Source organism: Aegilops tauschii, chromosome 3, assembly GCF_002575655.3.
Source record: "Aegilops tauschii subsp. strangulata cultivar AL8/78 chromosome 3, Aet v6.0, whole genome shotgun sequence".
NCBI classification, from domain to species: Eukaryota; Viridiplantae; Streptophyta; class Magnoliopsida; order Poales; family Poaceae; genus Aegilops; species Aegilops tauschii.
In genome coordinates, this window is record NC_053037.3 from 556434856 (window position 1) to 556506944 (window position 72089).

The 72089-nt window shown below is 46.9% G+C and overlaps 3 protein-coding genes and 1 pseudogene across 3 annotated transcripts; 2 read left to right on the top strand and 2 right to left on the bottom strand.

Annotated features, from left to right (window-relative positions):
* Nucleotides 1-35813: 35813 nt before the first annotated feature.
* Nucleotides 35814-38183, bottom strand: LOC109769870 (transcription factor BHLH6). The gene is made up of 4 exons (XM_020328575.4): nt 37816-38183; nt 37434-37721; nt 37049-37219; nt 35814-36226 (listed from the first exon to the last, which is right to left on the bottom strand). Exons 1-4 carry the CDS (start codon nt 38143-38145, stop codon nt 36137-36139), a joined length of 879 nt encoding a protein of 292 aa, XP_020184164.1. The 5' UTR covers nt 38146-38183; the 3' UTR covers nt 35814-36136.
* Nucleotides 38184-40422: 2239 nt separating this feature from the next.
* Nucleotides 40423-41546, top strand: LOC109769868 (uncharacterized). Its single transcript, XM_020328573.1, has 2 exons — nt 40423-40956; nt 41043-41546. Exons 1-2 carry the CDS (start codon nt 40423-40425, stop codon nt 41544-41546), a joined length of 1038 nt encoding a protein of 345 aa, XP_020184162.1.
* A 6113-nt stretch (nt 41547-47659) lies between these two features.
* Nucleotides 47660-49299, bottom strand: LOC109769873 (transcription factor bHLH35-like; annotated as a pseudogene).
* Nucleotides 49300-50772: 1473 nt separating this feature from the next.
* On the top strand, nt 50773-55113 carry LOC141042513 (uncharacterized). Its single transcript, XM_073511074.1, has 3 exons — nt 50773-53548; nt 53638-54434; nt 54514-55113. Exon 1 carries the CDS (start codon nt 50854-50856, stop codon nt 53518-53520), a length of 2667 nt encoding a protein of 888 aa, XP_073367175.1. The 5' UTR covers nt 50773-50853; the 3' UTR covers nt 53521-53548; nt 53638-54434; nt 54514-55113.
* Nucleotides 55114-72089: the final 16976 nt, after the last annotated feature.

A 72089-nucleotide genomic window follows, 5' to 3' on the forward strand; every position in this document is an offset into this window, starting at 1 on the left:
TGCACACAAATAACAACCACTCGCAACCCGACGTGTTAAAGGGGTTGTCAATCCCTTTCGGGTAACGGCGCCACAGATGGTGCGCGGATGGGAAAAAGTTGTAATAGATTGAATAAATAGATCGCAAATAAAATAAAACGCAGCAAGGTATTTTTGTATTTTTGGTTTAATAGATCTGAAAATAAATGCAAAGGAAAAGTAGATCGCAAAGGCAAATATATGAGAAAGAGACCCGGGGGCCGTAGGTTTCACTAGTGGCTTCTCTAGAGAAAAAATAGCAAACGGTGGGTGAACAAATTACTGTTGGGCAATTGATAGAACTTCAAATAATCATGACGATATCCAGGCAATGATCATTATATATGCATCACGTCCAAGATTAGTAGACCGGCTCCTGCCTGCATCTACTACTATTACTCCACACATCGACCGCTATCCAGCACGCATCTAGTGTATTAAGTTCATGGAGAAACGGAGTAATGCAATAAGAACGATGACATGATATAGACAAGATCTATCTATGTAGAGATAGACCCCATCGTTTTATCCTTAGTAGCAATGATACATACGTGTCGGCTCCCCTTCTGTCACTGGGATCAAGCACCGTAAGATCGAACCCACTACAAAGCACCTCTTTCCATTGCAAGATAAATAGATCAAGTTGGCCAAACAAAACCCAAATATCGGAGAAGAAATACGAGACTATAAGAGATCATGCATAAAAGAGATCAAAGAAACTCAAATACTTTCATGGATATAAAAAGATATAACTGATCATAAACTCAAAGTTCATCAGATCCCAATAAACACACCGCAAAAAGAGTTACATCATATGGATCTCCAAGAGACCATTGTATTGAGAATTCAGCGAGAGAGAGGAAGCCATCTAGCTACTAACTACGGACCCGAAGGTCTACAAAGAACTACTCACGCATCATCGGAGAGGCACCAATGGAGCTGGTGAACCCCATCCGTGATGGTGTCTAGATTGGATCTGGTGGTTCTGGACTCTGCGGCCGCTAGAATTGATTTTCGTCGACTCCCCTAGGGTTTTGGGAATATTGGGGTATTTATAGAGCAAAGAGGCGGTCCGGGGGGGGGGGGCACCCGAGGTGGGCACAACCCACCAGGGCGCGCCTGGGCCTCCTGGCGTGCCCTGCTGGGTTGTGCTCTCCTCGGAGCACCCCCCAGGCGCAACCTTGGCCCATTAGGTGTCTTCTGGTCCAAAAATATCTCCGTGAAGTTTCGTTGCATTTGGACTCCGTCTGATATTGATTTCCTGCGATGTAAAAAAATGCAGAAAACAGCAACTAACACTTGGCACTATATCAATAGGTTAGTACCAAAAAATAATATAAAATGATTATAAAACATCCAAGATTGATAATATAACAGCATGGAACAATAAAAAATTATAGATACGTTGGAGACGTATCAATAGGTTTTGACGAACTTTTTTTTCACGAAAAAACTAGCCGAAAAAACTGAACCGGGAGCACGTGTTTTTTCCCTTTCCGAAAGAGGCACGCCCGTGCCTCTCACAAAATCACAACCGTGCCTCTCACGGAAGCAAAACCGACTCTCGCGGAAGAAGAAAAAAGAGAAAACGCGTTTTTTTCCGTTTCCGAGGAGGCACGGCCGTGACTCTCGTGAAAGCACACCCGTGCCTCTCGCGGAAGCAAAACCATGACTCTCGTGAAAGAAAAAAAAACAGAAAACACATTTTTTTCATTTCCGCAAAACCGTGCCTCTCGCGGAAGCAAAACCATGATCTCACCGAAAAAAGAAAACGATTTCTTTTTCGTTTCCGAGAGGCACGGTCGTGACTCTCGCGAAAGCACAATCGTGCCTCTTGCGGAAGAAAAAACCGCGACTCTCGCGAAAGGAAAAAAAAACAGAAAACGTGTTTTTTCGTTTGCGAGGGGCACGGCCGTGACTCTTGCGAAAACAAAACCATGCCTCTCGCGGAAGAAAAACCGTGACTCTCGCGAAAGGAAAAAAAAGAAAACACGTTTTTTCGCGCAAAACATTTTTTTCGATTTTGGTCGAAAAGCTAAGGAAGACCCGTGGAAAACCAAAACGTCAAAAAACCCCAAAAAAACCCGTTTAAATAGCCAAAAACGCGTGCAGAAAAATAAAAAAACAAAATCCAGAGGGAACGCCGAGAGCGCGACACGTGGCGAATGGCTGAGAGCGCGCCAAGTAGCGCTGATCGTTGCGAGGCTCCCGAAGGAGCGCTCGTTAACTAGTGGCTCCCCCATTAGTCACAGCCTTAGGGGTATTCGCTCATTATTCTTTGGCAATTCCCAAACGACTCTTTCTGTGCCCATTACAAGTCTTTCTGCAATCGGGCGCACACTCCCCACTACGTTCTTGGCTGGCCCATGGAGGGAGCGGCGATTTAGCTCCCGGGAACACTATCCCAAAAAATAGTAAATGTTTTAAAAAAAATCTGATTTTTTTGTAGATGATTGTGTTGATGTCACAAGCATGCGTGACAATTTTCATATGGAATGGAGCAGCGGTGTTTTGTCGATAAAAAACAAAATTTGGGGGGACATTTTGTCTTTGATTTTTTTTGCAGGCCAAAATGCTTAACGTTTTTGCCTGAAAATTAACAGGTAGCATTTGCATGTGACAAAGATAAAAAATTTGTCTCAATTTTTTTGACTTTTGAAAAATAAATCTTGGCCCCGGGAGCCAAATTGAATTTCCGCTGGCCCATAATAAACCTTTTTTTCTTCTGTTTAAACTCCAAGTCTTTCTAAACAGCGCCTTCCGCGCCAGTTACAAGTCTTTCTTCAATCGGGCGCACATCCCCCGTTACGCTCTTGGCCGGCCCACACACCGTTTTTTTCCTTCTGTTTAAACTCCAGAAAAGGTGTGGGCGACGGGTTTGAACTCCCACCCTCTCACTTCAGAGGGAACCACATTAACCGCTACGCTAGCTGCCTGCTTGTGCATTTCTGCTTTTTGTTCCCTTTCATTATTTTCTTCGGTTGTTCCCAGTTTGCTGGTTAGTTCCAAACGTTTTATTAGCCAATTATTTTTTATTGTTCTTGTTCCTTTTTATTTTTAAAATTGTGAGGTTTTTTTCAAAATCAATGATTTTTTTAAATTCATGAAAATTCTCTTCAAAATCATTTTTTTTCAAAATCCACGAACTTTTTTAAAACTCATGAACCTTTTTAAAAAATTGATGAACTTTTTTTTGAAATTCATGAACTGTTTTCAAAATGATGAACACTTTTCAAATTTGTGAACTTTTTTCCAAAGTCAATGATTGTTTTTTCGAATCCAATGAAGTTTTTCAAATTTGTGAATCTTTTTCTTTCAAAATTGATGAGCTTCAATGAACTATTTTTTGCAAAATCCATGAACTTTTTTGAAATCGTGTTTATTCCAATTTTGCAAAAAAATGATTTTAAACTTTTTCATTTTTTTTCAAAAGTCAATGGTTGACCGGTCAATTGGTAAAATGCCGATCGGTCAACTGTTGATTGAAGAAAAAATAAAACTCGGATGTGTAGTTTTTTCTTTTTAGACAACTAGGTTGCGTAGTGAGTAGCCGAGCGAGAGAAGAAGGAGAGCAACTAGTTGACGAGCGCTCCTTCGTGAGCCTCACAACGATCAGCGCCACTTAGCGCGCCCTCAGCCGCCCGCCACGTGTTGCGCTTTGGGTGCTCCCTCCGGATTTTATTTTTTTATTTTTCGGCACCGTTTCGGCTTTTTAAACTGGTTTTTTCGGCGTTTCGGTTTTCCACTAGTCTTCCTTAGCTTTTGGATTAAAAGACTTTGAAATTTCTTTTTTGTGCAAAAAAATGCATTTTCTTTTTTTCCTCCCGCGAGAGGCATGGCCGTGCCTCTCGAAAACGAAAAAACTCGTTTTCTACTTTTTTTTTCTTCCGTAAGAGGCACGGTTTTGCTTCCACTAGAGGCATGGTTGTGCTTTACGGCCGTGCCTCTCGGAAACGAAAAAACATGTTTTTTAGTTTTTTTCTTCGGCGAGAGGCATGGTTGTGCTTTCGCGAGAGGCACGGCCGTGCCTCTCAGAAACGAAAAAATGCGTTTTCTATTTTTTTTCTTTTGCGAGAGGCACGGTTTTGTTTCGCGAGAGGCACCGTGCCTCCTCAGAAACGAAAAAAACACGTTTTCTCTTTTTTTTTCCTTCCGCGAGAGGCATGGTTTTGCTTTTTCCAGAGGCACGGTTGTGATTTCACGAGGTACGGGCGTGCCTCTTTCGGAAAGAAAAAAAACCCGTGCTCCTGGTCGGTTTTTTGTCCGGTTTTTTTTGTGAATTTTTTTGTTGTCAAAACCTATCAACATGGGATCTAATTTTGAAGATCTTGACACTAGGAATCCAACAATGAAAACGATTCGAGATTTGGACGCACGGTTTAAGATAAAACGTTTTGAATAAACGGATTTACGAAAAAAAGAGAAAACTCCCAGGTTGCGACAAGTGATGCACATGCAGCGCACCACTTGTCGCAACCTGGGAAGGTGGGAGTGATTTTCCAATAAGTACTCCTCAATTAGTGATTTCAGAGAAGAAGGGTAGGGAAGCAAACTCTGTTGGGCCGCGGCCTACTTGAGGCGCGCGTGAGCGCTGGCTCATGTTTCTGGCGCCCAAGGCGCCCTATAGGAGCACCGACCCCTTTTTAGACAAACGTGTACAACAACAATGCATCCAGACCGGATTTCCTATTCATCGCTCGCTGCGGCGAATTGTCACTGATTCACGCAGACCGCAGCCACGGATGCGAGCGAAAAGAGATGATCGGCCCACTTCTAGCGTTTACGCAGCGCGAGCCAACCCGTTTTGGAGCCAATTGGTTTTTTTCTTCTTCTGTTTGTTTTGTTTTATGGTTTTTCGGGTTTTTTCAGTTGAACTTAATATTACACCATTTTTTAATTATGATTGAAAACAATGGCGAGGATTGAAAAAATATTCCTAAAAATGCCTGGAGCAAACCGTTTTTTTTTTCTGTTTGTTTTCTTTTCTACCTTTTTAATTTTTTCCTTATCCTTTTCTGTTTTCTTTTTTTAATGTTCATGATTTCATTATTTTTATAATAATTTCAAAAGATCACAAATAACATGTTGTCATTTATTTTTTTTTTCAAAATTTCAAAAAGTATTTTTTTTTGTTTTCAATTACATATTCAGAAAACTGTTTGCATCTTAAAAAAAGTTTGCGTTTCCAAAGTTTGTTCGAAACTTCAAAAATTCATTTTCATAAATTTTTCACATATTAAAAAATGTATGTGTTTTCAGAAAATGTTGAGAAATTTCAAAAAATGTACGCGTTTTCAAATTGTGTCCAGAATTTTAGACAAAAAATAAATCTTTTTTAATAGTTGTTCACAGATTCAAAAAGTGTTCATGTTTCCAGAAACTATTCAGGATTTTAAATTTTGTTCACAAATTAAAAAATGTGCGTTGTTCAAAAAATATTCACGGTTTCCAAACATTGTTCAAGCTTTTCAAAAAATGCTGGTACAGTAATTGGGTATTATGTAACCTGCACCCGCTCCAATGGGCCAGCCCAGCCGGATTGCATTGTGCAGAGTACCGCTATTGGATGCAATGCACGACGTATAGGAGGTCTCCATCTAGACGGACAACTCATTTGCTAGGTGGACCTGGGCCGTTCGGCAATTGTTATGTGCCCCATGGCGGTAAGCTAATCACGATTAGCATAATTACACATTACCGCTAATACCCCATGTCGTTACTCGATGGGGTGGCCGAACCAACCCCCAACGCCCTCACGTCCATGCATCACCCGTCTCATCGTTTCTCTCCTCTGATTACTCTCGCCGTTTCTCCTCTCTGACTCCGAACCTTTGCCCCAACTCCCACCTCCTCCCCGTCTTCTCGCAACCGACGAGATGCCCTTATCATCCGCCTCTTGTTCTTTTTAGGGCCCACAGTGGCAACAGTTACAGTTGAGGGACAAAAATGCTCACGCTCACTCCTCTCCATGCATGCTGCACCCCCTCCGCCGCCTCCCGTTGCTCATCCATTATTGTGTCGTTGTCTTGTGAATGTGGCCTCATGTGCAACTGACGGCTTCCTCCATCATGCAGGAGCTTTTCACATCGTAGTGGGAGCTCTCACAAGGGGCGTGTTGCTGTTTGGGAGCCGAGGGAGTTCGCCGGAGGTTGGGCAATATTCTGCTGTGCGCCCCCATTTTCCATTCATCCTTTCATGTTCATCACTGCCCCTTCCTGGTTTGGTGGAGGCTGAAGTCGTGACCTCCTCTTGCCCCTCAACCCTCTTGCCAGGGCCCAACAACAAATTTGCAAGAGGCGAATGGGGGGGAACATCCAACAATATGCAACACTATTTATTTTGGTCATATGCTGCAATTCATGAGCATAGAACTTGTCTTTTTTTGTGAAATGTGCATAGAACTTGTCATTGATGTTATTCCGAGTAACCAGTTCCCACATGCGCAACACAAGCTGAATTATCTTAATAAATGATGGCAGAAATATGAAAAATTTGCAATCCACATAATACCACTGTTCCTTTTACTTGACAATTAATTATTTTTATTTGCAATGTTCGAGATGCTACAACTATCACATATTTAACTTTACATTAAGATATTTGTAGACTAATAACATCACAAAGAGAACAAAACAAAATATAATAGTACTAACACTACTGCAGAATGGTCCAAACGCGACAGTCGAATCAGAGACCCTTCAACGAAACTGTGTGCGGTGATGTAATAAAATTGTCCAAAAAGATGCAAAACGTTTGCGATGGCGGCGACATCAAACACAGTTCATATTAGATTTGCTTGTGCGATGAGTGGCAAACGGTTAATCCAGAAGAACTGTTTGCGATGATACAGAACAACAGAAACGGGCAGCCAGATGAGGATGTGTGCGATATACGGCATACAATTCACTAAGATGAACTATGTGTGATTAGGCAACACAATGGAAATGGTTCAACTGAACAAGATGTGTGTGATACACGGCAAACATGTTCGTAATCAGAAATGTATGCGAAGACCAATAATAACTCAAATGATTGCTGCTAATAAGCCATGTGATTTGCTCTGTCTACAGAAGAATAACATGTATATATATAACTGAAATAAACATCCAATTATATAAGTGACTATACAGATCATTCGCACACACCTCAATAAACAATTGCATGCATTCTAAAGTAGAAAAACGATCATCTAGTCATCTACTTCTTGTGACGCTCCCGCCACTGCTCTGTGGCTCGATCCCTCGTCTGGGGCAGGAAGAAGATACTTCCTCATGTCAACAATCCGCTGTATATCTCGTAGCTTGTGTACGCGTCCTTGGCTGCGTACTTGACATGTTGTTCATCCAGTCTCTCATGCCAGACACTGTGCCAGGCGTTCTTGTCCTTCTTACTCTCATCCTTCATCTTCATGTAGTAGGGGTCGATGATGGCCGAGGTGAGGTCAACCAGGGAGTTTAGTTTGTTGTTGTCGCTGCCCCAGACCTTGTAGTGGTCTTGGATTTTGACAAGATTCGGGCATTTCATGCCCGAAACATTGAGCGCTTTTACATCGTTGGTGACGTCCACCGTAGCGAAACTGTAGTCGGAGCTCTTGATAAACATGGAGAAACGCTCGCAAGGCCTTGTGGCCAGGTGGTAGTGATAGACGAGGACGTCATGTCGCACGGACAACTGGGCGACGACAACCTTCTGATCGTGCCCGGCACGACCGATGGTGTACTCGAGGTCGAAGGCGACCACTTGGTACTTGTCCTCGGCAAAGCCATAGTTTGGATGGAGCTCTCCACCGAGACCCGATCGTTCGTGTACACCACCAAGAGGGCCTTCCCCCTTACGTGGGTGTCCACTATGTGATACGTGGTGAACTGCCCACTATTGTCGTTGTCGGCCGCTGGGAGCGCCATTGGAGCCACGGGGAGCGCCATTGGAACCGTTGGATGTCCTCTTTGTATGTGTCGTCATGCGTGTGCTTATTGTGTCGTGTGACGCGAGAGTTGAAGGTAAATGGCCGCAGGAATAAATGGGGGCCGGGCGGCCTATATTCTCGGTCCGTCCGCATGTCAGTTTTTGCAGCGGGTAACTGCATCGTCGCGCCGCGCCCGACGCAACGGCATGCACACGAACCTGCATGATCGTGCGCCGGCCCCAAACACTAGCAGCACGTGTGGAGGGACGAGGGTAGAGCACCCGGAGGGACGCGACAGCAGAGCGCGCGCGGCGGGACGCGAGCAAAGCGCGCCGTCCGCCTCAACCGCAAGCAACCACACGCATAGAGCAGTTGAACACGCAGGAAATGGTCGCCTACAAGCTGGTCGACAGTTGCGTCGCTACGTAGAGAGCGGCTGTGTGCTACTACCTCCGTCTTAGTCTATAGCCCCTTTTATATTCTGTGCCATACTTTGCCCTTAAATTTAACCAACAAAATGTTAATGCATGTTATAGAAATTATATAATTGGAAACTATGTTCAAATACGAATCCAACTATATAATCTTTGGCAACACACATTCATATTTTATTAGTTAAATCCTACTTATAAATCAGGACGGGGGTATAGTAGGTAATTAAAACGCAAATATTTTTTTATTAACATATGTATACGTGGCCTTTCGTCCTCCTCTCGCACGTCTTGTCACCCCGCTGCCGCAGACGGCTTACAGCGCAAGCTTGCGCAGCGCGCATGGTGCTACCTCTTGAGCTCTGCGTTGGTTTTCCCTTGAAGTGGAAAGGGTGATGCAGTAAAGTAGCATAAGTATTTCCCTCAGTTTTGAGAACCAAGGTATCAATTCAGTAGGAGGCCACGCTCAAGTCCCACGCACCTACACAAACAAATAAGAACCTCGCAACCAACGCGATAAAGGGGTTGTCAATCCCTTCACGGTCACTTACGAGAGTGAGATCTGATAGAGATGATAAGATAATATTTTTTGTATTTTTTATGATAAAGACTAAAAGTAAAGAAAGCAAAATAAACGGTAATAGAAATAGCTTGTTGACGGGAGATTAATATGATGGAAAATAGACCCGGGGGCCATAGTTTTCACTAGTGGCTTCTCTCAAGATAGCATAAGTATTACGGTGGGTAAACGAATTACTGTCGAGCAATTGATAGAATTGAGCATAGTTATGAGAATATCTAGGTATGATCATGTATATAGGCATCACGTCCGTGACAAGTAGACCGACTCCTGCCTGCATCTACTACTATTACTCCACACATCGACCGCTATCCAGCATGCATCTAGAGTATTAAGTTCATAAGAACAGAGTAACGCTTTAAGCAAGATGACATGATGTAGAAGGATAAACTCATGCAATATGATATAAACCCCATCTTTTTATCCTCGATGGCAACAATACAATATGTGTCGTTTCCCCTACTTTCACTGGGATCGAGCACCGCAAGATTGAACCCAAAGCTAAGCACTTCTCCCATTGCAAGACAGATCAATCTAGTAGGCCAAACCAAATTGATAATTCGAAGAGACTTGCAAAGATAACCAATCATACATAAAAGAATTCAGAGAAGATTCAAATATTGTTCATAGATAATCTGGATCATAAACCCACAATTCATCGGATCTCGACAAACACACCGCAAAAGAAGATTACATCGAATAGATCTCCAAGAGAATCGAGGAGAACTTTGTATTGAGATCCAAAGAGAGAGAAGAAGCCATCTAGCTAATAACTATGGACCCGAAGGTCTGAGGTAAACTACTCACACATCATCGGAGAGGCTATGGTGTTGATGTAGAAGCCCTCCGTGATCGATGCCCCCCTCCGGCAGGACGCCGGAAAAGGCCCCAAGATGGGATCTCACGGGTACAGAAGGTTGCGGCAGTGGAATTAGGTTTTCGTGGTGCTCTTCGATGGTTTGGGGGTACATAGGTATATATAGGAGGAAGAAGTAGGTCGGTGGAGCCACGAGGGGCCCACGAGGGTGGAGGGCGCGCCCCTGCCTCGTGGCCTCCTCGTCGGTTGCTTGACGTCCACTCCAAGTCCTCTGGATCACGTTTGTTCCAAAAATCACGTTCCCGAAGGTTTCATTCCGTTTGGACTCCGTTTGATATTCTTTTTCTGCGAAACACTGAAATAGGCAAAAAACAACAATTTGGGCTGGGCCTCCGGTTAATAGGTTAGTCCCAAAAATAATATAAAAGTGTATAAATAAGCCCATTAAACATCCAAAACAGAATATATAATAGCATGGAACAATAAAAAATTATAGATACGTTGGAGACGTATCAAGCATCCCCAAGCTTAATTCCTGCTCGTCCTCGAGTAGGTAAATGATAAAAACACAATTTTTGATGTGGAATGCTACCTAGCATATTCCTTAATGTAATTTTCTCTATTGTGGCTTGAATGTTCAGATCCGAAAGACTCAAGATAAAATTTTAATATTGACATGAAAATAATAATACTTCAAGCATACTAATAAAGCAATCATGTCTTCTAAAAATAACATGGCCAAAGAAAGTTATCCCTACAAAATCATATAGTCTGGCTATGCTCTATCTTCATCACACAAAGTATTTAATCATGCACAACCCCGATGACAAGCCAAGCAATAGTTTCATACTTTTGATGTTCTCAAACTTTTCAATCTTAACGCAATACATGAGCGTGAACCATGGATATAGCACTATAGGTGGAATAGAATGATGGTTGTGGAGGAGACAAAAAGGAGAAGATAGTCTCACATCAACTAGGCGTATCAACGGGCTATGGAGATGCCCATTAATAGATATCAATGTGAGTGAGTAGGGATTGCCATGCAACAGACGCACTAGAGCTATAAGTGTATGAAAGCTCAACAAAAGAAACTAAGTGGGTGTGCATCCAACTTGCTTGCTCACGAAGACCTAGGGCAATTTGAGGAAGCCCATCATTGGAATATACAAGCCAAGTTCTATAATGTAAAGTTCCCACTAGCATATGAAAATGACAACATAGGAGACTCTCTATCAATGAAGATCATGGTGCTACTTTGAAAATGACAAGTGTGGTAAAAGGATAGTAACATTGTCCCTTCTCTCTTTTTCTCTCAATTGTTTTATTTGGGCCTTTTCTCTTTCTTTTTATGGCCTCTTTTTTTTCTTTTTTCTTTTTTCTTCTTCTTTTTTCTATTTTTCGTCTGGAGTCTCATCCCGACTTGTGGGGGAATCATAGTATCCATCATCCTTTCCTCACTTGGGACAATGTGCTAATAATGATGATCATCACACTTTTATTTACTTACAACTCAATACTTAGAACAAAATATGACTCTATGTGAATGCCTCCGACGGTGTACCGGGATATGCGATGAATCAAGAGTGACATGTATGAAAGAATTATGAAGGTGGCTTTGCCACAAATACGATGTCAACTACATGATCATGCAAAGCAATATGACAATGATGGAGCGTGTCATAGTAAACGGAACGGTGGTAAGTTGCATGGCAATATATCTCGGAATGGCTATGGAAATGCCATGATAGGTAGGTATGGTGGCTATTTTGAGGAAGGTAATGGTGGGTGTATGATACCGGCGAAAGGTGCACGGTATTTGAGAGGCTAGCAATGGTGGAAGGGTGAGAGTGCGTATAATCCATGGACTCAACATTAGTCAAAAGAACTCATATACTTGTTGCAAAAATCTATTAGTTATCGAATCAAAGTACTACGCGCATGCTCCTAGGGGGATTGATTGGTAGGAAAAGACCATCGCTCGTCCCCGACCGCCACTCATAAGGAAGACAATCAATAAATAAATCATGCTCCGACTTCATCACATAACGGTTCACCATACGTGCATGCTACGGGAATCACAAACTTTAACACAAGTATTTCTCAAATTCACAACTACTCAACTAGCATGACTCTAATATCACCATCTTCATATCTCAAAACAATTATCAAGTATCAAACTTCTCATAATATTCAATGCACTTATAAGAAAGTTTTTACTAATCTTGGATGCCTATCATATTAGGACTAATTTCACATCTTAAGCAAATTACCATGCTGTTTTGTAGGACTCTCAAAATAATATAAGTGAAGCATGAGAGATCAATAATTTCTATAAAATAAAACCACCGCCGTGCTCTAAAAGATATAGGTGAAGCACTAGAGCAAAAACTATATAGTTCAAAAGATATAAGTGAAGCACATAGAGTATTCTAACAAATTCCGAATCATGTGTGTCTCTCTCAAAAGGTGTGTACAGCAAGGATGATTGTGGTAAACTAAAAAGCAAAGACTCAAATCATACAAGACGCTCCAAGCAAAACACATATCATGTGGTGAATAAAAATATAGCTCCAAGTAAAGTTACCGATAGACGAAGACGAAAGAGGGGATGCCTTCCGGGGAATCCCCAAACTTAGGCTTTTGGTTGTCCTTGGATTTTACCTTGGGGTGCCTTCGGCATCACCAAGCTTAGACTCTTGCCAATCCTTGTTCCATAATCCATCAAATCTTTACCCAAAACTTGAAAACTTCACAACACAAAACTTAACAGAAAATCTCGTGAGCTCCGTTAGCGAAAGAAAACAAAACACCACTTTAAGGTACTGTAATGAACTCATTCTTTATTTATATTGGTGTTAAACCTACTGTATTCCAACTTCTCTATGGTTTATAAGCTCTTTTACTAGCCATAGATTCATCAAAATAAGCAAACAACACGCGAAAAACAAAATCTGTCAAAAACAGAACAATCTGTAGTAATTTGTAACTAACGCAAACTTCTGGAACTCAGAAAAATATACCAACATAGGAAGACCTAGATAATTTGTTTATTGATCTACTTCAATTGGAATCAGTATTTTATCACGTTCTGGCGATTTTTAACAATTGTTTTCGTGAACAGAAAGTTTCTGGAATTTTCAGCAATATCAAATAACTATCATCCAAGAAGATCCTATAGGTCTAACTTGGCACAAACACTAATTAAAACATAAAAAATCTAACCAGAGGCCAAATGGATTATTTATTCCTAAACAGAACCAAAAAGCAAAAAACTAAAATAAAATTGGGTTGCCTCCCAACAAGCGCTATCGTTTAACGCCCCTAGCTAGGCATAAAAGCGAGGATAGATCTAGGTATTGCCATCTTTGGTAGGCAATCCATAAGTGGCTCTCACAATAGATTCATATGGTAATTTAATTTTCTTTCTAGGGAAGTGTTCCATGCCTTTCCTTAGCGGAAATTGGAATCTAATATTCCCTTCCTTCATATCAATAATTGCACCAACTGTTCTAAGGAAAGGTCTACCAAGAATAATAGGACATGAAGGATTGCAATCTATATCAAGAACAATGAAATTTACGGGTACATAGTTCCTATTTGCAACAATAAGAACATCATTAATTCTTCCCATGGGTTTCTTAATGGTGGAATCCGCAAGGTGCAAGTTTAAAGAACAATCATCAAATTCACGGAAACCTAGCAAATCACACAAAGTTTTTGGAATCGTGGAAACACTAGCTCCCAAATCACACAAAGCATAACATTCATGATCTTTAATTTTAATTTTAATAGTAGGTTCCCACTCATCATAAAGTTTTCTAGGGATAGAAACTTCCAATTCAAGTTTTTCTTCGTAAGATTGCATCAAAGCATCAACGATATGTTTAGTAAAAGCTTTATTTTGACTATAAGCATGAGGAGAATTTAGCACGGATTGCAACAAGGAAATACAATATATCAAAGAGCAATTATCATAATTAAATTCCTTGAAATCCAAGATAGTGGGTTCATTGCTATGTAAAGTTTTAACCTCTTCACTCCCACTTTTATCAATTTTTGCATCAAGATCTAAAAACTCCGAATTTTTCGGACGCCTTCTAACTAAAGTTGACTCATCTCCAGTCCCATCATTATAAAGATTCATATTGCAAAACAAAGATTTAATAGGGGACACATAAATAACTTTTAGATCTTCATCTTTATTCTCATAAAAATTAGAAGAACACGCTTTTACAAAGCAATCTTTCTTAGCACGCATCCTAGCGGTTCTTTCTTTGCACTCATCAATGGAAATTCTCATAGCTTTGAGATACTCATTGATATCATGCTTAGGTGGAATAGATCTAAGCTTTAAAGAATCAACATCAAGAGAAGTTCTATCCACGTTCCTAGCCAATTAGTCAACCTTAAGCAATTTTTCTTCAAGCAAAGCATTGAAATTCTTTTGTGAATTCATAAACTCTTTAACACTAGTCTCAAAATAAGAGGGCAACTTATTAAAATTTCCATAAGAATTGTTGTAGGAATTACCATAATTATTAGAGGAATTACTAGGGAACGGCCTAGGATTAAAGTTTCCTCTATACGCGTTGTTACCAAAATTATTCCTACCAACAAAATTCACATCCATAGATTCATTATTATTCTCAATCAAAGTAGACAAAGGCATATCATTAGGATAGGAAGAAACACTCTTATTAGCAAACAATTTCATAAGTTCATCCATCTTTCTAGTCAAAACATTAATTTCTTCTATCGCATGCACTTTTTTACTAGTAGATCTTTCAGTGTGCCATTGAGAATAATTAACCATAATATTATCTAGGAGTTTAGTAGCTTCTCCTAAAGTGATTTCCATAAAAGTGCCCCCCGCGGCCGAATCTAAAAGGTCTCTGGAAGCAAAATTCAATCCGGCATAATTTTTTTGTATAATCATCCATAAATTCAAACCATGTGTAGGGCAATTACATATCATTAATTTCATTCTCTCCCAAGCTTGTGCAACATGTTCATGATCAAGTTGCTTAAAATTCATAATATCGTTTCTAAGAGAGATGCGGGAGGAAAATACTTAGAGATAAAAGCATCTTTGCACTTATTCCAAGAATCAATACTATTTTTAGGCAAAGACGAAAACCAAGTTTTAGCACGATCTCTAAGCGAAAACGGGAATAGCTTCAATTTAACAATATCATTATCCACATCTTTCTTCTTTTGCATATCAGACAAATCAACAAAGCTATTTAGATGGGTAGCGGCATCTTCACTAGGAAGGCCGACGAATTGATCTTTCATGACAAGATTCAGCAAGGCAGCATTAATTTCACAAGATTCAGCTTCGGTAAGAGGAGCAATCGGAGTGCTAAGAAAATCATTGTTGTTGGTATTGGTCAAGTCACACAATTTAGTATTGTCTTGAGCCATCGTGACAAACAAGCAACCCAACACACAAGCAAACAAGAGGCAAGCAAAAAAGAGGCGAACGGAAAAAGAGGGCAAATAAAACGGCAAGGGTGAAGTCGGGGAGAGAAAACGAGAGGCAAATGGCAAATAATGTAATGCGAGGGATAAGAGTTTGTGATGGGTACTTGGTATGTCTTGACTTGTGCGTAGACTCCCCGGCAACGGCGCCAAAAATCCTTCTTGCTACCTCTTGAGCACTGCGTTCGTTTTCCCTTGAAGAGGAAAGGGTGATGCAGTAAAGTAGCGTAAGTATTTCCCTCAGTTTTTGAGAACCAAGGTATCAATCCAGTAGGAGGCCACGCTCAAGTCCCACGCACCTACACAAACAAATAATAACCTCGCAACCAACGCGATAAAGGGGTTGTCAATCCCTTCACGGTCACTTACGAGAGTGAGATCTGATAGAGATGATAAGATAATATTTTTGGTATTTTTATGATAAATACTAAAAGTAAAGAAAGCAAAATAAACTGTAATAGAAATAGCTTGTTGACGGGAGATTAATATGATGAAAAATAGACCCGGGGGCCATAGGTTTCACTAGTGGCTTCTCTCAAGATAGCATAAGTATTACGGTGGGTAAACGAATTACTGTCGAGCAATTGATAGAATTGAGCATAGTTATGAGAATATCTAGGTATGATCATGTATATAGGCATCACGTCCGTGACAAGTAGACCGACTCCTGCCTGCATCTACTACTATTACTCCACACATCGACCGCTATCCAGCATGCATCTAGAGTATTAAGTTCATAAGAACGGAGTAACACTTTAAGCAAGATGACACGATGTAGAAGGATAAACTCATGCAATATGATATAAACCCCATCTTTTTATCCTCGATGGCAACAATACAATACGTGTCGTTTCCCCTACTGTCACTGGGATCGAGCACCGCAAGATTGAACCCAAAGCTAAGCACTTCTCCCATTGCAAGAAAGATCAATCTAGTAGGCCAAACCAAACTGATAATTCGAAGAGACTTGCAAAGATAACCAATCATACATAAAAGAATTCAGAGAAGATTCAAATATTGTTCATAGATAATCTGGATCATAAACCTACAATTCATCGGATCTCGACAAACACACCGCAAAAGAAGATTACATTGAATAGATCTCCAAGAGAATCGAGGAGAACTTTGTATTTAGATCCAAAGAGAGAGAAGAAGCCATCTAGCTAATAACTATGAACCCGAAGGTCTGAGGTAAACTACTCACACATCATCGGAGAGGCTATGGTGTTGATGTAGAAGCGATCGATGCGCCCCTCCGGCAGGACGCTAGAAAAGGCCCCAAGATGGGATATCATGGGTACAGAAGGTTGCGGCAGTGGAATTAGGTTTTTGTCGTGCTCTTCAATGGTTTGGGGGTACGTAGGTATATATAGGAGGAAGAAGTAGGTCGGTGGAGCCACGAGGGGCCCACGAGGGTGGAGGGCGCGCCCAGGAGGGTAGGCGCGCCCCCTGCCTCGTGGCCTCCTCGTCGGTTGCTTGACGTCCACTCCAAGTCCTCTGGATCACGTTTGTTCCAAAAATCACGTTCCCGAAGGTTTCATTCCGTTTGGACTCCGTTTGATATTCTTTTTCTGCAAAACACTGAAATAGGCAAAAAAACAGCAATTTGGGCTGGGCCTCCGGTTAATAGGTTAGTCCCAAAAATAATATAAAAGTGTATAAATAAGCCCATTAAACATCCAAACTAGAATATATAATAGCATGGAAGAATCAAAAATTATAGATACGTTGGAGACGTATCACATGGCCGTTCTTTTGGCCAAACGGTGGCTCGAAGTGGCGCTAATGAATCGTCGGTTAGCCCGTTCCCGCGCAAGCCTCCCGCCCGACTAGGTGAAATCCCCCAAAATCCCAATGCTTACCGGCCTGCTATATAAACCCTCATGGCCGGTGAGTCCTGCGTCGCATTTCCCCCTCTCTCCCTGTAGCTTATCTCGTCTGCTTCTCCCACAATCCCCAATGGCACCTGTCCGTCGTCATCGCTCAGCCATTCTGTCGTCATCAGAGGACAGCTCCAGCTAGGAGGCTACACCACGGCGGCGGCGCAGTCCCCGACATAGTGTAGTGCACGTGGCGTCCCTGTTGGGTGTACGCGGAACACCCACCACATGCTCCGCCGCCGCTGCCAGTCGACAGCTGTTGCCGGCCGCCTTTACCGCCACACCACCGTCGAAAGCCAGGGCCATCGCCCGCTCCGTCGCCACGGCCCGAACGCGGGAGGTGGCCGTCGTGGCCGCCACCCCACCGCCGGCCATTGTGGCCGCCACCCCACCGCCGGCCATCGTGGCCATCACCCGCTCCGCCACCGCGGCCCGAAGGCGGGAGGTGGTGGTCGCGGCCGCCACCCATCGTCGGCCACCAGCCCACCGTCGACCGCCGGGGTCATCACCCGCTCCGCCATCGCCGCCCGAAGGCGGGAGCCGGAGGTGGAGGCCCGTAAATGCGTCAGTGACCTTGCGCGCTACACCGAGTCCCTACGGGAGGAGGAGGAGCTCCTCATCGAGCACGCAAAGAGCCTTACCGCCGCGGTGGCCGTGACACATGCCGCCTCAGAGGCAAGGAATCAAGAGATCAACGAGGAGAACCACCGCTTCGAGAGGGGTCGTCTGGAGCGGTAGAGGGCGTTCGAGGTGAGCATCGCTGAAGGTGCAGCAGCGGCAGACACCGTATTGCAGTTGTCCATCTCGTCGGTAGGATCCTCCTCCTCTGCCTCTTACTAAGCGCGCTCGGTAGAGGAAAGGCTGCCGAAAGTAGTACAGAGCCCCTCCGTAGTAGTAGTATTTAGGGGCTATTTTGTTCAGTTCATCTGACTATAGATGTGGTGGAACTGTACAACATACTTAAAATTAGCTAGTATATATAGTTGAACTAGCTTTTTCAGTACGTGGTTGGCAACAATTAAGGAAAAGTTTGGTCCGTTCAGCTGTCGAGTTGAACTGTTTGTATAAAGAACGACTGCTTAATCTATGAATGAAATCTATGCTTAATTACCAAATTTTAATAGCAAAAATTAGATAGTGCTAGTGATTTTTAGCTGCGTATTTTGACAAATCGCAGTGTTACAAGGTTGACAAATGGCAATGTTACTAGATCAACAAATGTCAATCTTTCCAGTTTGACAAATGGCAACATACCCAATATGACAGATGCAAATCTTACCAAATTGTTTGTACGTGGTTGCACACGGGTCATCCAATACAACCGTTTGCGTTGAAGGGATGTACAAATCCTGCTCGCCACATTTTCTCTTGGCTTAGCGCCGAAGTCTGGCTTTGCATACCGTATTCAATCTGAACCGTTTGCGTTGAAGAGATGCACAAATCCTGCGCTGCGAATTTACCCTTGACTTAAGGGGTAAGACCATAGCTCTCACTTTGCATACGGGTGTTATATCTAAAACGTTTGTGATCAAGAGCTGCACAAATCCTGCTCGGCACATTTTCCCTTGGCTCCCTGGGGAATCTGTCGGTTTGCATACGTGTGTTCTAACTAAAACGTTTGCGATGAGTGTTTTATATTTAAAAACTATTGGCATTTTTTTCAAAAGAAAATCGTTTGATAAGTCTGTACATTAAGAGAGAAAAATGAAAGTTCGTTCAACCCACATCTTTCATTCAGCCACACTGCGAATTTATATTCATATGATCGAGATACAGTATTAAACCCCCCAAAAAACTATTTTCGGCGGCGGCGGAGATGGCATGTCGCGCCGTTGTTGTCGTTGTCATCCTCCGGGACTCCATTGTTGAAGTCTTCAAGGCAGCGCATATTGTTCTTCACTTGGAAATCAAACATCATCGCACGATCGACGAGCGGGGCGCGGGAGGACGGCAACTGGTGGCGTTGAGAGGTAGCGGTCGACGGCGGCGTCCCATGCCGCTGAGGGGGGTGCGCGCACGGGCACGGGTGCAACGGGTACAGCCAAACGCACGGGGACCAATGCCGCGGTGGGTGGAGGGGCGCGCACGGGAACGGGCGCTGGCGCTGGCATGTACACGAGCTCGCCCAGGTCCACGGAGACCTCGCTGATGCCCGCGGCTTCCAGCTCTGCGATAGTGCTCGGCGACCAGCTTGTCAATGCTACGGGGATGGTCGCTGGCGCGGGCGTGGGGATGGGAGCTGGGACGGGAGCGGGGGCAGCAACCACCGCGGCCAGCTTGTTTAGGGCCATGTCCACGAGGCCCCATTCCTCCTTATTTTCTATCTCCTTCGGCTCGGAGTCGACTTCACCAAACTAGAAGACTAGTGGCAGTTGATCCTTCTGCGCCATGGCGTTGGTGGAGATCTGCGGGAGGGAGGGGAATGGAAGGCGAACAGTAAGGCCGCCCATATTAAACAGCGGCTCGGGCGCCATTAATGGAAAGGATGCGAGCAAGGCGGCCATGGAAGTCAAAGGGCTCGCTTCCCAGTGAGCCTGCGCAGCGTACAGCTCGCACGCTTCCCGGTGAGCCTGCGCGTTGGAGGACATCTTGCATGCCTCTCGGTCAGCCAACGCACCGGACTGCGCTCGCACGCCTCCCGTTCAGTCAAGCAGCTGTCCGCACGACACCTCCTATAGCCATTAAAACCAAGACACATGGCATCACATGAATGGTTAACAGAACACACATGATTTGAAATATACAAACGTTTGAGATATTAAAGTGGCAGCTATTTTTTAAAAATGCCTTTGTTGGCTGTTATTCGAGTGCGCCTTCTTTCAAAATGGACACAAAAAATACCTCAGCATGCCGGTGCCATTCCATGATAGCATGCCAAGTTTCATGAATTTCAGACGAATTTTGGATTTACCAGAATTTAAAAATAAAGTATCTCAACATTTTGCCGGCAATCAATAGTGCCATGGTGTTTGAAATCCATTCCCATTTCTTGCATGGGACCTAAGCATGCACCCAAGGACACAAATTTCATATGTCAACCCATTTTTCTGCACTGGAGTATGTGCATGTAGTTCAAATTTGAATTATGCACATAAAATGCCTAGAAAACCTAGTTAATGTATAAAAATGTCCAAGCGAACCCCGAAAAATCCCAAAAATTGACACAACACTCCTGTCGTTTTATGTTGACACTAGAAAAAAATTTGAAAGCAAGAAGAGCCAACGGATATCGTTTCGTCCCCAAGGGTGGCATGTTCCCTCCCGAAACCATCAGACTTGTTGTGAGAAGCTCTGGTTTGTGAGAACTTTATACCCAAACTTGCCCCAAATGGGACAATTTTTTTACCACAGCATGTTGATGCCGCTCCATGATAGCATGTCAATTTTCATGAACCTCAGACGAGTTTTGGATTTACTAGAATTTAAAAACCATGTATCTCAATGTTTGCGGCCGAGCGACGGTGGCAAGGTGTTTGACATTCATTCCCATTTCTTGCATGGGACCTAAGCATGCAACCAAGGACACAAATTTGATTTTTCAAACAATTTACATGCACTGGAGCATGTGCCTGTAGTTCAAATTTGAATTATGCACATAAATGAATAGAAAACTCAGTTAATGTATAAAAATGTCCAAACGAGTCCCGATTTTTTTTAAAATTAACACAACACTCATGTTGTTCTATGTTGACACTAGAAAAAAATGAAATCAAGAAGAGGTAACATATATCGTTTCGTCCAGAAAGGTGAAACGTTCCCTACCGTAACCATGAGTCTTGTTGTGAGAAGCTCTGGTTTGTGAGAAGCTTATATACCCCAACCTGCTCCAAATGGGACAATATTTTTACCACTCCAAGTTGATGCCGTTCCATGCTAGCATGTCAAGTTTCATAAATTTCAGACGCATTTTCGATTTACTAGAATTTAAAAACCATGTATCTCAATGTTAGCGGCCGAGCGACGGTGACAAGGTGTTTGCCATTCATTCTCATTTCTTGCATGGGACTTAAGCATGTAACCAATGACACACATTCCAATTTTGAACGCATTTATATGCACTGGAGCATGTGCACATAGTTCAAATTTGAATTATGCACATGTATGCATAAAAAAACTAAGTTAATGTATAAAAATGTCCAAACGAACCCCAAAAAATCCCAAAAATTGACACAACACTCGTGTTGTTCTATGTTGACATGAGAAAAGTTTTGAAAGTAAGAAGAGGCAACAGGTATCGTTTCGCCCCCCAAGGTGGCATGTTCCTTACTGAAATCATGAGGCTTGTTGTGTGAGAAGCTCTGGTTTGCGAGAAGCTTAGACCCAAACCTGCCCAAAATGGGAAATATTTTTACCACGGCATGTCGATGCTGTTCCATGATATCATGTCAAGTTTCATGAATTTCAGACGAGTTTTCGATTTACTAGAATTTGAAAACCATGTTCTCAAAGTTAGCGGCTGAGCGACAGTGTCAAGGTGTTTGACATTCATTCTCATTTCTTGCATGTGACCTAAGCTTGCAACCAAGGAAAACCATTTGATTTTGCAACCCATGTTTATGGACTGGAGCATGTGCATGTAGTTCAATTTTGAATTATGCACATAAATGCCTATAAAACTCAGTTAACGTATAAAAATGTCCAAATGATACCCCAAAAAAATCCAAAATTTAACACGACACTCCTGTTGTTCTATGTTGACAGCAGGAAAAAAATTAAAAGGAAGAAGAGGCGACGAATATCATTTTGTCCACAAAGGTGACACGTTTCCCTAACGGAACAATGAGGCTTCTTGTGAGAAGCTCTGGTTTGTGAGAAGCTTATACCATAACCTGCCCCAAATGGGACAATATTTTTTACCCCAGCATGTTGATGCCATTCCATGATAGCATGCCAAGGTTCATGAATTTCAGACGGGTTTTGGATTTACTAGAATTACAAAAGCAAGTACCTCAACGTTTGCCGGAGAGCCACGGTGCCGTGGTGTTCGAAATTCATCCCCATTTCTTGCATGGGACATAATCATAAACCCATGGACACATATATGATTTTACAACCCATGTAGGTGCACTGGAGCATGCGCATGTAGTTTAATTTTTAATTGTGCACCTGAAATGGCCAGAAAACCAATTTAACGTATAAAATGTCCAAACGAACCCTGAATAATTCCAATTCTTTTACGACACACATATAGTTGCATGTTCACTGCAGATAAAAGTTCTAGCAATTAAAACACCTTCCATTGCCGCCATGACCCCATTATGTAATCCAAATGAAGATGAAAAATCAAGTAGATCTCACACAGTTTATTATCACGAACCGTGTGAGATGTAGTACAAAATATCCTGGAGCACCGTTGGTGTATAGTACGCCTATGGCTTACGCGAGAAGGTGCGTCGGCTACAGTCCACAGTCGGCTTGTCAAGCACACTAGCTCGCTCCCCAAATATCATTTCACTGCTCAATCATCGCCGGTGAAAGATGGGGACGTGGACCCGCGTCGTGAGGGCAACTTCGGCGGCCCACTCCGGTGAGAGCGCGGCCATAGCCGCCATGCGCGTGCTAATAAGGTGCATGAGCGCGACCGCAATTTGCGACCGTGCGGCCAAGACAGCCCAAACGGCCGCTGTTGCTTCTCAGGTGGCGGCATCAACATCTGCCTCGGTGATAGCAACTGGCGAGAGCGGCACAACAGCTGCCAGTTTCGCAGCGGCTGCCTTAGCCCTGATGGAGGCCACCCACGACCATGTCAAGGCCGCCCACGCCAATCTCGTGGCGGTCACCGCACAAATCGAACGAAGCTTCTCCGACAACGGTCGACAACCCATGACAGAAGAGTTGGCAATCACCGAGAGCGTTCGAGCAGCCGTCCGTTCCTCTGCCACATACTTTGCCACGACGGAGCCCGTCCAAGCCCAGATCGCGGCCGCCCACGCCCAACTCGTGGCGACCTTTTTCAAAGAGATGGCGGACACGGATGGCGAGATGCTTGCCGAGTATGGTTCGATGGATGCCATGGAGCCCCTTCCCCATGAGACCATCGGGCACGAGCTGGACATGGAGGAGGCGGCGGAGATCGACGAGCACCAGCCGTAGTAGTACTCTTTGTTTTGTTTAATTAAGAGCGCCGGTCTTTAATTTGTTAGAGTAATGTTTAGGTCAACTAGCTCTGTTTAATTGCTGAACTTGCTCGATTAAGAAGTGTGGGTGTGCTGTAGTCTCCTTTGTGTACCCAAATTACGCAATGACGTGGATGACCACTGTAACCAGGGAAATTCGAACCAAAATTTTTGACGGTCAAACTCATCACACATGGGTTAAGCTATCTGAATCGTTTGTGATATTCACATATCGTACATAGTTCCGAATAAGGGACCGTGTCTGATGACACTTTGCGCGCCAGTTTTTTCGCTGAACCGATTCAAAAATTTCAGCTTCCGCGGAAATATCTACCTCCCCGCCCCTCCCCCTTACCAAAAGCCACATTTCCCCTGTTTCCGCCTTCCTTTCCAAGTTGAAACCTTCACTCCTTGCTTGCAGCGCCGCCTCCTCGCAGGCGACCCTCCTTCACCCTGCTCGGCCTTGTCTATCCAGGCAGGTAATCCACACCCGACCCCCATCCTCCTCCTCCTTCCACATCCCACATGCCCCGACCGCCGGCGCGACACCTTCCACCCAAATCATCGACCCCTCCACCAAATAAGCGCTTCCCTAAGCCATGGTGCACGCAGTATAGCCAGGAGCTCAAGGATCATTTGGCAGCGGAGAAGCAAATCGTGGCCACACGCGTGGATGAGGTCGCGATGGCTGCCATTCGTGCCGACCCCCAGATCTTGGAGGAGCACCTTGCCATTTGCTAGCTATGCCGGTTAAGCATGCTCGGTTTACCCGTTGCGTGTGCTGCTCCTGCCTTTCCTTAACCAATTCTAGTGAATTGTGCTATCTAATTTTACCATGCAATCTGTTGCTCTAGTGTATATGTTCTATATGTCATGTAGTGTGGTGCTCACTTATTAACTGTTTGGTTAATTAGTTGTCGTCTTCAGTTAACTGTTTGGTTCAATTATGCAAATGTGATGTTCAATTCTTTAGGCTGCAATTTTGTATTGTCTTCCATGTGAGAAATAAATCGAATTTATCTTTACAAAATACATGAGAAACGAATACAATTGCTATATTTCCAAGTTGTCAAGCATGCTTGGTTTGGTTAACTGTCTGATCTTCTAGTATGTTATACATTGTGCAATGTGGTGCTCAGTTAACGTATGGTTCATTTGTTTTGGTGTTTAGTTAACTGTTTGGTTCAATTCTGTAATGCGATGTTCAATTGTTGTGGGTGCATTCTGTTATTGTATACCATGTGAGAAGTAAATCGAATTTGGCTGTACTAAATACATGAGAAACAAATAAAATTGCTATATTTCCAAGTTGTTAAGCATACTTGGTTTGGTTGACTGTCTGATCTTCTATTAGGAGTATGTTATATTGTGCAATGTGGTGCTCAGTTAGCGTTTCGTTCATTTGTTGTGGTGTTTAGTTAACTGTTTCGTTCAATTCTGTAATTCAATGTTCAATTATTGTAGGTGCATTCTGTTATTTTATATCATGTGAGGAATAAATTGAACTTGGTTGTACTAAATACATGAGAAACAAATACAATTTCTATATTTCCAAGTTATTAAGAATGCTTGGTTTGGTTAACTGTCTGATATCTATTAGGAGCAGTGGCGGAGCTAGAGTTTGAGATCAGGGTGGTCCGTGCCCAAAAAAAATCATAAGAAATATCACATGTGAATGTTCTAACTAAACAATATCACATAGAAATAGATTAATATGGTCTCAAGTCTAATTTTTTTTATAAACATGGCTATATAGTACATACTACATGGACCATAATACATACCTTGAGAAGTCCTTCCATTAATTCTTTGGTCACATCTGGTATAGCCCCTGCCTTTTTCTTCCCTATCTTGTCTCCGGTCCTCTTCATTCATCTGCAATAAGAATTTCTATCATTAACGCTATTTGGAGCCAAAATTATGTGCAAAATAATGCATGTGTTCAGTTCATCCACAAGATAGGATAGCACAACAAAAACACAAACCCTAAATCAGAAATTGGGGAAGCAGACATTTAGTATTTGATAACTTCAATTGGGCTGACTTTATGACTTGCTGCCGCCGGAATGGGGCACTTGGGGCACTCGGCGGCGGTCGCCGGCTGTGCAGCCACGCAGCCGGCAAGGGCGCAGCGGCGTAGGGCAAGGGCAGGGGCGCGAGGCGGGATCCTCCTCGGCGGCTGGGCTCCGGCCGGCGACTGGCGAGGGCGAGGCAGGGCACGACCGCACGGCTCTGGAGGGCTTCGGGACGAGGCCGCTGTGCCCTCGCTCGTGTGGACGACAGGAGGACGGCGTGGCTTGGGCTGCGTTTGTCCGTGGGTCATCAGGCAAAGTTTTATTGGGCCAATTGTTTTTCTCTGGCCCAGTTAAAAATTCATAGGTATATAAGCGGATCCAAAATCCCAGGGTGGGCCGCGGCCAACCCTGGCCACCCTGTAGCTCCGCCCCTGATTAGGAGTATGTTATATTGTGCAATGTGGTGCCCAGTTAATGTTTGGTTCATTTGTTGTGGTGTTTAGTTAACTGCTTGGTTCAATTATGCAATGCGATGTCCAATTGTCGTGGGTAGAATTTTGTATTGTTGTGCATTTGAGGAATAAATCGAATTTGGCTACAAGTGCTACATTTCCTAGTTCTTAATCATGCTTGGTTTGGATAAATGGGTTTTTCATGTGGCTTGAATTAATCTGATGAATCTGCAATGTGCTTATTTTTCATCAACATATTTTACTGATAGCGTGCGAACCCTCACTTAACCTAATGACTAACTACCTTATATGTGTTGCAGGAAAACAATGGGAAGCACTGAGGTTTACAATCGAGGTTAGCACATGCATGATCCGTTGTCTAATAGAACATTATTGTGCAATTGCAGGAATCATTCTAATATTTAGGTTTTTAACAATATGGTCTTGCACATGTAGGTCCTGCTGTCAGAGGTTTTGACCCACTGTTCGGCCCTTTTTGCATATGGGGAAGTGAGTTGTCCATGAATATCAATCAAGTCAAGAAACTCAGAAAGATTGTTAGGATAAAGAAATTAGCGACAAAAAACAACAAGATCTTTGTCTACACAATGAAGAAGACAAGATGGTACTAACAATTATACCTTGCCTTTTTTATTTCTTTGCCCCATTTCCAATATAGAGAAGATATTTATGCACATCCTTGTTTTCAGGCCTTTCCAAAGCAGTTCACTGATGATTACCTCTCAAACCACCTCTATGGTCAGGAGGCGAGGAAGGTTTTCATACAACACCCACGGTTCAATATTGAAGTGTTCCTGAAGAGGACGAAGGATGGACGGTCAATCATGCACAGACACTGGCCTAAAGTTGCAAAGACCTTCAACATCAATGAAGGCTCAATATTCGCATTCCACTTCAGCAGTTTTTCAGATGAGATGCATCTGTCTATGTACCATCTATGATGCTAATTTTGAAAGGTTTTAGATGTTGCATGTGCTTGGTGCTGGTGCAGTTGTGTAATGGGGTAGCTGAGTGCTGAAGCTATATCATGTTGTACTCTAATGTATTTCAATTATGAAATCCTGCCTCCTTAATATGGAAATGAAATATATTATGGGCTTAATATGAATGTCAATTAGATTAATAAATAGATTATTAATAATAGGGCAATTAGTCTGCTAATGACCAATTAGCCTGACAAATTATCCTGCTAATTGGGTTTCTCTATTGCAAACGGTTATTGAGAAAACACCGTGGGCGATGACCTCAGGCAATGCACACAGTTTCTAGGAATAAATCGTGTTGGATCAATGAATAATCACACATGACATCCTCTTGAAAACTGTTTGCGTTAGGCCACCTTGCGCAAACGTTTACCACATAATTTTTTTTGTGATGGACAACCTTTGTCACACAGTTTTTTCTACGCACCATGTGTGATGCATTTCTATAACGCAAACGATAAAATTGTTAATATCGTGTGCAATGGCAACACTGTCACAAACGATTTAACGGGGAAAATTATATGTGATGTACCTGCAAACGGAAACATTTTCCTTGGAGCGACTGTGTGGGATGTACATACGAACGGAAACGTTTAGCGGGGACTAACTGTGTGAGATGTACTTACGACCGAAAACAATTTTGCATGTATAATTGTATTTTTTGAGCACTACTATACATATAACCGTATTTGATCGCTCGCCGGTCATACAAGACCTCATTTTGTCGAGCGTGTGTGCCAGGAGGGCATATCCCCGACGATTTCTGGGTTGTGTGGGAAGGACCCCCTATCACCCACACTTACTTGGCGACGGTTCCAAATGCTGTCGCGGAAAGGGGTTACAAGCCGTTTGTATAACACCTCGCTGTACCAGTGTAAGTAACTTTATATATAGCCAATCTCAATAGTTTTAAATCCATAGGCAGTTAACTTCTATTAAGTTTGACAATGCAAGTTGTAGAGTTCAATTAAAAAACTGGAGGCAATTAAACCATATATTCACAAGCCTATAGCACTATCCATCAATATCTATAGTGAGGCACCTATGCAAAAACTAACATGAAAATATGGAGGTGGTGAGAAAGTTGTATCCTATGAATAGCCCAACAAATGTGAAGAACCAATAGTCATATTCTTTTTTATACCAAAATTGCAATAGTTTAGATACAATGTATATAATACATCATATTGGCATTTTGAGACACTCCTAGCACTAGCTATGTATTTTTTTGATCCAAATATCGCGTGTTATAACTGACCACGAGACAAATACATTGGGGGTGCTAAATAATATTTAGCCTCTTCCCATTTTTGCCAAAATAATATGGTGTCTTGGTTATCCTGGAGTAGACGTGATTATGTGTAAATAACTAAGATGAACATGCAACGATGCATTGCATAACTTCCCATGAGTCACTTAGTAACTCATACTACTACTCATAGTACTTCATGCGACATCAACTTCGGCGATTACAGCCTCGATCATCCTTATAAGAACGAATGAATTAGTGGCTTTGGTATTACCCTTTATGAAGAAAGAAAATGATATAACAACTAAATCAAAATCAAAATAATGAGTTTTTCTAAGAAAAAATGAATTGTTGCCATTAGTATTAGCCTTTTTGAAGAAAGAATATGATTTAAAAAAAAGACAAAATATGCGCACAACATGCACAAATTGCACCTTTTAAAAATATGTAAAAATAAGCATATGATAGTGGAATTTACACGCAAAAAATCCTACGAATGAATGAATTTGTGGCATCGGTATTACCCTTAAAGAATAAACAAAAGGAAATAACAACTAAATCAAAATCAAAATAATAAAGTGTTATAAGGAACAATGAAGTAGTGACATTGGTATTACTCTTTCAAGAAAAAATATAATGATTTTTAAAAATTGCACGCAACTTTACACTAAAATTGCAGTTTTTGTAGTAGTATGCAAAGAACAGTCATGTAATAGTGTAATTTTCACACACATAACATAGTATTTGTGTGTATATATTTACACTCGCCCAACATCCCAAAATACCTAAACATAAAAAATAAAAACCAACTAATAAAGAAAAAACAGAAGGAGAAACACATAAAAACAGAAAAAAAAACAAAGTGAGAGAGGGACTGCTGGGCGACATAGGCAATGGGCTTCAGCTCAATAGCAAATTAAATGACCCAAATATGTGATGATTCAAAATACAGCTCAACCAGCTCACAAAACACCGTAGGAAAAAAGTATGAATCTCAAAGCAAAGATCAATGGCTGAAAGTTTGACTGATCCAAAATCAATTTTCATATGACTTGCATATAGCTAAAGTGTAAAAAAAAATAAACCTATAATATTATGTACAAGCTCATAGAAGAATCGAAGCTAAAACTTTTTTACTTCTAAAAATGAGCGTGGACCTAGAAGGGATTTTTTTTGTGAATAACCTAGAAGGGATTTCACGGAGGAAAATAATCGACAGTTCAAATTGGCCTCTAATTGGCCTGGTTACATGAATCACCAGAGATAAACCGCCTCTTCGTTCCCGTCGAGAAAAAGAAAACTCCACGTTTTCCTCATCGAGAAGGGCCACCTAATCACACAGATCACCGGCCGGCCGGGCTCCTCCGCCAGCGCGTTCCTCCCTCGAGTGAGTGAGTGCTTCTTCTTCATCCATCAATGTTTTCATTCGATTGCCAAGAGGATAGATGTTTTATTACTATTCTGTTGCATTTTTTATTCTGAAGCATGTGCTTTGCATAATTATTTTAGTCTGAATCATGCGCCTCTCCCCGTCATTTGTTTTCATTTGAAGTCAAGAAGATATTACTATATTGCACTTTGCACTCGTAAGTGTTGATAACTTTAGTACCCGTTTTCTTTAAACGATGTTGCATTTGTTTAGTCTCAATCATACGCTTTGCAGAGCCAAACCAAGTTGGAGTTTTCTCAACAGTTGGAAACACATGAAACACTTGCTAAATATTTTTTCGACCACACTTGCTAAGTATCCTAAAGATATTGTATTTTGCCGCATTAGTTATAATTAAATTTGTAACTGCTCCATTCTAGGATATAAGGGCCATTTAACTAAATAGCAAGATTTTCCTGAAAGAGAGTGTCATTCGCCCATGAATAGCCTCCTTCAAACAAGCAAAAACACTGATGATTTGGATGTGAAATATTCATGTTCTAACTGCTGGCTTCTTATGTACATATGATTGCACTTATTTTCCATCCTACTGTTAAGTTTTATTCCTGCCACAATGTGGTTGTGAGTAGCTACCTCCCTTTTTAACTGCAAGCATCCTTTGTTTAATGGTAGCTTTCTTTTGCTTGGAAATGACAATTCTCCATAGTCGTTAGGTAGCTGTTGGGAATCGTTGCATGGAAAACAAAAAATATTCTACGCACACGTGATACGTCTCCAACGTATCTATAATTTATGAAGTATTCATGCTGTTATATTATCATTCTTGGATGTTTTACAATCATTTTATAGCAACTTTATAACCTATTGACATAGTGCCCAGTGCCAGCTGCTATTTTTTGCTTGTTTTTTACATCGCAGAAAATCAATACCAAACGGAGTCCAAACGCAGCGAAACTTTTTGGAGATTTTTTCTGGACCAGAAGACACCCGGTGGGCCAAAGAAGTACCAGATGGGAACTCCGAGGGGAGCACAACCCCCCAGGCGCGCCCAGGTGGGTTGTGCCCACCTCGGTGGCCTCCCGCACCGCCTCTTCGCCCTATAAATTGCCAAACATTCCAAAAACCCTCGGGGTAACCCTAGATCGGAAGTTCCGCTGCCGCAAGCCTCTGTAGCCATGAAAAACCAATCTAGACCCCATTCCGGCACCCTGCCGAAGGGGGAAAGCATCACCGGTGGCCATCTTCATCATCCCGGCGGCCACCACGATGAGGAGGGAGTAGTCCACCCTCGGGGCTGAGGGTTTGTACCAGTAGCTATGTGTTTAATCTCTCTCTCTCTCTTGTGTTCTTAAGATGGCACGATCTTGATGTATCGCGTGCTTTGTTAATTGGATCATATGGTGTTTCTCCCTCTCTATCTTGTTGTGAATTGAGTTTTCCCTTTGAGATTTCGTTTTATCGGATTGAATAATTTATGGATTTGAGAGCACTTGATGTTTGTCTTGCTATGAATACCCGTGGTGACAATGGGGTATTATATTGATTCACTTGATATGTGTTTTGGCACTCAACTCACGGATTCCCGAGGTGACATTGGGGTAATCTATGCATAGGGGTTGATGCACGTTCTCCTCTTTTGTTTCTCCGATAGAAATCTTGGGCACTCTTTGAGGTTCTTTGTGTTCGATTGAATATTATGAATTTGAATTTGCTTTGGTGTTATTTTAGTACGAACTCTTGATAGATCGATCGGAAAGAATAACTTAGTGTTATTTTAGCATGAACTCTTGATAGATCGATCGAAAAGAATAACTTGGTGTTATTTTAGTACGAACTCTTGGATAGATCGATCAGAAAGAATAGCTACAAACAATTTCTTCTTATGTTCTCCGCTAGATAGGAACTTTGGAGTGATTCTTCACACGTTGAGGGATAGTTATATGATCCAATTATATACATTAGCATTCTTGAGAGATTGCACTAGCGAAAGTACGGACCCTAGGCCTCATTTTCAAGCATTGCAATACCGTTTGTGCTCCGTTTTATCAGGTGCTACCTTGCTGTTTTTTATTGTTCCTATCACAAAAATCAATATCTACTATCATTACTACGCTTGTATCACCATCTCTTCGCCGAACTAGTGCACCTATACAAATTACCATTGTATTTGGTGTGTTGGGGACACAAGAGACTTTTTGTTATATGGTTGCAGGGTTGTTTGAGAGGGACCATCTTCATCCTACGCCTCCCACGGATTGGTAAACCTTAGGTCATCCACTTGAGGGAAAATTGTTACTGTCCTACAAAACTCTGCGCTTGGAGGCCCAACACGAGTCTACAAGAATAAAGTTGCGTAGTAGACATCAACACGCAATGATCTATCCATGGAGATGCATAGAAAGGAGGGGGAGAGTGTGTCTATGTACCCTCGTAGACCGTAAGCGGAAGCGTTTCACAATGCGGTTGATGTAGTCGAACTTTCTTCGCGCTCCAACCGATCAAGTACCAAACTCACGGCACCTCCGCGTTCTGCACACGTTCAGCTCGGGGACGTCCTCCGCCTTCTTGATCCAGCAAGACGGCGAGGTAGTAGATGAGTTCTGATAGCACGACGACATGGTGACGGTGATGGTGATGTGATCTTCGCAGGGCTTCGCCTAAGCACTACGAAAATATGACCGAGGGAGTAAACGATGGACGGGAGCGCCGCACACGGCTGAGACAATGTTGTGTCCTTGTGTGGCGCCCCCACCCCACATATATATAGGTGGGAGGGGAGGAGGTAGCCCCTAGGGCACCCCAACAGACCTGGCGGCAGCCCTATGGCTGCTGCCTTGCCCTGCGCCCCCCTTTCCTTATTTGGACATGAGGGGGAAAGGAAAGGGAGATGGCTGCCTTAGGGGGTAGAGGGGCGCACCAGCCCCTTGTGGGCTGGTGTGCTCTTCCCCTTTTGGCCCATAAGGCCCAAAAACCTACCGGGGCTGCTCGGAACCCCTTCCGGTGACCCGATAAGTACCCGGTACCACCCGAAACACTTCCGGTGTCCAAATACCATCGTCCTATATATCAATCTTTACTCATATTGGCTCCTAATCATATAACTCATATAATACTATATCGTCAACGAACGTTAAGCGTGCGGACCCTACGGGTTCGAGAACTATGTAGACATGACCGAGACATCTCTCCGACCAATAACCAATAGCGAAACCTGGATGCCCATATTGGCTCCTACATATTCTACGAAGATCTCTATCGGTTGAACCGTTATGACAACATACGTAATTCCCTTTGTCATCGGTATGTTACTTGCCTGAGATTCGATCGTCGGTATCTCTATACCTAGTTCAATCTCGTTGCCAGCAAGTCTCTTTACTCGTTCTGTAATACATCACCTCGTGACTAACTCCTTAGTCATTTGCTTTCAAGCTTATGATGTGTATTACCGAGAGGGCCCAGAGATACCTCTCCGAAACTCGGAGTGATAAATCCTAATCTTGATCTATGCCTACTCAACAAACACCTTTGGAGATACCTGTAGAGCATCTTTATGATCACCCAGTTACGTTGTGACGTTTGATAGCACACAAGGTATTCCTCCGGTATCCGGGAGTTGCATAATCTCATAGTCGAAGGAATATGTATTTGACATGTAGAAAGTAATAGCAATAAAACTGAACGATCATTATGCTAAGCTAACGGATGGGTCTTGTCCATCACATCATTCTCCTAATGATGTGATCCCATTATCAAATGACAACACATGTCCATGGTTAGGAAACCTTAACCATCTTTGATCAACGAGCTAGTCTAGTAGAGGCTCACTAGGGACACGGTATTTGTTTATGTATTCACACATGTATTTAAGTTTCTGATCAATACAATTCTAGCATGAATAATAAACTTAATCATGAATAAGGAAATATAAAATAACAACTTTATTATTGCCTCTAGGGCATATTTCCTTCAGTAGCATCATATAGACCTTTACTTTTGTTGCAGAGGCAATCAATATGTGTTGTTCCATTGTTCCTTCAAGGAACAACTCCAGCAACAGGTGTGTGATCGCGCGATGCAACCTGCCATGGATTGCTGGGAGCTGGGGCAAATCGAGAGGAGAAGCTAGGGTTGTGTTTACATACTCTTACATGTAGGAGGACGACTCTTCACAAAAGGGAGTGCTTTGACAAAATTGACAGTCCTAATCAAAGTGGAAAACAAAATGGAAATAGTTCAATAACTCCCGTCTTGATTATTGTACATTACATGTATGCTCCTCGAATCTGTGTATCACTTGATTGGATAAAACAAAATTGGATCTTTATCGACTGATGCCTCTGATTCTACAGCCTGCCCCAAGGATAAGGTATAAAAAGATGGAGAATTTGGGGACATGAAAGAGGGTGTGGAATACATGGATGATGACCATGAGTTGAGTCGACCTCCCGCAGATGTTGCTTTGAACTTTTATCTTCTTTATTGAAGTGAGTTATGTTTACTAGTTTGCTGGCTCCTTTTTACAGGCTTGATTGTTGACCTGCAGGTAAGGAATAAAATACCCACACCCCACCTAAAGTGGCAAAAGATTTGTCATTGTCATTGATTAAGATGGAAGTGTTAGAGGTTAAGGTCCAAGGCCAAGGCGAGGTTAAAACAATCATTCTTGCTGCAATATGTTACTGAGGTGTTTAGCCCGTGCAAGGCTCCAAAGCGAGGCATCCTATTTAATTCTAGCAAACAAGACTCCCACCAGGATGTTGTTGTAGTCACGGTAGACGCCATCCATTTGGAGAGCTCCATTGCCATCATCGCATAGATTGACATAGCCGCAAGGACCTCCTGAACCGACATCAGATGACAGACTAGCCTTCCTGCACTGAAGTCACCACATCACTTTGTTGACATATAGCTGAAGGCCAGACTTTTTTAAGCAAGAAAGCACAAACAGGCAGCCCCATAAAAAGTTTATAGGAAAACAGGAAATCCATGCGGCAGAGCAGAGGCAATCTCTCTGGGATAATCACAACGAATCAATGTTGTGGCGCTCTTTAAAAAGATTGTATACAACTTTGAAGCATCACGGACCAGATCCCGAATGACGATGGTGGTGTTGATCTCGAGCAGATGGCCAGCTAATCAAACCAACATCATGAGCGAATAGGGAGAGGCGATGCCTAATAGCATGCTACAATGAAAGGCCGTAGCAAATCTCTCTCCTCCGCAAGTGAGAAATGTTTTTCTAAAACGTCCAGGACAATCACGAATAATAGAGGAGAGAGAGTATCGCCTTGACCTTGACGCAAATCTTTCAAGTGCCAGATGTGCTCCGGTGACTGATCTGCACGCTTTGTTGATTTTGGCGGTGCATGTCGCTTTGGTGAGGGAGTGCGAGTCAAAGAGCCACCCGTTCCATGGGGCGTGCTTCAGCGACACCAACTGTGTGAACGTCTGCATGACCGAGGGCTTCACCGGCGGCAAGTGCGTGGCTCCGGTCGATGGATGTGACGATTGTTGTGCATTCCAGTCAATGGATCACGGTCTATAAAATTGTATGGGTTATTGAGTTGGCAATAAGGAGAGGGGCCAAATAAAATCTGGCCCATAGATCGAGGCGATACCAGGAAATATGCCTAGAACTAGGTAGAAAACAAGCCGCAGCTTGGCCCGGCATGAGGCGCGGAGTGGAAAAAGAAGCGAAATTGGATTATTTGGGAAAACTGCATTGTGCAAAGTGTTCGCCGGAGGTTGCCGTCCGTCTTTGGTTGTGGCGCCTCCATTTTCCATTCATCCTTTCTTGCTTGTCATCCTGCCTTCCAGGTTGGGTGGAGACCGAAGTCGTGACCTCCTCTCGCTAGGGCCCACCGACAGATTTGCAAGAGGCGGATGGGGGCAACATCCAACAATATGCAACACTATTTATTATGGTCATATGCTGTAATTTATGAGCATATAACTTGTTGCAGATATTATTCTGAGTAACCAGTTCCCAGATGCGCAACACATGCTAAATTATCTTAATAAATGATTGCAGGAATACGCAAAATTTGCAATCCACATGATACCAATGTTCCTTTTACCTGACAATTAATTATTTTTATTTGAAGTGTTTGAGATGCTACAACTATTATATTCAACTTTACATTAAGATATTAGTAGACTAATAATATTACGAAGAGAACCATTCCAAATATAATAGTACAAAGTAACTTCATACATAGCCAATCTCGATAGTTTTAAATCCATAGGTAGTTTAAATTCTATTAACTTTGACAATGCAAGTTGTGACCCGGAAAAAAAAAGACAATGCAAGTTGTAAGATTTCAAGTGAAAGACTGGAGGTGGTTAACCCATATATTCACAAGCCTATAGCACTATCCATCAATATCTATAGGCAGGCACCTACATAAAAACTGACATAAAAATACGGACAGGTGGTGAGAAAGCTGTATCCTATGAATAGACCAGCAAATGTGAAGAACCAATAGTCATATTCTTTTGACCAAAAGTGCAATAGTTTAGATACAACATATATAGTACATCATATTGCCATTTTGAGACACTCCTAGCACGAGCAATTTATTTTGTGTGATCCAATAGATATCACATGTTATAAGAGGTTATTGCTTATTAACTGACCATGAGACAAACACAGTGGGGCTGCTAAATAATATTTAGTCTCTTTCCATTTTTGCCAAAACACTATAGTGTTCTGGTTATCCTGGAGTACACGTGATCATGCGTAACTAACTAAGATGAACATGCAACCATGAATATCATAAGTTCCCATGAGTCACTTAGTAACTAATACTACTTCCTGCGACATCAACATGGGCGATTGCAGTCTCGATCAATCCCTTCATTTCGCTCTTATGTATTTCCTGTCTCTGAGAAATAAGAATTATGTGATCACAAAACAATACAACTATAACCAGCAATACAATGACCGCTATGCATGTTCTTTTGACTTGACAATTGTTTTATTATATTTAAATTCTTCAAGATCCTATATCTATTATCTTCCTCAACTTTACATTAGGATGTATTAGTAGACTAGTAATAATATTAGGGGCCAGTTCTTTTGACAGCTTAGAAAGTAAGCCGCCTCCTCCCCAGCTTTTTTAATAAGCCGCTTCTCTTATTCATTGGGGTTTCTAAACTAGTTATGAGATAACTAATTCGGAAGTCTCAACAAACTTAGGGGACGGCTTATTTTGTAAGCTAAGGAAAGGCAGCATAAATTTTAAGCCGCCCAAAAAGAACCGGACATGGGAAGATAATAATATCAATTCTAGAATACAGAGTAACTTTATACGGCTAATCATGATTGGTTTTGGATTTATGTTTCAGAAATATCTCAGTCGTAGCCATTTTCACCGAACTTCAAATGAATTCGATTTGGCCAAATTAAGAACCAAAATATATACTTGAATGTGACAAAAATCAAACCAAGTATTTATAATTTTTTTAAAATAATTTAAAATTGCATGGTGTGTTGTAATGGATGAAATATTTTGACCAAAAGATAATCATTTTAGTATTCTACCAAAATGACTGAAATTTTGACGAAATTCTACTGAAACTAAAAATCCCTTCTTGATGACAGTTTTAAATCTGTTGACGCGCGGTTAATCTCTAGGAAGTTTTTTTTCTTATGAAACTCTAGAAAGTTTGACAACAGAAGTTTTGGCGAAGGACACAATTACTACCTGTAGGAGCGCGGTGTGCGTCACCGTCCCGGACGCAACCGTGACGTTAGCCGAGATGACGGCGAGCCGGAGGCTCTCGAACGCGCGGCACACCTTGCCCATGGCGTCCTTCCGGTGGCGGCACGCGACGCTCACCACCAGCAGCTTATCGCCAGCGCCCGTCACCCTCACCTGTCCATGTAACGAACCGAAAGTAAGTACTACAAGATCGAGCCAAGTGTTCGCTGTCCGCGTGCGGCGGGCGGGCAGAGCAGACGATGCCGCTCGAGATCGGAGGACCATGGCGTCAACATCGGGGGAGGCCCCTGTCTGCCGGTCGCTTGTCACCTTTCGCAATTATTGCTTGATGATTAAATAGATAAAGTACGTTGGTGGGTGCGTTTACCTCGACAATCTCGACCGGCGGAGATGCGACGGCCATGGCGGATGCGGGGGCGGGGGTCACCGCGGACGGGAATGACAGGGGGCCCCTCGTTTTCTTCACCGGCGGCATGGCGTGTCCGGCGCAGCCGTTAGGAAGGACGGGTTGTAGTGTAGCAGCAAGCAGCTGGGCATGGCCATGTACCTCCGCCGCCGACTCAAGGAGGGATATCTCGGCGAGCATCCGGCGCTCCTGCTCCTGCAGCTGATGGATGTACTCGATGGCGTCCCTGAGGATGGACACCTTATCCATCTGCCAGGAAGAATGGTCGGTGTTTCATTCAACTAGCACATCTCACATGCATGCCAAGTGAATTGAGCTTGCTCGTTGGCAGCTACGTACGCACCTTGGTGATGTTTGGGACGACGCTCCGGAGGGCGTAGAGCTTGCCGTTGAGCGTCCGGCCGCGTAGCCTCCTCGTGACGACGACGTTGCTCTTGCTCGCCGACACCGCCGCCGACACCACGGGGGAGCTCGAGTATCCGGTGTCCGGGGAGCTCCAATTCCAGTAACCGTTGTAGCCGCCGGACACCCTGCTGCCGCTGCCGCCGCCGTGCATGCTGCAGTCCAGGTCAGTCGGTTCAGCCTCAGTCCTCTTCATCCTCTGTCCGGTAAGTTCGTACCTAGGGCGCTCTTGTGCTTCCAAGCAAACCGAGTAGTCCAAGCTATCGCCCATCCCTGCAGCCGTATGCGTGTATCTGGATCCATCGTCTATCCCCTTATTCCCCAGTTTTGGATGATGTATATCTTTGATCTTGTCACTATCCACCGTCTATTCCCTTGTTGCCAGGCAACCCGAGTACTTACTTGTTTGTTTCTTTTTTCTTTTTCATGGATATATGATCCAAGCAGGGGTGGGGTTGGGGGGTCCAGGAATCATCCTCAGCAGATTTACATTGTCATTGTACTGGTGGAAACAAAATTGTAGTAGATCTCGATGGGTTGCAGTGCCAGTGAGGTTGTGAATGCGGATACAAGAAACTGTGAGAAAGGGGTAGACATGTAGTACTCCATTTGTTTTTATTTACTCCGCGTATTAGCTTTGACTGAAGTCAAATTTTATAAAGTTTGATTAAGTTTATGGAAAACTATGAACATTTACAATAATAAATCTGTATGATGTAAAAATATATTCAATGATAAATTTAATGATATTGATTTGGTATTGTATATGCCAATAGTTTTCTCTATAAATTTGCTAAAAGTTTATAAAGTTTAACTTCAGACAAAGCTAATATGTGGAGTAAATAAAAACAGAGGGAGCTTTGCTAAAAGTTTATAAAGTTGGACAAGTTTATAGATGTCAATATAAATATTTACAAAAACAAATCTGTATGGTGTGAAAATATATTGAATAATGAATCCAATGGTATCGATTTGGTATTCCATATGTTAATATTTTTTTCTATAAATTTGATCAAAGTTTATATAGTTGACTTTAGACAAAGCTAACATATGTGGAGCAAATAGAACGGAGTGAGTACGAGTTTGTAGAAGAATCGAAGCTAACACTTGTAAAAAAGGAAAACACGTTTATTTTTCCGTTTCCGAGAGGCACGGCCATGCCTCTCGCGGAAGCAAATCGTGCCTCTCGCAGAAGCAAAATCGTGCATCTCACGAAAGCAAAGAAAAAAAACGCGTTTTTTCCGTTTCGAAGAGGTACTGCAATGCCTCTCGCGGAAGCAAAACCGTGCCCTCCCACGAAAGGAAAAAAAAGAAAGCACATTTTTTTCTATTTCCGAGAGGCACGCTCATGGAAGAAAAAAAAAGCACTTTTCACGCAATTTTTTTTCGATTTTTTTGTCCAAAAGCTAAGGAAGACCGTCGGTAAACCGTAAAGCCAAAAAAACATTTAGAAAACCGAAAACACGTGCGGAAAAATAAAATAAAATAAATCAAAGGGAGCGCATAGAGCGTGACACATGGTGGCGGCTGAGAGCGCACCAAAGTGGCGTGCTCTCAGCCCACTCCAAGGGCGTGTTTGGTTGCCTGCATATGGCCCAGCCTGGCCCGCGCGGGAAGAACTTGGCCCGTTTGGTTGCCTGCGTTTACTGTGCGGCCCGCATGGCACGGAACTTAAAGGACGTCCAGGCCAGGCCCAGGGGAAACGCCCGAATCGGCAGTAGCTCGCGAGCCTGGCTCGGGCGAGGCAGAGGAGGGCGACGCGCTTCTCTCCTTGTGCGACCAGAGAGATGGCGCGAGCTCGACCGCGTCGCCGAAAAATTGGCGGGTTGATTTCGGCTCACCTCTCGCCGAGTCCACCCCTATTTAGCCTCCTCCCTCACCGCCCCAACTCCCACCACCATTCTCCCTCCCTTCGAGCTTTCTCGCCGACGCGCATCGGCACCGACGAGCAGGTAAGCGGCGCATCTTCATCGGCCGGCGGTCCACGGCGTGGGCGCTCCTTCACTGGCCGGCGTTCATCTTCTACGATCATCCTCCCTCGTCCTCGAGCTGCACCCATGGCCCCTGTGAGTTCAATCCCCCTTTCTCTCTGTTCCTTCTAGCTAGATCTGAGCTGCGGCTAGGGTTTGATCTAGATACATGGTTGATTAGTGGTCTGATCTGTGAGCTCATATGGTTGATTGCTATGCTGCGGTTGCAATTTGTGGTAGGGCTAGATGTTCAAGCATGTGGTAGGCTAGATTAGTAGTAGAGTTTGAAGTTGAACCTTGTGCTTGTGTTGATTCGTGCTTAGATCTGTGATTTGTAGCTATTGATGGTCCATTTGTAGCATGCTGTTTGTTGTAGATGTATGTTCGTGCTCATAGATTGTCCGGTATGCTTAGTATGATAGCTAGCGATGAACCATGTGCTTAGTATGATAGTGATGAAGCATGTGCTTGCTATGATAGTGATGAACCATGTACATGTATGCTACCGCTTTTATGGATTGTCCGGTATGTTGTGTGCTATATATGCTTATTGTCAATGCGTGCTACGATTGTAGGACATGACCACGCAGACGCAAGATCTTAGTCAGGCCCTTGTCCTGTCCGACAGCCAGTTTGCTCCATCGTTTGTTGATGACTCTCAGCCTATGTCCGAGATGGCACCTGATTCAGAGGTGTTCGCGTCTGATTCCCTCTATGTGCCAGTAGTGCTCGTTGAGCCAACTCCTGCTGCTGCTGCTGCCGCTGCTGCACTCAAGGTAGCAACAACAAAGGCAAAGAAGGATGGTAGGTCGAACAACATGAAGTGGCAGCCGTTCATGTCCACGTTCGTGTTGAACAAGATGTGTGAGCTCATCTCTAGTGGAGTTAGGACTGACAAGGGCTTCAAGGAGGTGCACTTGAACACCGTTATGAATCAGGTGTTTGAGTTCTGTGGGCAGGAGGTGTCTGCCACCCAGGTGTACAACCACCTGAGGAAGTGGAGAGGTCGATGGATCCAAGTGTCCAAGCTGAGAGACCTTAGCGGTGCCTCATGGGATGAGAACACTTGCTCCATAGTTCTAGAGGCAGAGCACTACGCCGGCCATGTCGCGGTTAGCTCACATCCCTCTTTCTTTTCATACTGTCCACCATTGCCTACTCCTAATCGCAACTAACAACACTTGTGTTTCATTCTTAGGACAACCCAAGGGATGCTGAGTTCCTCAACACACCCATACATAACTACAGCCAGATGCAGCACATCTTCTCCTTCGGGCTGGCAACTGGGAAGCATGCCATGGGCTCAGGGGAGACTCTTGGTTCTCCCATGCCAGACTTCCCTGGGACCCCGGACGCCGAGGTCCTTGATGGCCCTGACAAGCCCTTCGACAAGCCATTTGACCCCGTCCATGATAGGAAGAGGAAGAGAGGAGGCCTGATGGAGGAGGAGATCAATGTCTTTTGCAGCATGACTGATGCGGTGAAGGAGGTGGCAACAACCATCAGGGAGTGCAAGCCCCTCGATGTCCACCCTGACCTGTATGGTGCTGTCATGACCCAGAGTGGCTTCAGCGACGAGGCTCTCATGGCAGCTCTCAGCCGCCTGCTTGACAACAAGGCCCAGGGTATTGGGTTCGTTGCCATGGCAGACGCTCACAGGGTGCTGTGGCTCAGGAGCTGGCTTGGCAAGCACTACTACTAGAGTAGTGCTGCCTGCGAGAGTGCATGATCCCCGACGGCGATGACGGTGGCGACGACGATGACGATGACGATGACGACGTACATTTTGTGTAGCTAGGGCTGAAAAACTATTTGATGGCCTGTATATTTTGGTGAGGTGGTATATACTAACCCCTCACGCTGATGGTGAACTTGCGGTGGTAGGACGACACCCTCTTTTGTATGTGGTGGTAGGTTAACACCAAGGTAGTGCTAGGTGGAACTTGCTATGACGTATGATCATGCATGCTTTACTTCTTCTCTTCTGCTCCATTGTTGTCTGTGTGTTGCTTTGATTGCTACTTGTGTGCTCCATTGATTTGCTACTTCAACTCTTGCTCTTGTGCATTGCTAGAGCAAGTGGTATGCCGTGTTCATCGGTAAGGCTCCAGGGGTTTACAGTTCATGGAAAGAAGTCAGTGCACAAGTGGCATCGTATAGCAACAGCAGCCATAGAGGGTTCAACACTAGGCAGGCAGTAGAACAAGCTTACTCCGACTGGGTGCGAAAGCACGGAGCCAACAGTGTTGATAGTGGCAAGGTTGGAGGTGTCAAAGCGGAAGGCGCTAAGGTGGATCGTCAGTTTGGGCTGAAGCTGAAGAACTTCATCATCTTCATCCAGTTCATCGCCATTGCTATGTTGTGGCGTTGGTGTGCTAGGTGTGATCATTCTGGGTAAGCTCACCAACTAGGGTACAAGGTAAGCACACCATGTACGTCGTATGCAACCAAACGCCGTGTTCATGTGCTGCTTGGGCCAATGCAGGCAACCAAACAAAGTGCACTTGCGTATTACCTAATGCAGGGACACTAGATGCAGGCAACCAAACAACTTGCAGATGGCGCATTAGGACCTGTTTTTGCTCAACCAGACTGGATTGAGAAGTGTATGCGATGCACGAACTGTTCAAAACTTGAACCAAACACGCCCCAAGTGACCCTTGAGGAGGCTCCCGAACAAGGAAATTCCTATTTGCCGCTCTCTGCGGCAAACTGTCGCTGGTTCGCATAGAGCGAGCGAGTCGCTTACATGGTGGGCCGGCCCAATTACGAGATTACTCACGCGCTACTGTTTCCGGTTTTGGGAACCTCCTAGAAGTTTCCTGATCGATTTTGGGAAGCTTCTAGAAGGTTCCTGTACTGGTTTTTTGTGCTTTTCCGTTTATTGTTTGTGGTTTTTTCCTTTTCCATTTCTTTTTTTCTTTAATTTCTTTTTCGTTTTTTTGTTTCATTTATTTCTTTTTTTATTTCTCTTTCCTTTTTTCCTTTTTTATTTGTTCTGTAATTATTTTTCTATTCGTTTCTTCTTTCTATTTTTATTTTCCAGAATTCTAAAATTTGTTCGAAATTTCAAAAAATGCTCTAAAGTTCAAAAATTGTTCCTGTTTTTTTTAATTTTGTTCAGAAGTTCCAAAATCATGATTTTTACAAATTGTTCGCATATTTTGTAAAAATGTTCATAAATTTGGAAAATGTTCCTGTTTCGAAATATGTTCTGAAATTTAAAAAAATGTTCGCCTTTCAAAATATGTTCATAACTTCAAAAAATATTCCGCTTTTCAATTTTTGTTCATAAATTCCAATAATGATCATAATGTTCGCTTTTTATAAATTTTGTTCAGATTTTCAATTTTTGTTTACAGATGCAAAAAATGTGTCCTTTTTGTCCAAAATGTTGTTTTAAAATTGTTCATTTTCGGACATTTGTCATAAATCCGAAAAGGTTCTTCTTTTTAAATTTGTTTGCAAATTCAAAAATTGTTCATCTTTGTAAAAAAAATTGGAATTGAAAAAATGTTCCTGATTTTCAAAATTTGTTCACAAATTCACATATTCTTTCTATTTTGAAATTTGGTTACCAATCCAGAAATTGGGCAATTTTTTCAATACTTATTCGTGTGTTTCGAAAATTGTTCAGAATTTCTTTTGAAAGTATTCAGAGTTTTATTTAAATGTTCGAGAAAATGAATTTTTTTTATATGTCAGTTTTTGTCGTGCTAAGAGACTTGGCGTCTTGACAGAAGCGGTGACCAGCTCCAGTGGTTATGTTTCTTCTCTACAAGCGGCCGGTCGCGAGTTCGAATCTTGGGCGAGTTTTTTTTTTGCGTTGTATTTTCCACCACCGGCTACTTCTGTGTGGGCTGGCCCAGCGAGTTCGAATCTTGGGCGAGTTTTTTTTTTTTTGCGTTGTATTTTCCACCACCGGCTACTTCTGTGTGGGCTGGCCCAGACAAAGACAACCCTGTGCGAGACCCTGCCAATCTGCCGCATTCTGCGGCAGTTACGAGGTCCCCCCGAACAAGCACTTCTGAATTAGTCGAAATCACTAGTTAAGAAGTACTCGTTGCAAAGATCACTCCAACACCCCTGGTTGCGACAAGTGGCGCACATATAGCGCGTCACTTGTTGTAACCGGTGAGTTTTTTCTTTTTTCATAGATCCGTTTATTCAAAACGTTTCATCTCTCAAACCATGCGTCCAAATCTCGAACCGCTTTCACCGTTAGATTCCTCGCGCCGAGATCTTCAGAACTACTCCCTCCGTTTCTAAATATTTGTCTTTTTAGAGATTTCAAATGGACTACCACATACGGATGTATGTAGACATATTTTAGAGTGTAGGTTCACTCATTTTGCTCCGTATGTAGTCACTTGTTGGAATCTTTAAAAAGACAAATATTTAGGAACGGAGGGAGTAGATCCCATGTTGATAGGTTTTGACGAACTTTTTTTCACGAAAAAACCGGACAAAAAAACCGTACAAAAAAATCGAACCGGGAGCACGGATTTTTGTCCCTTTCCGAAAGAGGCACACCCGTGCCTCTCATGAAATCACAACCGTGTCTCTCGCGGAAGAAAAAAAAAAGAAAGCGCGTTTTTTTCCTTTTTCGAGGAGGCACGGCCATGACTCCCGTGAAAGCACAACCGTGCCTTTTACGGAAGCAAAACCGTGACTCTCGCGAAAGGAAAAAAACAGAAAACATGTTTTTTCCTTTCCGAAAGGCACGGCCGTGACTCTCGCGAAAGCACAACCGTGCCTCTCGCGGAATCAAAATCGTGACTCTCGCGAAAGAAAAAAAAACAAAAAACACGTTCTTTTTCGTTTCCGAGAGGCACGGCACACCGTGCCTCTCGCGGAAGCAAAACCTAGACTCTCACGGAAAAAAAAAACAGAAAACACGTTTTTTTTTTCATTTTCGAGAGGCACGGCCGTGACTCTCGCGAAAGCAAAACCATGCCTCTCGCGGAAACAAAACCTTGACTCTCGCGAAAGAAAAAAAAAGAAAACATGTTTTTTCACGCAATTTTTTTTGAAAAGGTAAGGAAGACCGGTGAAAAACCAAAACGTCAAAAAAAACCCGAAAAAAAAACCGTTTAAAAAGCCGAAAACGCGTGCAGAAAGATAAATAAAATAAAATCCTGAGGGAGCGCCCAGAGCGTGACACGTGACGAATGGCTGAGAGCGCGCCAAGTGGCGCTGATCGTTGCGAGGCTCCCGAAGGAGCCCTGGTTAACTAGTTGCTCTCTGAATTAGTTACTCTCAGGAAGACTGGGCTGCTGCGTGCTACGAGCGACCATGTCGCGTCTAACGGGCCAGCCCATCAGAGAGGGCGCGTGGGTGCCAGTTGGCTTCGCCAGCGCTTGAAGTGCTGCATAGGAGCACCTTTTGTTTTCCTTTATGGTTTTCGGCTTTTTTCGGTTGAACTTAACATTACACCATTTTTGAATTACGATTGAAAAGAATGGTCAGGAATGAAAAAATATTCCTAAAAATGCTTGGAGCAAACTATTTTTTTCTGTTTGTTTTCTTTTCTGGTTTTCCTTTTCTTTTCCTTTTTTATTTTTTTAAATGTTCAAAATTCCAAAAAATATCTCCGTTTAGAAAAAAATCACATATTCAAAAAATGTTGCATCCTAAAAAATGCCCAGAATTTAAAAAATCTTTTTCATAAATTTTTCTCGGAATTTTAAAATCATTTTCATATTTTTCGCATATTGAAAAATTATCTGTGTTTTCAAAAAATATTCAGCAAATTCAAAAATGTACGCGTTTTAAAATTTTGTCTAGAATTTCAGACATCTAAAACTTGTTCACAGATTCAAAAAGTATTCATGTTTTCAGAAAATATTCGAGGTTTTAAAGTTTGTTCACAAATTTTAAAAATGTTCGTGTTCCAAAAATAGTCACTTTACCAAACATTGTTCATGCTTTTCAAAAAAAAAATGTTGCTTCAGTAATTGGGTGTTACGTAACCCGCGCTCGCTCCAATGGGCCGGCAGCCCAGGCGGACTGCATTGTGCAAAGTGTTCGCCGGAGGTTGCCGTCTGTCTTTAGTTGTGGCGGCTCCATTTTCCATTCATCCTTTCATGCTCGTCACCGCGCCTTCCAGGTTGCGTGGAGACCGAGGTCTTGACCTCCTCTCGCCCCTCAACCCTCTCGCCAGGGCCCACCAACAGATTTGCAAGAGGCGCATGGGGGCAACATGCAACAATACACAATACTATTTATATTGGTCATATGCTCTAATTTATGAGCACATAAATTGTTGCAGATATTATTCTGAGTAACCAGTTCCCAGATGCGCAACACAAGCTAAGTTATCTTAATAAATGATTACAGGAATACGCAAAAATTGCAATCCACATGATATCAAATGCTCCTTTTACTTGAGAATTAATTATTTTTATTTGGAGTGTTCGAGATGCTACAACTATTACATATTCAGCTTTACATTAAGATGTTAGTAGACTAATAATATTACGAAGGGAACAATTTCCAAATATAATAGTACAAAGTAACTTCACATATAGCCAACCTCGATAGTTTTAAATCCATAGGTAGTTTAAATTCTATTAAGTTTGACAATGCAAGTTGTATCCCACAACAGAAAGACAATGCAAGTTGTAAGATTTCAAGTGAAAAACTAGAGGTAGTTAACTGGTATATTCACAAGCCTATAACACTACCCATCAATATTTATAGCGGGAACCTACATAAAAAGTGACATGAAAATAAGAAGACGTGGTGAGAAAGTTGTATCCTATGAATAGACCAGCAAATTTGAAGAACCAATAGTCATATTCTTTTTGACCAAAAATGCAATAGTTTAGATACAATATAGTACATCATATTGGCATTTTGAGACACTCCTAGCACGAGCTATTTATTTTGTGTGATCCAATGGATATCACGTGTTATAAGAGGTTATTGCTTATTAACTGACCATGAGACAAACATAGTGGGGCTGCTAAATAATATTTAGTCTCTTTCCATTTTTTCCCCAAAACACTATAGTGTTCTGGTTATCCTGGAGTACACGTGATCATGTGTAACTAACTAAGATGAACATACGACCATGCATATCATAACTTCCCATGGGTCAGTAACTCATATTACTCAGAGTACTTCCCGCGACATCAACATGGGCGATTGCAGTCTCGATCAATTCCTTCATTTCGCTCTTATGTATTTCCTGTCTCTGAGAAATGAGAATTATGTAATCACAAAACAATACAACTATAACCAGCAACACAATTACCACTTTGCATGTTCTTTTGACTCGACAATTGTTTTATTATATTTAAATTCTTCGAGATCATATATCTATTACCTTTCTGGACTTTACATTAGGATGTATAAATAGACACTAATAATATTAGGGGCCAGTTCTTTTGGCAGCCTAGAAAGTAAGCCGCCTCCTCCTTAGCTTTTTTAGTAAGCCACCTGTCTTATTCATTGGGGGTTTCTAAATTAGTTATGAGATAACTAATTCAGAAGTCTCAACAAACTTAGGGGACGGCTTATTTTGTAACTGAGGAAAGGCAACATAATTTTTAAGCCGCCCAAAAGAGAACTGGCCATATATAGGAAGAGAATAATATAAAGTCTAGAATACAGAGTAACTTTATATGGCTAATTATGATTGGTTCTGAATTTCCGTTTCAGAAATATCTCAGTCATAGCCATTATCACCGAACTTCAAATGAATTCGGTTTGGCCAAATTAAGAACCAAAATATCTACTTGAATGTGACAAAAATCAGACCAAGTATTTATATTTTTTTAAATAATTTTAAATTGCACGGTGTGTTGTAATGGCTGAAATATTTTGACCAAAAGATAATCATTTTAGTATTCTACCAAAATGACTGAAATTTTGATGAAATTCTACTGAAACTAAAAATCCCTTCTTCATGACAGTTTTAAATCTGTTGACGCGCGCTTAATTTCTAGGAAGTTTTTCTTTTCTTATGAAACTCTTTTTTTTTCCGGGCATATGGAACTCTAGAAAGTTTGACAACACAAGTTTTGGCGAAGGACACAATTACTACCTGTAGGAGCGCGGTGTGCGTCACCGTCCCGGACGCAACCGTGACGTTAGCCGAGATGATGGCGAGCTGGAGGCTCTGGAGCACACGGCACACCTTGGCCATGGCGTCCTTCCGGTGGCGGCACGCGACGCTCACCACCAGCAGCTTATCGCCAGCGCCCGTCACCCTCACCTGTCCATGTAACGAACCGAAAGTAAGTACTACAAGATCGAGCCAAGTGGTCGGTGTCCGCGTGCCATGGCGTCAACATCAGGGCAGGCCCCCGTCTGCCGGTCGCTTGTCATCTTTCGCAATTATTACTTGATGATTAAATAGATAAAGTACGTGGGTGCGTGTGTTTACCTCGACAGCCTCGACCGGCGGAGATGCGGCGGCCGTGGGCCGTGGCGGATGCGGGGGCGGGGGTCACCGGCGACAGGAATGGCAGGGGCCTCCTCGTTTTCTTCATCGGCGGCATGGCGTGTCCGGCGCAGGCGTTCGGAAGGACGGGCTGTAGTGTAGCAGTAAGCAGCTGGGCATGGCCATGTACCTCCGCTGCCGACTCAAGGAGGGATATCTCGGCGAGCATCCGGCGCTCCTGCTCCTGCAGCTGCTGGATGTACTCGACGGCGTCCCTGAGGATGGACCCCTTATCCATCTGCCAGAAAGAATGGTCGGTGTTTCATTCAACTAGCACATCTCACATGCATGCCAAGTGAATTGAGCTTGCTCGTTGGCAGCTACGTACGCACCTTGGTGATGTTTGGGACGACGCTCCGGAGGGCGTAGAGCTTGCCGTTGAGCGTCTGGCCGCGTAGCCTCCTCGTCACGACGACGTTGCTCTTGCTCGCCGACACCGCCGCCGACACCACGGGGGAGCTCGAGTATCCGGTGTCCGGGGAGCTCCAGTTCCAGTAACCGTTGTAGCCGCCGGACACCCTGCTGCCGCTGCCGCCGCCGTGCATGCTGCAGTCCAGGTCAGTCGGTTCAGCCTCAGTCCTCTTCATCCTCTGTCCGGTAAGTTCGTACCTAGGGCGCTCTTGTGCTTCCAAGCAAACCGAGTAGTCCAAGCTATCGCCCATCCCTGCAGCCGTATGCGTGTATCTGGATCCATCGTCTATCCCCTTATTATTCCCCAGTTTTGGATGATGCATATCTTTGATCTTGTCACTATCCACCGTCTATTCCCTTTGTTGGGAGTAAACCACGCCTCCAGGCGATGACTGGCGTGCGCGCGCGGGCATGCGCTCCAGGTCTGGCTCGTAAGGCAGCGGCCGTTGGCGAGAGGCTAATTTTTTTTAAATAATACATTTTTTTTAAAATTACAGAAATAATACGCAGAAAAAAGAATTTACAAGAATAATACACCGTCGGCCCACTGCAGGCCGACTGAGCCCAGTCGGCCCACAGCAGGCCGATCGGCTATCAGGAGGCCGACTGCAGGCCGGGCTGGCACGCGGCGGCCTGTGGTTGGTCGGGCCACGTCGCGAGGGGGGAGGCAGCGGCCTGTCGGCGTGGTGCGCCCCTGTCGGCCTGCCGCCCGCCGATCGGCCACCTGGTGGCCGACAAGGTGCTGCCGACCTGACGCGCGCTGGCCAGCCCGCCCTTATCCTCTCCTTCCTCTCCTTCCTGCATTATTTCTTCTCCCGTGCCCGCCCTTATCCTCTCCTTCCTCCATTATTCTTCTCCCGTGGCTCATTTCTGCTGTGTTCTTCCTCCCCCTCTCTCTACAGAAAAATGGCACACATTTGTACACCTAAATGAGCTACATTTTCGCGATTTTGGCACCGTGAATGGGTTCAACTCATTTAGGGCAGCCAAAAGAGGTGTCGATCTACTGACGGGGTAGCTCGTGGTGGTCGTGGTGAGCATTTTGGTGGAGGTGGTGGTGGTGAAGTTGGGGCAGTGTTCGTCGTTGGGGCAGTTGGGGTGGTGAGGTGGTGGTGGGGGTGGAGGTGGTGAAGGTGGTGGTGGTGGAGGTCGTTCGTCGTTCGTCGTTCGTCGTTCGTGGTTCTTCGTTCTTCGTTCGCACGCACGCTTCAAGGGTATATTTCAGCCCACATTTTATTTTTCGTAGGTGCTCCGGTAGTATACGTAAATATTGTTATTTGCCGCGGTAGTATACGTAAATATTTGTGTGCGATTATTGTTATTTGGCCCGGTAGCATACGGAAATATTGTTATTTGCCCCGGTAGTATACGTAAATATTATTCGTTCGCACGCACGCTTCGTTCGATGTGAAAATAAATTTGTGTGTGATTATTGTTATTTGCCCCGGTAGTATACGTAAATATTTGTAGTTGCTACGGCAAATATTCGTAATATAGTTGTAGGTGTGTGAATTGTATTAGTTGTTAGTGGGGATAATAAGTTGTTGCTTAATACTTGACATGTACACAGGTGCGTGATAAGAAGTTGGAAACATGAATAAAAAGTTGGAAAGAAGAGACAAGTTTTTTTTGAAGAGTTGGGGTCGGCATGTGCATAGCATGTCAGTGTGATGAAAATTTAACAAGCAAACAAAAAATAGGAAAAGTAGAACTACATGTTAAAAAACGTTTCAGTCCGTACCCGATGCCAATATGAAGCGGATTACCCGCTAACCTTTATTATGCGTATTTCTAAAGTTTAACCCATAACAAGCAATGCCACACTGTTTTTTTAAACGGCCACGCTGTAGTTTAACAAAAAAACTTCTTTGCAAGGAAGAATTTTACATGATCGTAGAAATAAGACGCATGCCTTTTTCTAAATTATTTTAACATAGATTAAAATAAAAAATACATCAACATGGGCCATATAATTCAAATAAACAGAATTATCATATTTGTCGGTTTTATTATTATTATTATTTGAGGCCTATTTATTATTAGTAAACATGGGCCTATTTATTATATTATTTACTATGGTCCTGGTAATATATATATAGACATGTCTAATAATTGTATTTCTATGTTGAAAAAAAATAGGTGAGTCGAGATGTCCGATGTAGTGAAGTTGAGATTTTACTATGGTCCTGGTACTGTCCAAACAAATGAGTTGGGAGCAGATCTGAGTGAATTTACTCACATAGAGGTGGCAATCAGCGCACCACAAACATGGTCTGTTAGTCAGTTGAAAGAATGGATTGCGGCAAGTTTAGGTCTTGATACTGAAACACACACCGTCGGTGTTCATGCATTGTGGACACGGTCAAGTTCAAAAATTTACTTTTATTTGAGGCCAATAGAGGGAGACTCCGATTGGGTGCGGTGGTTACAAGGTTGTGAACGAAGGGGATGCAATCCTGTTGCTTTAGTGCTTCCCGTCGTGAAGGAGGTCACTGCACATGAAGGGGAGGGTGGCTACGAAGGACAGAGCAGTCATGTAGAAGGAGGAAATGCTTATGGTTACGAACAAGGACAGAGCAGTCAGGTAGAAGGAGGAAATGCTTATGGTTATGAACCAGGGCAGAGTAGTCAGGTAGAAGGAGGAAATGCCGATGGTGATTACAATGGCGAGGTGGACGCTGACGAGGTAGATGGGCACATGCAGAACCAGATGGAAGAAGAAGACACCGATGTTGAAAGGGGTCATGCCGATGATTCCGACGAGTCAGATGAAGAAGAAAATGCAGAGGAGGTCCCGAATCCTGCATGGTGGAATCATGACTTATCATCTGCAATGACCGTGAATGATGGACATGATTCAGCCTGGCAATATCACGAGAACAATATTGCGACGGGTGCTATGTATCCGAACAAGCAAGCCCTGAAGGATGCAATAATTAATTGGGCAATGTCCACGCAAAGGGTTTTCAAAGCTGAGGTGTCCAGTCAGAAATTCCTCACAATGGTATGCAAGAACGCAGATTGTCCCGCAAGGGTGCACGGCTTTCTCCCTAAGTATGGCACAAATTGGGTGATAAGTGACTTAGTTAATCACACTTGTCTTATTCCCTGCATCCCTCAAGATCATGCCAACCTTTCATCCACGCTTATTGCTCGACTGTTTTACGATGAGATAGTGCAAGGCAAAGCTATGGAAGTGAAGGCAGTGCAGACAAAAGTGTTCGCCAGGTTGAAGTACAGAATTTCTTATGGCAAGGCTTGGAGGGCTAAGCATGCAGCGCTTGAGAGGAGATTTGGTTCTTATTTTGATGCATATGACTCTGTTGTCCACCTCCTGCACACCCTGCAGCAACGGAATCCAGGCACCTATATCGATATCCAAGACATGTTCATGCCAGAGTTCCCAACTGTGAGGGTTTTGCATCGTCTCTTCTTCTCTTTTGGTGTATGCATCGAAGCTTTCAGGCATTGCCGACCGGTGGTATGTGTTGACGGTACTTTTCTCACAGGCAAGTACAAGGGTCAGATCCTGACAGCCATAGGTCAAGACGGCCAAAATCAAGTCGTCCCACTGGCATTTGCTTTTGTGGAGAGTGAGAACATTGAAAGTTGGACATGGTTCTTCAGGCAGTTGAAAATATCAGTTGTGAAGGAGAAGCCCAATGTGTGCATCCTTCATGACAGGCATGCAGGTATACTCAGTGCGATAAGGACACTGACAAACCCAGGCCCTGAGGAACAAGTTCCATGGCAGGACTTGCAGAGCCGTTGGTGCATGCGCCATCTCGGGGCTAATTTCTTCTCGCAGTTTAGAAATAAGAACCTGATGAATCTGTTCAAAAAACTCTGCAAGCAGAACCAGTTATGGAAGTACAATTTGATACGCGACAGACTTAATGTGTGCACGCAGAGACACGTGAGGGACAGGAAAGCTGCAAGAGATGCAGCGGTTAGGGCACATGTTGAAGCAGTAGCTGCACAGTTGGCAACAGGAACAGCGGCCGTGGAGGAGGAGGCTGTTGGGCTATGTGACCTGCCAGGCTTTGACCCACCTGGTACTAGGAGAAGGCTCGGGAGGTCCATTAAAACCTTCGAGCAGTGGATAGAGCATGAGCCTCTGGAGAGGTGGTCTTTGCTACATGACACACATGGAGCAAGGTACGGTGTCATGACAACGAACCTGGCGGAAACATACAACTTTGTCCTCAGAGGAAACCATGCATTGCCACTTACAACCATCGTTGAGGGTATTTTCTATGGCACCGTCAAGTATTTCAGAGACAGACGTCAAATAGCAGAGCAGCATATCTTGAACAACCCAAATACACGGTACTGTGAAAGAGTCACGAAGTACATGGACAACAAAATGCAAGAAGCTAGGTCACACACTGTAGTCGCCATCGGTAATCAAGAAAGAAGGTTTGAGGTCCGCTTAGCCAACAACAAATTCGGATGTGCAAATGAGTTGAGGACGCATGAGGTGAAAATTGGCAATGAAGCCTGGCCAACGTGTGAGTGCACATGCAATAAACCGAAATTGCTTCATCTACCTTGCTCACATGTACTTGCTGCTTGCGGGCAGCTTGGAATGTACGCAATATCGTTTGTGTCTCCATATTTTCTGAAAGAGGCTGTCCTCAATACCTGGACAGGTGAGCTGATGGGTTTTCGATCAATGGGTAATTTCAACAACGTCAACCCCGCCGAAAGGCGTTACATTCCAAACCCAGAGCATATGCGTACAAGTAGAGGCAGACGACAGTGTCAGCGCATCCAAAATTTGGTCTTCTGCAGTTGGAGCTACCTCCCCCTATAGAGAACCCGGTGCCAGCACACATCCACAGGTATTAACCAGTTTTTCAATGTTGCATTTTCTTTCATAGTACTCCATTCGAAGCTTTAGGTAATTGTTGAACACACACCACAATTTTAGGACGACAAGGAAGGGCATGAACAGGACAACTGCTGACTGGCTAGTTAGACTAGAGCCGTATGTTATAGAATGGGAGACAGCAAACACAAATCTATGGCACGAGAATCACAATTTCGATCTCGATGAATTCAATCTCTATTTGCGGGGCGCTACATGACCGGAACACGGTTACGCATTGTTGAGTACTCCCACCCAGAGGAGTTACCGGATCCTACTCCGTCGGATATGTACCCGAGCTATGATACTTCGGGCTCTAGGCAGTACGCGGTAAGATATTTTTTCTTTACGTAATGTTGTCACATACTTTGACGTGCAAGAGACAGACATTATTAATCGTCATGGAAATTTGCAGGCTACCTTGACATGCGAACTGTACGACGACGTGACCACCTTTGGACGATCACTATCGTCTGGACCTCTTCTTCATCATCGTCCAGTGGTACAACCCTTCTTGGAAAGAATTCAGAATAAGATACGGACTGTGTACGAGGCTACCACGTGCACCCGGAGAACCGATGTTGTTCAGCACGAGCAGGAGCAGCCGCGTCACTCCATGCAACGACATCAACCACGTCCACGCCTAGCACAGCAGCCGACAACCAGGCCACCCCGTCCTGACCAACCTGGCAGTTCTACGTGGCACCCGCAGCACTATGGTCCCACGTCGAGCTTCGTGTTTTCTCCACAGCCACAGCAACACGGTCCCTCGTCGAGCTTCGTGTTTTCTCCACAGCCACAGCAGCACGGTCCCTCGTCCAGTTTCGTGTTTCAGCCAGAGCAGACGTCACACCCAGCAGGTATGTGTCCTCATATTTATTGTTTTCAATATTAATTGACGCGACCTCATTCTTCATGATGAAACGTTCCATCGCGTAGGGGCCTATGGATATCAGGCGTCTATGTCGGCATCACATGATACGTGGGGGAGTGATCAACATCCCGAGGACAACATACAGGCTCAGATGTCGCAGCACACCCAGTGGATGAACATGTTTTCGACTCCTCCACCAGGCCCCACACAGGATACACAGCATGACCAGGGAGAGTCTGAGATTCCTCCTCGTCACATTAGGGCACCCGACAGGTTGGGATGGTCCCCGATTCCAGATCCGCCTCCCCACCAGGCCAGACGTCGTCACTGACGCTTCTATGTATCTGTATCAGTAGAGACATTACCATCTATTTCTGTGTAAGACTTATGTCTATTCTATGTATGAGACAAATGACTATGTACTTATGTACGAGACATATGCCTACTCTATTTTAGTACTCTGTTATCGGAACTACAAGATCATATGTAGATAGAACATAATATTCATACAACGAGACATTGCAAACAATTAGATAGAACTACATCTAAATTAAATGGTACGTAACTGAACTCACAACATACAGCATAAAAACTACATGAAGTCATCATCGTCATATGTTCGCGCCAACTTTTTCCCGCCATATGTTCGCGCCAACTTTTTCTCGCCACCCGTTTCCCGCCACCCATTTCCCTCCTCCCATTTCCCGCCCCGTTTCCCGCCACCCGTTTCCCGCCACCCGTTTCCCTCCTCCCATTTCCCGCCAACCCTTTCCCGCCATACCGCAGTCGTTCTTTCCTGCCATTTTCTCCTCTCTACCTATAAAACCCCCTTCAGACGGAGCGGGAAACGGGTGGCGGGAAATGCTGAGCGAATGGGAATGGAAAAGGGTTGTTCAGTTGCATTGCTACAGGAAACCGAGTTATATGTGATGCATTTGTCATTCGAGATCCGCCTCCCCGGTAGGCCAGACGTCGTCATTGCCGCTCCTATGTATCAGTAGAGACATTACCATCTATTTCTGTGTGAGACTTATGTCTATTCTATGTATGAGACAAATGACTATGTACTTATGTACGAGACATATGCCTACTCTACAAGATCATATTTAGATAGAACATAATTCATACAACGAGACATTACAAACAACTAGATAGAACTACATCTAAATTAAATGGCACATAACTGAACTCACAACATACAGCATAAAAACTACATGAAGTCATCATCGTCATCCTCGATCGATGCAGAACTCTTGCCCTTCGACGATGAAGAACTCTTGCCCTTCGACGATGCAGAAACCTTGCCCTTCGATGATGAAGAACTCTTGCCCTTCGACGATGCAGAAACCTTGCCCTTCGATGATGAAGAACTCTTGCCCTTCGACGATGCAGAACCCGGAAGCGGGCATGAAGATATCATCTTCGTCCTCGCTCTCCTCAGTCCATAAACATGGATTATTTGCTGCAATCCTTCTGAAAGTTTCACTCTTCGGCACCACTACCTTCTTCCACCTGTCATGCAACCTAAGAAGTTCTTTACGTACCTCCTCATAGGTCCTTTCAGGCCACCCAGACCTACGTAATTGGTGAGCCAACTCATTCATTATGGTGTCACTACCGGTGAGTTCGTCCCATGGAACTATCCTATTATCCATCCTGAAATCGGTAACTAGCCTCAGAAGAGTCTTGCTCATCCCAGGGTGAAAACTACGATCGAAAGGATAATGGGACATCTCAACTACACTACACTGCAATGCTTATCCAGCTCCGTCTGAAGGGGGTTTTATAGATAGAGACGAGAAAATGGCGGGAAAGAACGACTACGGTATGGCGGGAAAGGTTGGCGGGAAATGGGAGGAGGGAAACGGGTGGCGGGAAACGGGTGGCGGGAAATTGGTTGGCGGGAAATGGTTGGCGGGAAATGGGTGGCGGGAAAGGGTTGGCGGGAAATGGGTGGCGGGAAATGGGTGGCGGGAAATGCATGGCGGGAAAAGCGCAGTTTGGAAATGTCGATAACTTCCAAAAAAAATGTTCATCACAACGGAAAAAGGTTCCCGCCTTTCAAAAAATGCATGCAATTTTTTTGGAAAATATGAAAAGAAATGGTTCGTGCCACTAAATGAATGTACGTCACCTTTCCTGGAAATATTCTCGTGTTTCCAAAAAATATCCATGACATTGTAAAAAATGGTACTCCCTTCATCCCATAATATAAGATAATATTACAATCAATATACTCACATATCACGTGGGTTAACAAATGTTTAGATGGATCATGAAATTTTAAGAAAATATTCGCGTGTTTCTAAAAAAAGTTTGTGAAAATTTCAGAAAAGCATTTAAAAAAATTTTGTGTGGTTTAAAAAAATGGTATTTCCATTAAAAATGTATTTGAAGAAATGTTACCATGTATTCATAACGTGTTAAAATATATACTTTTAAAAAATATCATCATGTATTATTAAAAATAGGCATGCACCAGTCGGCCCACAGCAGGCCAACTGAGCATAGTCAGCCCACTGCAGGCCTATCGGTGTACTGCAGGCCGACTGGACCCTGTCGGCCAACTGCAGGCCGACTGGGCTTGAATCTGGTGGCCGACAGCCCAATCGGCCAACAGCAAACTGATGGGCCACCAGTCGGCCTGCTGTGGGCCGACTGGGCTCAGTCGGCCTGCAGTAGGCCGATGGTGTATTATTTTTGAAAAATCTATTTTTTGCGTATTATTTCTGTAATTTAAAAAAATGTATTATTTAAAAAAATTAGCGGCGAGAGTGGAGGGCTGGTGCGTTGGTTCGTTAGCTAGCCCGCATAGTTAGCAGGTTAGTTGGTTAGTGCATGCATGCATCATGGATATGGACCCTGTGCATGTAGCTGGCTTAGTGAGTTTGTTAGCTAGACTAGTGCGTGCGTGCGTGGAGTTAGTGGCCGGTGTGGTGGCCGGATGCTGTGTGTGCAGCCGGGTATAAAAGGCCCCCTGATGTATTGATCGAGGTGAGCCGGTGTTGTAGTGTCGGAGTAAATGACCACGGGTAGCCTAACCGACTCCCCCTGGCTCTCCAAAAATTATCGGGCCGATCGAGCCTTCAAGCACCCAAAGCACAGGGCCGCCTTTCCCTGGCCGGCTATCTCACAGGCCGACTACTGGAAGGCGGCCCGACCCTAAAACCCTCCCAAGAGAGCCACAAGAAGGCCGACTCTAAGAAGCCGGCCACAAGAAGACCGACTCCACGATGCCGGCCACAAGAGGGCCGGCTCCCGGCAAGCGGCCAAGATTGCACCCTCAAGGACTGCACCCACATAACGGTGACGAGACGGGGCGTGGCTACAGTAAAGCCTGCCACCCCCGAATCCCGGAGCACGCATAGCCACAGTGCGCCGTACGGGTCGGCCATCCCCCGTCCGGCGCGTCACTGTTGCCATGTTGACCATGACGCCACCCACGACAGGCTGTCAGTACGGCCCTCGGGCGGCGGGCCCCTTCAGCCAGAGAGACGCTCGAAGGCAGCCAAGCCCCCCCAGTCGGCCTGGGGTGTAGCCGGCTCCTAATAGCCGCTACCTCACTCCCTCGAAGTATGTGCATCATTAAGGAGACAAGACGAGGTAAGACTACAGTGAGAGCCCGCCAGACGGCGGCACTGTAGCCATGCTTACCTCGGCAAAGCCCTCGTCATCAGGGGCGAGGCTACAGTAACCAGCCGCCGGCAAGACCCCCAGACGGTGGGGCCGGCCTGTCGGCCAAGAGGCCGGCAGCCGGCGGGACCCACCAGTCAGCGGGCCCCAGCGGCCGGCGGAGAAGCCGGCGGATACAGACACTGACGGCCTGGACCCGCATCCATCCGGATTACCATTGTACCCCTGGGGGGTAGGCCTATATAAACCCCCAGGGCACCCATGCAAAGGGTTGATCTCTTAGAGTTTTAGACACCACATAGAGAGAAGAGGAGAGCTAGCCTTGCCCTTCTTCTTCCTCTAGCCGAACAGCTCAAGGAGCCACTTGTAGCCACTTGTGTTGATCTAGTGATCATGCGGAGACCCCGCAGAGCAGGACTAGGGGTGTTATCTCCACGGAGAGCCCCGAACCTCGGTAAGATTCGCCGGCGTGCATGTCTTCGCCTTATCCCGTTTCCAGGCACCGGCGATGTCTTACTGGCTCCCACAATGATAAGCCACCCGTTGGCATATGTCGCACCTACCACCCGACATTTGGCGCCCACCATGGGGCCAGGTGCACCATCGTCCGGAGACCTGTTCTGGACGGGAACCCATTTCCTTCCCAGCGAGTGTAGCCAGCCCGGCACGCCTGATGGCGCTTGCCCCGACGCGCTGCAAGGCGCCGACGACGCCTGCGCGGCGAGCTGCCTCGCCGATCTTCTTGGCGAGGCTCGCATCTCCGACGAGCCTGCGTCCGACGCGGGCACAGACTGCCCCGAGAGCCGCCTCGTCAGCCTCCTCGATCAGCTTCACGTCTCCAGCGAGCCTGCTGTGGATTTGGAGTCGGTCGACTCCACCGACTCGATGCTTGTCGACTCCGACACGACATCGCTTGACGCCTTCCCCACCAACGTGGTGATCATCGACGACCCTCTTCCTCGAGCCGACAGTGGCGGCAGCACTGTCACTGAGGTGCTGGTCATCAGCCATGGCGCCGCCTCAGGCGAGAACGCCCACGACGCCCTACAAGCGGCGCTACACGACCTGTCCGCCCCCATCCCGGCCGACGCCGACGCCGAGACACTGGAGGCACGCCGCCTCGCCCTCATCATGGAGGGCCAGAAGATAGCATCCATGAGACGCCTCACCGAGGCTCACCAGCGCGAAGTCGACCGCGCCGCCTTTGGTACGCCGCCTCCTGGTGGGCCGAGCCAAGCCGACATCGTCAAGAAGCGCGGCGCGGCCATCGCCAGCATGCTGGGAGCAGACCGCCCAGTCTACACCACGCCACTCGAGAACCTGCGTGCCGCTCAGGCGGCCGTAGACGAGCTGAACGGGCTGGAGGCCGACGAGCTCCCCTACATGACTAGACACATCCAGCAGCTGATCGACGCGGCCGCAAAGCGGCATGAAGCCAGCGCCCACGCTGAAAGTCCTCCCCCACGCCGAGAGCACGGCGCGACATCCCAGACGCCGACTGCAAGCAGCGCCCGCGCGAGAAAAGACAAGGAGCCGGCTGCTAGCCGCAGTCGGACTCGGCTCACCATCGAGCGCGACGCAGAAGACCGCCCCCGAGCTGTGTAACGATGAGGCAATCCGCCTCCTCCTCCGCCTCGTGGGGAGAGATATCCCACCCCGCCTCCTGTTACGCATCCGACTCTCGGCGACCGACTAGGCCACCACGAAGGAGTCGGCGAGAATGACGCCCGCCGCCGGATCGACTGCCTAGCGCGATCCCTGGCGCTAGAAGAAGAAGATGATGTCGGCCCGCCTTGCGTTGGCCACCGCATCCGCGACGAGCCCTTCCCCAAAGGGTTCTCACTCCCAAGAGACACGCCAAAATACAACGGCTCCGTGAAGCCGGAAGATTGGTTGATCGATTACTCCATCGCAGTCCGCATAGCAAACGACAACAGGCGCGTTGCCGTAAAGTACGTCCCGCTCATGCTTCAAGGCACGGCACGCACCTGGTTGAATAGCCTCAAGCCCTACAACGTCAACAACTGGCTAGACTTCACGGAAGTCTTCATCCGCAATTTCACCAGCACATACAAGCGGCCTCCCAAGCCCTGCCAGCTTTCCTTGTGCGTCCAAGGGCCCAGCGAATCAACTCGCGACTACCTCACGCATTGGGCCGAGCTCCGCAACTCCTGCGAAGGGGTGCACGAGGTTAAAGCCATAGAGTACTTCACCGCCGGGTGCCGAGAGGGCACCCTCCTCAAGCACCGGCTCCTCTGCGACGAGCCGACTACCCTCGATGAGCTGCTGATCATAGCAGACAAGTACGCCACGGCCGACTCTTCAATGAAGACTGAGCTTCGAGTGGATGCCTCTGGAAAGGTGCTCGCTCCGGCTCCCAAGACGCCGGCTGGTGACTCCAATCGACGCCCGTACCTGAACGACAACAAGCGCAAGGCCCCTATGCTGCCTTCCACCAGTCGGCAAGTAGCCACAGTCGAAGACGAACAACCTGAAGGGCGGCCCATGCCCAAGAAGCAGAAGGGCGGCAGTCCGGCTTGGCAGCCGGCTTTCTCCTATGAGCAAACCCTTGATGCCCCCTGCAAGTTCCACAGTGGCGCGAAGCCGTCCAACCACACGACTCGGAAGTGTCATTGCTCACGCGAATTTCCAAAGGCGAAGGGCTGGTGCCGCCTCCACCTGCTGGCCAGCCACCTCCAGCCCCTCAGCAGCCGGCTGCTCGACCAGCAGTCGGAGCCATTCAAGACGAGTTCCCGGACGAGCATGCCCCCTACGTCGTATTTACAAGCCAAACTGAAGACAGACACAGTCGGCGCCGACAACACCAAGAAGTCAACGCGGTCGCCTCTAACAACCCAGAGTTTATGCATTGGTCTGAGAAGCCTATCAGCTGGAGCCGGGCCGATCACCCAGAGGTGATGCCGTCTCCCGGCTCTTATGCATTGGTGTTGGACGCCACCCTCGCGACAGAAAGGCGAGCTGCCCGTTTCTCCCGAGTACTGATTGACGGTGGGAGCAGCATCAACATACTGTACCGTGACACCATGGAGAAGCTGAACATCAAGACGAAGCAACTCATGCCAAGCCGGACTGTGTTCCATGGCATCGTACCCGGCCTGTCCTGCTCACCAATCGGCAAGATCAAGATAGATGTTCTCTTCGGAGACAAGGATCACTTCCGCCGAGAAGCAGTCTGGTTTGAAGTGGTGGATCTAGAGAGCCCTTACCACGCGTTGCTTGGCTGACCTGCCCTGGCCAAGTTCATGGATGTGCCCCACTACGCCTACCTCAAGATGAAGATGCCTAGTTCAAAGGGGATCATCACCATAGCCGGAGACTACAAGAAATCCTCTGAGTGTGCTGCAGCCAGCAGCCGGCTGGCCGAGTCCCTCGTGATTGCCGAAGAAAAAAAGATGCTGGACCGAGTCGTGGCCATGGCCGGCAAGCAGCCGGCCCTGTCCCCTGACCCCAAGGAATATGATGCTCAAGGCTCCTTCCAGCCGGCCAAGGAAACAAAGAAGATACCTCTGGACCCAGAGAACCCGGAGAGGTTTGCCGTCATTGGAGCAAACCTGGACAGCAAATAGGAAGGCGAGCTCGTCGATTTCCTCCGTGAGAATCGGGACATCTTTGCATGGTCCCCAAAGGACATGCCGGGTGTTCCGAAGGATTTCGCCGAGCACAAGCTACACGTCCGAGCAGACGCATAACCAGTCAAAAACCTCTCCGCCGACTGTCGGAGGAAAAGAGAAGGATTGTAGGAGAAGAGATAGCCCGACTTCTGGCAGCCGGCTTCATTATGGAGGTGTTTTTTCCAGAATGGCTTGCCAACCCGGTCCTTGTATTGAAGAAAAACAATAAATGGCGCATGTGTATAGATTATACCAGCCTCAACAAAGCCTGCCCCAAAGATCCGTTTGCCTTACCTCAAATTGATCAAGTGATAGACTCCACAGCCGGATGCGAGCTGTTGAGTTTCTTGGATGCTTACTCAGGCTACCATCAGATCAAGTTGGATCCATCCGACCGCCTGAAGACCGCCTTCATCACACCATTCAGAGCTTTCTGCTACCTGACTATGACATTCGGCTTGAGAAATGCCGGTGCCACTTTTCAGCGTTGCATGCAGAAATGCCTCCTCAAGCAACTCGACAGAAATGCCCACGTCTATGTAGACGATATTGTGGTGAAGACGGAGAAGCGCGACACCCTGCTGGAAGACCTCAGAGAAACATTCGACAACTTGCGCCGGTTTCAGATCAAGCTCAACCCTGAGAAATGCGTGTTCGGAGTACCAGCCGGCCAGCTTCTAGGCTTCTTGGTCTCCGAACGCGGCATCGAGTGCAACCCAGTGAAGATCAAGGCCATAGAGATAATGGAGATTCCTACCAAGCTGCGAGACGTCCAAAAGTTTACCGAGTGCCTGACCTCCCTGAACCGCTTCATCAGCCGGCTAGGAGAGAAGGCTCTCCCCCTGTACCGACTCATGAAAAAGTCCACCCACTTTGAGTGGAACGACCAAGCAGACCAAGCTTTTCATGAGTTGAAGAAGATGCTGACCACGCCACCTGTCTTGGCGGCGCCAACTGAGAAAGAACCCATGCTCCTTCACATTGCTGCGACTAGCCGAGTGGTCAGCACAATTACTGTGGTCCAACGCCCAGAAGAAGGCCAGGCTCAGTTAGTCCAGAGGCCGGTGTATTATTTGAGCGAAGTACTGTCCACCTCGAAGCAAAACTACCCGCACTACCAGAAGATGTGCTATGGAGTATACTTCGCCGCCAAGAAGCTGAAGCCCTACTTTCAAGAGCATCCCATCACGGTCGTATGTACTGCCCCGCTTGCCGAGATCATAGGCAGCCGGGATGCATCCGGCCGGGTGGCCAAGTGGGCCATTGCGCTGGCTCCTTACACGATCTTCTTCCAGCCTCGCACCGCCATCAAGTCCCAAGCATTGGCCGACTTCCTTGTCAACTGGGCCGAGATCCAGTACCTACCGCCGGCTCCCGACTCCACTCATTGGCGGATGCACTTCGATGGATCCAAGATGCGCACCGGCTTGGGAGCCGGCATCGTCCTCACCTCTCCCAAGGGCGACAAACTCAGATACACATTGCAAATTCATTTTGCCGCCTCCAACAACGTGGCCGAGTACGAGGCGCTCATACATGGGCTCCGGCTAGCCAAAGAGCTCGGCATCCGCCGGATCCTGTGCTATGGCGACTCGGATTTGGTAGTCCAACAATCATCTGGCGACCGGGACGCCAAGGACGCAAACATGGCGAGCTACTGATTCCTCGTTCAGCAAATCAGCGGATACTTTGAAGGATGCGAGTTCCTCCACGTGCCACGGGCCGACAACGAGCAAGCAGACGCCCTGGCACGAATCGGTTCCACCCAACAAGCTATCCCAACGGGCGTCTCTCTCCAACGCCTCCTCAAACCGTCTGTCAAGCCGTCTCCAGAATCAGACTCCATCTTCGTACCGCCTGACCCTGATGCAGTCGGATCCGACTTGAGGAACCCAGCAGGCGGCTCGGGGACTTCGACAGGCGGCTCCGGGACTGCCGTAGTTGCACCCGGCTCGGGGACTTCAGAACCCGGCCCGGGGATTGCAGCAGTCGGCCCGAGGACTGCAACGACACAATAGGCGGTGGCCGACTCCAACTCTTCACCACCCAACCCACCCACCCTGGTCGCAGTAGCCGTATTGGCAATAGAAGAAGTCACAGCTCCATCATGGGCCCAACCCATCCTCAACTTCCTGGTAAACAGAGAGCTGCCGACTGACGAGATCTCGGCAAGATAAGTTCAACGCCGAGCCGGAGCATACACAATAGTAAACAGAGAACTCGTTAGGCGCAGCGTCACTGGAGTCTTCCAGCGCCGCGTCGAGCCAGAGAAGGCATAGCAATCCTCAAGGACATCCACCAAGGCGAATGCGGCCACCACGCGGCCTCAAGATCACTTGTCACCAAAGCTTTCCGCCATGGGTTCTTCTGGCCGACTGCTTTGGAAGACGCCAAGGAATTAGTCAAATACTGCAAAGGGTGCCAAGTCTTCAGCTCCAAGCAACACCTGCCGGCTTCTCCACTCAAGACCATCCCCTCACCTGGCCCTTTGCTTTCTGGGGACTGGACATGGTGGGCCCATTCAAGACGGCGCGCGGCGGCATGACACATCTGCTTGTCGCTGTGGACAAATTCACCAAGTGGATTGAAGCGAAGCCAATCAAGAAGCTGAACGGGCCGACTGCCGTGACATTCATCGCAGATATCACCACCCGGTATGGCGTACCACACAGCATCATCACCGACAATTGCACGAATTTTGCCAAAGGAGCACTGGCACGTTTCTGTGCGACACAGAGCATCCAACTGGATTTAGCGTCCGTTGCCCACCAGCAGCAAACGGCCAAGTCGAGCGAGCAAACGGCCTCATCTTCTCCGGCATCAAGCCCCGACTGGTCGTACCACTAGAGCGTTCGGCCGGCTGCTGGCTCGACGAGCTACCGGCCGTCCTCTGGAGTCTGCGTACTACCCCGAACAAGTCAACCGGCTTCACCCCTTTCTTCCTTGTATATGGTGCCGAGGCTGTCATCCCAACTGACATTGAGTTCGACTCACCTCGGGTCACCATGTACACGGAGGCGGAGGCCAAGGAAGCGCGAGAAGACGGCGTTGACTTGCTGGACGAGGGCCGGCTGTTAGCACTCAGCCGGTCCGCCATCTACCAGCAGGGTTTGCGCCGTTACCACAACCGGAAGGTCAAGCCAAGATCCTTCCAAGAAGGCGATCTTGTGCTCCGGCTGATCCAACGAACAGCCGGCCAACACAAGCTCTCGGCCCCTTGGGAAGGCCCCTTCGTCATCAGCAAGGCCCTAGGCAACGACTCCTACTACCAGATCGACGCACAGAAGCCGAAGGCACGCAAGAGAGATGATTATGGCAAGGAGTCGGAACGACCATGGAACGCCAATCTCCTCCGAAGATTTTACAGCTAAATGCAGTATGTACCACACTACCTTTTGTATTAAGTACAAGACAACGGGCCCCCTGAGGAGCACTCGGGGACTACCCTCTTTTATCTACGTATGATGAGTGTCATACCTATGAATGTATTACTACATTTGTTTTCCTGTCCGGCACCGGGTTCGATCAGTCGGCCCGGGGACTTGCCGCCTTGAGTTATATTAAAGTTCTACTGCAGTCAGACAAGTAGTGTGCCGGCACCCAAGCCCTCTCTTGTTGAAAGTCGCAGCTCGAAGAATCGACTGTCCGACTGGCAAGAGTCAAAGGCAGGAAAGGATGCCCACACGAAAAACGGCTAAGGACTAACGAACTTATATAACACAAGCCGGCCTCCCACCCCGCCAACCGGCTATCAGAACAGCCAGCTGGCCGGCTTCCGATTCACCTTGCTACAATCTAAGAAAGCTAGAGTACTTGCCCTCCCAAACGGCCAAGCCCTTCCCCAGCCACAGACTGCAGAGCAGCTGTCCGGCTGGGAAGGCGGCGACCAAGGGAGGGCGGCAAAGGAAACAGCCAAAAGGATGAAAAGCAAATACACGGAAGCCAAGCACATGCATGATTATATTTACACAAAAGGCCTTCTAAAGGCTGACGTTCAACATAGTTTGAATACACCCCCAGTGGGTGGAACTGCGCAAACCTAACAAATATTGTTCAAAGAGTAATAAACAGGAAAGCAAAGGTGGCAGATCAGGCCAAAGGTGCAACAGGCGAGCCAGGAAGGTCAGTGGAGACGGTAGTGCTGGCTGGAGGAGTGGCCGGCTGGCGAGTCTCGGCTTGATGATCACCGGCTGCAGGCGGCGCGCTTGCACGCGCCTCATTGCTGGAGGCACGATCAAGCTGAGGCTGGCTGGTTGCTCCACCGTCTGGCACGGCGTCTTCACCATCCTCTCCCTCCTCCTCTTCGCCCTCGTCACTGGAGTCGATCTCCTCCGCCGAGTCTTCACCATCCGCTGGGTTCAGCCCAAACCACTCCTCCGGCTGAGCAACGCCGTCATCATTCACCTCAGGGGCAAAGGCACTGGTGTCGGTGTAGTCCGCGATCGCCGAGGCGCGCTGGATGATAGCCGGCCGCACCGCCTCCAGCTCCTCGTTGGCCTCCTGCCGCCAGGTGGTCAGCTGGGTCAAATCCAGCCCAGGATACCAAGCTCGGACAAACTCCAGCGCCCGCCTGGCGCCTGACCGAGCTGCAAAAGCCTTCTAGGCCTCGAAGCGGCCAACCGCTACCTCCAGCCAGTCGGCAGTCTGACTGGGGGTACGGGGAACCACCTCGCCGGGCCAAAGGGCGGCCAGCACTTGCGCCCCAATGCGCTGAAGACGGCGGAGCATGCGGTGAGCCGGCTGGAGGCGGGCTTGGATCGCCAGAAGCTGCTCCTGAAGCGACCGGCGGGCATCCGGCGCGATCTCAGCTCCAGCCTGCCTTTGCGCGTCGCGGTGGGCCACGATGACTTGGTTGGCGGCAATGGAGTAACCAGGGAAGTACTCTGCGCAAGTAAGAAAGAAAAAAAAGACAAAGTCAGAAAATGGACCAAATGGCAGGCGGCAAGCAAAGGGACGAAGAAGAAGGCGGCCTACCGTCAACCAAATCTTCGATCTGGCCGTAGCCGTCGCTCAGCGCATGCCTTGCCTCAGCCCAGCTCGCCTGTCGTGGTATTCTCACGGGGGGGGGGGGGTGAGGCGACAGATGCCACAAGGGCTTTGTGTGAGGGTAAGACTGCTGCTGATAGGCCCGGGAGCGGGTATGCGAGTAGCACGCGCTAGTTTACCCAGGTTCGGGGCTCTCCGGAGAGATAACACCCCTACTCCTGCATGTCTGTATGTATGTGGCATATCTCAGTACAGAGTGCTCCTAGAGCTGTATCATTGGTCAGTGCCATAGGCATCTGATTTTGTATATGCGGATGGCCGGATAGGCCAGGATGCTCTAGTGGCCGTATGGCTTATGGCCATGAGTGGGTGCGTGAGCATGCTAGTGTGAGTCCATCCCCTGATGGATGGATAGAGCTAGCTATATATAGTGTGTAGTGGGCATGGGACATGGCGTTGGTTGTAAGCTACCTTGGGTAGCTTACAAGCCAAGCCATGTATAGGGCATGGTGCATGTCATGCTTATCCCCTGGGTCACTTCATAAATAGTGCCAGGGACAAGTGACACTATACATGATGGCTGGGGTGACACGTGAATAGTGCTCGGGTACGGCTGTCTCGTCGGTGTCTTGTTGGTGTCGGGTCGGGCTGCAGTCGGCAGCCGGCAGGTTGGCGCAGTCGGCAGCCGACAGCCGGCCGCGTGGAGCAGTCGGACGGGGAGCCGGCCAGGCAGTCGGACTAAGGGGCTTTACTAGCCCCGATGTCTTGAAATGTTGTCTCGCCGTCTTCGGGGTACCCGTGGTCAATTACTCCGTCAGTAGCCTCCAAGCCTCCGGGCAACTTGGCAAAGTTGGGCGGAGGTTTTTTGGCGGGTGTTGATGAAGAAAATGTCGATGCCAGCCGGCTGCAGGCCGCAGCTGGCGTAGCTTGCTTCGGGCGGGGGCGCGCCAGCGCACCCGCTGGGTGTAGCCTCCGAGCCTCCGGGCAACTTGGAAAAGTTGGGCGGAGGCTTTTCGCGTTTGTTGGTGTAGACGATGGCGTCGCGGGTGCCGGGCACGGACACGAAGTCCGCCGGCTGGTGCTGTCAGGCGCGGACGCGAGGGTCCATCGACTGATGCTGTTGCTGACAGCCGGCTGCGGGCTGCAGCCGGCGCGGCTTGCTTCCAGTGGGGGCGCGCCAGCTCAGCCACTGGGTGTAGCCTCCGAGCCTCCGAGCGAGGAGGGGGGGGGGGTTCCCCACGAAAATGATCATGCAAAAGACAAAGTTAGTCCGCGCAGATATATCTAATGTTTGCTTTAAGCATTGCAAGTTTTATGCGGAGGGTGCCGACTCGGTTTCGTCCGAGCCCCCTTCAATCTTTTTCATGTTCCCTCCACTCTTTGGCTTGTGCTCTCGCTTGCCGGACAGCCGCTCTGCGGTCTATGGCTGAGAGTGGGCTGCGGAGTGGAGTGTACAGTACTCAGACTCTGGGAGCAGATTTGACCGAGCAGATACTCGTAAAAGAAATGACCGGGTCGCCCGAACCGTTTTTCTTCCCGGATGTTTTTCGCGTGGGTGGCCTCCAGCGTTCACTCTTGCTAGCCGGACAGCCGCTCTGCGGTCTGTGACTAAGAGTGGGCTTTTGGTACCGCGCACGCTACTAAGCCGTCTGCGGGAACTAACGTCTCAGGCCAAGCGGCCAGCCTCCGGGCCAACTCTGGCTGGCGCCGGGATGAACAGTGGTGCAACTGTAATAAAAACGGAGGTGGTCCCCGAGCGTCGCTCGAGGTTATCCGTGTTTGCGTGGTGCAAAAATAAGCGGGTGAGGAGCTCACATTGATTTGACGCAGACGAGGCGGAGATTGTCGATGACAGCCGGCGCGGCTTGGCGCTAGCGCACCGACACACCTGTTGGGGGTAGCCTTTGAGCCTTCGGGTGCTCGAAGGGGGGTCCCAGCCGGTCGGGTCCGACCGAACGGGCGTCGAGGCGGACTGACAGCTAGTCTGGCTTGACGCAGCCGGCGTCGAGGCAGACGAGCGAACGGGTCGGGCCCCCAGCCGGCTAGGCGTCGAAGCCGGCAGGCGGACTGGGCGGTTAGACGGTGACGTGGGTAGGTCGCGGCTGGAGCAGCCGGACGCATCTCTTTTCTTTTTTCTACTGGCTTGACTTTTATTCTCTCTATTCTTTTTATTCTCTGCCTGACGAGCCGGTAGGAGCGGGACGCGGCGGAAGCCAACGGCCGGGTCGCGCTAGAGGCCGGCGCCCGGGTTGCGGGGGAGCCGGCAGGCCGGGTCAGGTTGAGGACTTGGCCGAGTCGCGACGATGAGGCGAGCGCGCGGGGGTGCCTCGGGCGGAGGCGGCAGGCGAGGCGGAGCCAGCCGAGCGCCGGGTAGGCAGGCGGAGCCGGCCAGCCGGCGGAGCGGGAGGCGCCACGCGCGTGCGGGGCGGAGCCGGCCCGGGGCCGCGGCCAGCTGGAGGCGGCGGTGCGAGGCGCACGGGGCGGGAGCCAGCGTGAGAGCGCGCAGGAGGCGACCCGGCGGGGACCCGGAGCCGGCCAGTGCGGGGCACCCGGCCGCAGGTGGAGGCGACCCGGCGGGGACCCGGAGCTGGCTGGTGCGGGGATGGGTGTCCGAGCGCGACGCTCACTGGACCCGGCCGGGCGCGGGGCGGCACCAGGGAGCCGGACGCGGCCGGCCTCGAGGTGGAGCAGGCGCGCGCGCGCGGCCGAGCCGGTGCGAGGAGGCGGCCCGGCGGAGCAGGCGGAGCCGGTCCGGGGAGGTGGCGCGGGGCCAGCACGGGGAGGCGGCCCGGCGGAGCGGGCGAGCCGGCGCTGCTCGTGGACGAGGCGGAGGCGGCCCAGCCTGCCGTCCGGGTTAGCGGAAAAGGCTAGGGGCGAAGCCGGCCGGCCGGGTTGTGGCGCGTCAGCGGAGCCGGCGCGGAAGCGGCGATGGGTCGCGGGGGGCCCGGGACGGCGCAAGGTATGGCGGAGCAGGGCACGGGACTTCCCAGGCGACCGGCTCGGGCGAGGGGCGGCGAGCGAACCCGACCGGAGAGGCGCGTGGCTGAGCGCGGGGCCTGATCGGGCGAGGAGCGGCGAACGGACCCGGCCTGAGCGGGCGGCCAGCTGAGCCGGCGCCGGTGGGGTGCGCGGCCATGGGGACGCAGCAGCAGGGAAGGAACTCGGTGGCGCCGGCGCGCATGAGACGAGCTTGATGACGATGTTGTCTGAGTAGTGGAGGAGCTAGCTTCTGGCCATTATCTGACCAATATACGGGTATTATCCAACTTGCATCTGGCTAGCATCTGACTAATGTCTGGGACATGTACAGCTTATGCTCAAGCAATGTTCGTCATGTATCAGGGGTATGTGTTTGACTATGGTTGACTTGCATCTAGCTAGCTTGCAAGCAGATGCAAGTGAGCGGGACGAGCGTGAGTAGGCTCAGCGGTGTCGAGGCCGATGACGCGAACGCGCCGTCCCGTGCGGCCGCCCTGGGGGCGTGTCGATGTCGATCCCTCGAGCGCGGCCGGAGAGGCGACAGCGACGCGACGGAGGTGACGAGGATGGCGAGGCCGACGGCGAGGACGCACCGCCTCTCGTGGCCACTCCGGGGGCGTGTCGATGTCGAGCCCCCGACCGCTACTGAAGAGACGGCGCGACGCCGCGGCGGTGAAGACGAAAATGGTCCCGCCCGGACTGCGAAACCAGCAGCAGCGTGGTAGCATAGTAGTAGTACCACACCACGGTGGGGCCAACTGTCGTGGTATTCTCACGGGGGGGTGTGAGGCGACAGATGCCACAAGGGCTTTGTGTGAGGGTAAGACTGCTGCTGATAGGCCCGGGAGCGGGTATGCGAGTAGCACGCGCTAGTTTACCCAGGTTCGGGGCTCTCCGGAGAAATAACACCCCTACTACTGCATGTTTGTATGTATGTGGCATATCTCAGTACAGAGTGCTCCTAGAGCTGTATCATTGGTCAGTGCCATAGGCATCTGATTTTGTATATGCGGATGGCCGGATAGGCCAGGATGCTCTAGTGGCCGTATGGCTTATGGCCATGAGTGTGTGCGTGAGCATGCTAGTGTGAGTCCATCCCCTGATGGATGGATAGAGCTAGCTATATATAGTGTGTAGTGGGCATGGGACATGTCGTTGGTTGTAAGCTACCTTGGGTAGCTTACAAGCCAAGCCATGTATAGGGCATGGTGCATGTCATGCTTGTCCCCTGGGTCACTTCATAAATAGTGCCAGGGGACAAGTGACACTATACATGATGGCTAGGGTGACACGTGAATAGTGCTCGGGTACGGCCGTCTCGTCTTTCTTGGCAACTTGGACAACTTATAACGATGTTTGCGTCCCTACCTATCTGCGCAAGATCGGATCAGTATGGTTTTGAGAGGAAGGCTGGTGGCTCGGTGTCTTGTCGGTGTCGGGTCGGTGCAGTCGGCAGCCGGCAGCCGGCCGCGTGGAGTAGTCGGACGGGGAGCCGGCCGGAGCGGCCGGGCAGTCGGACTGAGGGGCTTTGCTAGCCCCGATGTCTTGAAATGTTGTCTTGCCGTCTTCGGAGTACCCATGGTCAATTACTCCGTCATCGCCGCCTCTGTCTCGTATTCAGCTTGGAGGGCAGCCTCACTGTCCTGCGCCGCCTTCAGGGCCACCTTATGGCTCTCCTCCTGGTCGGCCAGCTTCTTGACCAAGCGGTCACACTCCTGAGCCAAGGCGTTGCACTCGGCTTCCTTGGCGTGAAGGGCGGTCTGGGCCCCACCCAACTGCTCCCTCAGGTCGGCATTGGCCTGTGCAGATATGGTAAAGAAAAAAAGCAATAAGAAAGAAGTCGCCAGGAAAGATCCGGCCCGACTGCTCAGCAGTCGGCCCGAATCTCGGGGACTACACCCAGTGAGTGCGCTGACATGCCCCCACGTGAGATAAAAGATGTAGCACTTACTCCGGCTCTCGGTCAGATCAATGGTCTTCTGGTTCAGCTCCCGGGCCTGGGAGTTGAAGGTAGCCGCGCGGAGGTTGTGATAGTCCTGCAAATAGGACAGAGGAGCGAATAAGAACAAGATAGCAATCGAAGTCTACTAAGAAGTTTCAAGCCGCGTGCTCAGCAGCCGACTCGGAACTCGGGGACTACACCCAGTGGGTGCGCTTACGCGCCCCCACGGAAGAAATCAAGAACAAGAAACAAAAAAGCGGGAAGACTCACCCGAATGGCTGTCCGCATCGCGAGGAACTCTTGAGTACACTGCTTCAGCACGGTGGCTTGGGATTGAATCCGGTTCCGGACTTCTTGCACCGCCACGTTCAGCACGGCCATCCCACCACCCGACGTCCACCCCGGCGAGCTGGCGCTGGCCGTCTCCAGATCCTGGGCCGACGAGCTAGAGCCCGCGGCCTTCTGCGGG

Excerpts from the sequence above, each read along its gene's own strand:
- LOC109769870 (XM_020328575.4), bottom strand. The coding sequence starts at position 38,145 with ATGGGCGATAGCTTGGACTACTCGGTTTGCTTGGAAGCACAAGAGCGC. Across the intron at positions 37,722-37,815 it reads TCGTCCCAAACATCACCAAG|ATGGATAAGGTGTCCATCCT; the intron begins GTGCGTACGTAG and ends TCTTCCTGGCAG. Across the intron at positions 37,220-37,433 it reads CGCCGGTCGAGATTGTCGAG|GTGAGGGTGACGGGCGCTGG; the intron begins GTAAACGCACCC and ends TTACATGGACAG.
- LOC109769868 (XM_020328573.1), top strand. The coding sequence starts at position 40,423 with ATGACCACGCAGACGCAAGATCTTAGTCAGGCCCTTGTCCTGTCCGAC. Across the intron at positions 40,957-41,042 it reads ACTACGCCGGCCATGTCGCG|GACAACCCAAGGGATGCTGA; the intron begins GTTAGCTCACAT and ends TTTCATTCTTAG.
- LOC141042513 (XM_073511074.1), top strand. The coding sequence starts at position 50,854 with ATGTCCGATGTAGTGAAGTTGAGATTTTACTATGGTCCTGGTACTGTC.